This window comes from Chiloscyllium plagiosum, chromosome 47 (genome assembly GCF_004010195.1).
Source record: "Chiloscyllium plagiosum isolate BGI_BamShark_2017 chromosome 47, ASM401019v2, whole genome shotgun sequence".
Classification (NCBI taxonomy): domain Eukaryota; kingdom Metazoa; phylum Chordata; class Chondrichthyes; order Orectolobiformes; family Hemiscylliidae; genus Chiloscyllium; species Chiloscyllium plagiosum.
In genome coordinates, this window is record NC_057756.1 from 1,200,430 (window position 1) to 1,272,518 (window position 72,089).

Sequence of the window (72,089 nt, forward strand, 5' to 3'; positions counted from 1 at the left end):
AAATCACATGTCCATGGACTGGCTTCCCCTATCATCTACTGAAGCCTTCATCTATGCTGTTTTTAAATTTGGATTGGCACAGAATCTCTACCGTATCTCCTGAATTACTCCCAGAAACTTCTGCATTGCTGTGCCACTGTCTTTCCTGCAAGGCTGTTCTCCCAGTCAATTCTACTCCGCTCCTGAATTCACTGCAACCTCTCTTCTGGGAACTTGGAAGAAGCTCTGCTTTTCTGTCTGTGATTTCTGTTTAAGTTGTGCATCTTATTTGCCTTTGGTGCTAACTGGTTCTCTCCATAAAGTGTCAATCCCAACTGATTCACTAGTCATCCTTTGAAGATAGGAATTCCCTATCTGGCCTCCCTCTACTCTTAGTATACAGTCTTCAGAATGCTATTTAAAGCCACCACTTTGAACAAGCGTCTGGTCACACCTCTGTAGTTGCCTTTGTTCAGCTGTAATAGCATTTATCTGTGTATCTATCTTCTCCCTGTCAATTTGCAATGTAAATTGAATCCTATTGTGGTTACTCCTCCTCCGGGTTCCTTCACCTTAAGCTCCCTCATCGAGTCTGCCTCATTGCATAACACTAAGTCCAGTATTGCCTGTTCCCCAGTGGGCTCCACCACAAGCTCGCTCCAAAAAGTCATCTTGTAGACAACCCACAAATTTATTTTCTTGCAGTCCATTATGAACTTGGTTTTCCCAGTCCACCTGCATATTGAAATCCCCCATGATCACAGTAACTTTGCCTTGCCTACACATCTTTCCTATCTCCTGTTGTATCTTGTGCCCCAGCTCCTGACTACCATTTGGAGGCCTGTGCATAACTCCAGCTATGGTTTTTTAACCTATGCACTTCCTCAATTCTGCCCACACAGATTTTACCCAATCTGACCCTACTTCGTTTCTTACTATTGATTTAATTCTGCCATACCTTGCATTTTATTTTAGCGTTTAATACACTGTGACTTCTGTTCTAGAAATGCTAACTCTGAAGAAGCTCTGCTTTTCTGTCTGTGATTTCTGTTGAAGTCGTATTTGGCGTTTATTGGTTCCCTCCATAAAGTGTCAATCCAAACTGATACACTAGTCATCCTTTGGAGAAAGGAATTCCCTGTCTGGCCTCCCTCTACTCTTACTGTACAGTTTTCAGCAAGCTGTTTAAAGCCACTACTTTGAACAAGCATTTGGTCACCTCACCCAATATCTTCTCATGCACCAAGAGTGGCAGGTTGTGTCTTTTTTTCAACAATCAAAACACAGTTCCCACGAAGCTATCTTAAAATTCCAGATTATATTGAATTCAGATTTCACCACCTGCCATGTCAGAATTTGAAACTATGTCGCCAAGCTTTGGGTTCTGGATCACCATGTAGAAAGTGAGGACTGCAGATGCAGGAGATCAGAGGTGAGAGTGTGGTGCTGGAAAAGCATAGTTGATCAGGCAGCATCCGAGGAGCAGGAGAATCGACATTTCAGGCAGAAACCCTCCATCAGGAATAAGGCTTGTGGGCCGGGGGAGCTGAGAGATAAATGGGAGGGGGGGTGGGGCTGGGGGGGGAAGGTAGCTGAGAATTCAATAGGTAGTTGAAGGTGAGGGAGAGGGTGATAGGTCAGGGAGGAGAGTGGAGTAGATAGATGGGAAAGACGATGCTCAGGTCAAGAGGGCGGTGCCGAGTTGGAAGCTTGGACTGGGATCACCACTCCAATGTTACATTCCAGCTCCTGCTCCCAGCAGTGATAATGACTATGGACTCATAGTTGAGAGGGCCATACACAGGGGCAGAGTTTCAAACCTCACCATCACAGCTTGCCCTTTAAATTAAATTCTTCATACCTCGATCTAAAAGCTAATGTCATTAATAGTAGCCATAAAATATCATTGACTGCTGTTAAGGCAAAAACGGAATTCTGCTTAATTTCGTATCCTTCAGGGAATGAATCGCTGTCCTTACTTAGGATATGTAATCCAGAGTGTGAAATGGCCAAGCAATCCATTCAGCTTATGGGCAGTTAGGAATGTGCGACAAATGCTGGCCTTCTCGGCTGCATCCTTTTGAAAGAATAAAATAAACTGAAGGAGGCTACATTGTCTCTTGAACTTATTTCATTGTTCAGTTAGACCATGACTGACCCATATCATAAATCCGTCTCGCCACGTGGGATCTTTAACCCTTTACATGCCCTGACGCAACAATAAAATCAGTCTCAATATCTGAAATGTTTAACTGTACATCAGCTGCAGTAGATTGCTTTAGGTGGATGGTTATGCTTTTGACAACCTTTTTCTGATGATATCACCCCAGTTACCTGACTAACCTAACCCGACTGCAATTGAAGCCTTTGTTCTGAAGTCCTGTATTTAAGGAAATACTCTCGTCCCACACCAACGTGGTTGACTCTTTACTCAGTCCGTGAAGTGACCCAAGGATACACTTAGTTTTTCAACTCAAGAAGGCAACCTGCCATCAGGGTTTTGGGGCCACTGGATCTGGGCAAAAGCTGCTTGCCTTTGCCAATGAAGCCCATGTCTTTGGAAGGCACAAGTAGCAACAACTATTGACAAGCTTTCTCGGTTTCAATTTTCAGTTTTGAGTCTGGAAGTACGTGTAGTGATCGCCAGACGGACATCAACTCGCTGCTCCTCGGGAATGATCCGCCCGACTCGCTCGGCATTCTGGGCAATGCCAGCGGTAGAAATCCGGAAAGTCTGACCAAGATCATCAGCCCAGTGCCCGAGGCTTTGGTAATCCAAACATCCCTCACCTCCCTGACCAGATATCTGACTGTCACAAAGGCTGGGTCTTGGAGGGAGAAGGTTTGGATCATTTCTGGGTCAGATTGCAGCGGGCTGAGTAGTAGTGGTGGTGAAAGGTGGGGTTACAAGGATCGTACCACTCCAAGCATGGTGGGTGGGGTTCATTGCTGGAGGGGCAGGAAAGTGGAAATGTATGGGTGGGTTCACTGTTGGAGAGGAAGGAAAGAAAACATAAGGGTCAGGCTATTCCAAGACCAAGGTCCAGGTAACATAGGAATTAGGAGCGGTATCATGCAATTCATCCCTTCAAGCCCGCTCTGCCATTTAACATGGTCATTGCTGATGTTATCCTCGTCTCAGCTCCACTTTCTTGCCTGCGCCCCATAGCCCTTTGTACCCCTTTTCATCAGATAACTTTTTTTTCACCTCCACTGCACTCTAGATCAGCAAGTTCCACAGATTCCCAACCCTCTGACAGTACTAGTTTCTCCTCATCTTAGTTTTGAACCTACCTCCTCTTAACTGTGACCTCATGTCTGAGACGATCCCACAAGGGGGATCATCTGTTCAACATCCACTTTATCAATCCTCTTTAGCATTTTATATTCCTCAATCAGATATCCTCTTCATTCTTTTGAACCTGAGTCAGTACAAGCCTAAGCTATTCAACCGTTCCTCATACGACAGCCCTTTCATCCCTGGAATCAATCTGGTAAACCTACTGTGAATTGCTTCCAGGGCTACCAAATCCTCCCTCAAGTAAGGAGACCAAAACTGAACATACTACTCCCAATATGGCCTCACCAACACCTGATATAATTGTAACAACACTTCTTCAGTTTTATAATCCAGTCCTTTTGCAATAAATGTCAGGATTCTGTTTGCCTTTCTTATTATGTGATTAGATTAGATTCCCTACAGTGTGGAAACAGGCCCTTCGGCCCAACCAGTCCACAACGACCCTCCGAAGAGCAGCCTACCCAGAACCATTTCCCTCCAAATGGTGCACCTAACAGTATGGGCAATTTAGCATGGCCAATTCACCTGGATTGTGGGTGGAAACCGGAGTACCCGGAGGAAACCAACGCAGACACTGGGAGAACGTGCAAACTCCACAAGGACAGTCACCCAAGGCTGGAATCAAACCTGGGAGCCTGGTGCTGTGAGGCAGCAGTGCTAACCACTGAGCCATCATGTCGCCTCATGCTGCACCCACATACCCACTTTCTGTGATTCAGGCAGAAGGAAGCCCAAATCCCTCTGAACTGCATTTTGAGTCTGCTTCCTACCTGAATAATAATTTGCCCTTTTATTTTCCCAGCTAAAATGGATAGCAAAAGTTTTGGAGTGTTGAATTCCTAAAGCTGGGAGAAGAAAGGGTCATCTCATCTCAGGGAGGCAGGAAGATGTGTGAGATCACTCCCTATGACCTGGGGAAAATGATTTGGAATTGTTCTGGATCGATGAGAAGGAAGAGATGTCAGCTTGTTCATGTGGAGAAGTCTTCTGCCGTTGAAACATTCATGGACAGAGGAGTGATGAGGCATTGCATGATTCTTAGAAGAGTAATAATTGATTGGGCTATTGGCTGGAGAGGGGAATCATAGTTTGTCTGTTCCTAGAGTGAGGCATGATAATGGATTAGATCATTTCTGGGAAGAAACTTAGATTGGGCCATTCCCAGAGGGAGAGAGGGGGAAAGGTGGATTGACCCATTCCTGTGAGTGTAGAAGTAATGTTTTGGACCATTTCCCAGAGGGATAATGATGGTTTGGGTCATTCTTTGGATGGAAAGCGATAGCTTGGGCCATTCCCAGAGAGAAGCATAATAATTAGACTATTTTCTGAGCAGAGGGTCATGTTGGATTGGATTGGGCCACTCTTGGAGAGAGGGGTAATGGTAAGTTTGACAATGGAGATGATGAATTGGACTACGCCTGGGAAAGAGGTGTTGATGGATTAGGCCACTTAGAGGGAAAGGTAATGATGTCTGGATCATTCTTGGAGGGTGATAATGAGTCGGGCCATTCTTGGAGAGAGAGGTAAAAATACATTGGCCATTAAGAGAGGGGTAATAGGTTGGATCATTTGGACTGTGGTGATGATGACTTGGACCATTCCTGGGGAACTGGAAGAAGGATTAAGATGATTTACAGAGATGTGGGAGTGGAATTTTTCTCCTGTCAAGCAAGGAAAAAAATAAGGATGCAAATAATTAAGAGCAAATAGCATGGGGTTGAAAGAGAAATCCTAAATAATGGGATGTCTCCCTTTAAAGCAGTTCTCTGGCAATATCGTTTTCCCTCTAAAGAGATTTTTGAACGTGTAAGCTTTCTTGTAATGACGCTCTTGACAACGAGATTTTCTCTGTCCCTCTGTGGGGTGGGATCTGAGGAACGAATGGCCTAGTTGCAGCTACTGTATTTAAAGGGGCAGCTGAGAACAAGGTTCACGCCAAGCTTTGTGATCTAATCTTGAAAATCAGCCCCCATTCCACTCCCCCTTGTTTTTAGTTCAATGTTGCTGAAGTACTTAATCCGCCATTTTTTCCTTTGCAGAATGTGAACTGTCAGTCCAGTTGCACCCTGGCTACTGCTTTAGAGATTCAGATTCTGTGGGCAAACGTGGGCCCTCTCGCCAATCCCCAGGCAGCAGTGTTAGGTGCCCGTTTCCACTACCAGAAGCAAGATGTACAGGTTAGTTCAGAAGCAAACAAGGAACTGACGTTATATCTTTAGAAATCATTTGATTATGTCCTCATCTGGGGGAATCATACTCTCACAAGGGTAACAACAACTTGGAGAGGACACAGAGAAGATTTACCAGCACTTTCTTTACATTGTTCTGTACAACTTGGGAGATGCTGATTTTGCCAGTATTTATTACTGCTCTGTGAAGATGGTGATGAGCTGTCTTGAATCTCTGCAGCCCTTGTCATCTCGGATACCCATAACACTGTCCAGGATATTGATCCAGTGACAGTGAAGGAATGATGATAAATGTTTGATCACTGGAACACAATGGTCACTATCAGAGACCCGTTCAGCACCCACTCTCTGGGAGTTGGTTGATCATAGCTCCCTTCCAGCAAAACTGGAGCTTGATGTACACGGGCATAAGACTGGGCAAAATTCATGGAGACCCTAGGCTCCCCAAGCATCAGGAGTTCCCCGTTTGAAACCTCAGCTCCCAGCCACACACCAGCCTGACTTGGAAACGTTTCGCCATTCCTTGAATGTCACTGAGTCAAAGTCCCAGCCCTCCTCCTGAACATCAATGTGGGTTTAGCTACAGCAAACTGATTGCAGTGATTTAGGAAGGCAGTACACCGCCACTATCTTAAGGGCAACTTGGGATCAACAATAAATGATGGTCCAGCCAGATGCCCACATCCCACGAATGAATAAGAAAAATATAAAAGCACCATGTTTGGCACTGATTAGATTAAATTAGATTCCCTACAGTATGGAAACAGGCACTTCGGCCCAATAAGTCCACGCTGACCCTCCGAAGAGTAACCCACACAGACCCATTCCCCCGCTCTATATGTACCTCTGACTAATGCACCTAACACTATGGGCAATTTATCAAGGCCAATTCATCTGACCTGCACATCTTTGGATTGTGGGAGGAAACCGGAGCACCCGGAGGAATCCCACGCAGACATGGGGAGAACGTGCAAACTCCGCACAGACAGTTCCTTGAGGCAGGAATTGAACCCAGGTCCCTGATTCTGTGAGGCAGTAGTGCTCACCACTGAGCTACCGTGCCGCCCCAAAGTAAGTTAATTAGCTCTTCATCTCACAGATTTTCATATAATCATACTATCCCTACTCTGTGGAAAGAGGCCATTTGGCCCGTAGAGTCCAGACCATCCCTTCAAAGGCCACTCCACCCTATCCCCATAATTACCATGGTTAACCCGTGTAGCCTGCGCATCCCCAGACACTATGGACAATTTCCCACGGCCAATCCACCTAACCCGCACATCTTTAGACTGTGGAAGGAAACCAGTGTACCCAGAGGAAACCCACACAGACACTGGAAGAATATGCAAACTCCACACAGACAGTCATCCAAGGCTGGAATCGAACCCGGGTCCCTGGCACAGTGAGGGAGCAATGCTAATCACTGAGCCACCATGCCATCCTGATATGGTTATAGCTATTATCGAACAGCTGGTATACTTCTACATCAATCTGCTTTTCAACTTCACTCAACCTAGGGAACTTTTATTGGGTACAGTACAGAGGGAACTTTACGTTCCATCTATCCCCATGTTGGACCTTCCCTGCAAATATTTGATGGGAATAATGTAGGAAAAGCTTTATCATACGCTGGACATACTCAGGGAATGTTTAATGGGGACAGTGTCAACAGAGCTTTCTTTTCAGTTTTCAAAGAGAACTCTGTATCTGAACCCGTGCTGTCTCTGTCTTCAGTGTTTGATGGGGGCAGTGTTGAGAAAGCTTTAATTTCAGTTTAAAATAGTAGAGGGAGCTTTTCTTGATATCTAATTAAATATAGTGCTGTACCTATCCTGGGAGTGTTTGATGGGGACAGTATATAGAGAACATTACTTCCAGTTTAAAAAGAAGTTTTATGTTCAGTTTAGAAGAAGAGAGGAAGGTTTACTCTCTAACCCCATGCTCCCTGTCCTTGGAGCATTTGCTAGAGACAGTGCAGAGAGAGCTTTATTTTCAATTTACTTTTATCTTAAAAGAATAGAGGTAGCCACATGCTGTCCTTCCAAAGCGAATGTTTGATGGGGACGGTGTTGAGGAAGGGTTAATTTCAGTTTAATAGAGCAGAGGAATCCTTCATCTGTATCTGACCTCATGCTGTCTCTTTCCTTGGACTACCTAATGGGTACAATGTCTTCTTCATAGCTTTCTTCTTTGCCTAACCCCATGCTGCACCTGCCCTGGGAGTGTTTAATGGAGACAGTGTCGAAGGAGCATTATCCTGTATCTAACACTATGCTGTGGATGTCCTGCGAGTGTTTGATAAGGCTATTGTTGAGGTAGCTTCACTCTATATCTAACCCTGTGCTGGACCTGACCCAGAAGTTTGATGGAGACAGAGAATAACTTTGTATTAACCTTGGTCTGGACCTACCTTGGGAGTGTTTGATGGGGACAGTGAAGGGGAAGCTTTAGTTTCAGTTTAAAAGAGTCTAGAGAACTTTATGCTGTATATATGGTGGGGTGCACGGTGGCACAGTGGTTAGCACTGCTGCCTCACAGCGCCTGAGACCCGGGTTCAATTCCTGCCTCAGGCGACTGACTGTGTGGAGTTTGCACGTTCTCCCCATGCCTGCGTGGGTTTCCTCCGGGTGCTCCGGTTTCCTCCCACAGTCCAAAGATGTGCAGGTCAGGTGAATTGGCCATGCTAAATTGCCCGTAGTGTTAGGTAAGGGGTAAATGTAGGGGCATGTGTGGGTTGCGCTTCAGCGGGTCGGTGTTGTCTTGTTGGGCCGAAGGCCCTGTTTCCACGCTGTAATGTAATGTAATCTAAAAATCTAATCTAACTCTGAGGTGTCCCCATGGACTGTTTACGGGAAAAATGATGAGGAAGGTTTACTTTCAGATATACTTCTACATCAATCCGCTTTTCAACTTCACTTTTCAACATACTTTTAAAGAGTAGAGCCAATTTTACTCTGCTGTTGTTGGAAGCTGGAGCTTGGAATCTCACCTCTTGCTAATGCTATTGATTGGGGCCCAGTACTTGAACCCTCTCCTGCTCAAGTCTGGAGCCACTCCTGCTGGAGTCTCTTTCTTGCTAGAGCCTGGAGCCACTCCTCTGGAGCCCAGATACGCTCCAGTGGGTGACTGGCACCTCTCCTGTTGCTAATGTTTGGGGTCGAGAACCTGTTTTGTTCTTGACTGAGAATCTGTTGTTACCTGGGGCCTAGTGCTTCTACTACTATTTGGAGCCTCTCCTGTTACTGGCTAGAGTCTAGAACCATTTGCTATTGCTGTGCTACGGATTGGTTTTAGAGCCTCAGGTGCTACTGTTGTCTGGAGGCTGTAATCTCTACTGCCGCCTGAGGCCTGGTGCCTCAAATGCCACCTGCGGCCTTTACTGCCACCGAGGGCCTGGGGCCTCAACTATTACCTGGGACTTAGTCCCTCTCCTGCAGCCTGAGGCCTGGGGCCTAGATGTGCTACTGCTGCATGGGGCCTGGTGCCTCGACAGCCACTGGGAGCCTGGAGCTTCATATAGCCGCCTAGAGCCTAGATCCGCTATAGCCACCAGGAGCCTTGTACAGCCACTGGCAGCCTGATGCCGCTGCAGCCACTTGGCCCCGGATCCATTACTGCTGCCTGTGGCCTGGATCCGCTACAGCCGCCTGTGGCCTGGATCCGCTACAGCCGCCTGTGGCCTGGATCCGCTACAGCCGCCTGTGGCCTGGATCAGCTACAGCTGCCTGGGGCCTGGGTCCACTACAGCCGTGTGGGGCCTGGATCTGCTATAGCCTGAAAAGACTGTTGGCTCCTTGGCGCATACACGAGTCGCAGGTCCATTTCCTCCATGACCTAGACCTCAGCTCCCCTGTCTTCTACTCGCTGGAAAAAAGCCAGGTCAGCCCAGAGGGTAGCTGACTGACACCTACAACCAGCTGTCCAGGGGCAAGTCTTTGGGGCCAGAAGGACTGACTGTAGAATTCCTCAGGGATTTCTGGGACATCCTGGGGATGTATGGGGTGTGCAACTATGCACAGGTCCTCGGAAATGTATCACAACCGGAGAGTTGGCCCTTTCTTGCTGCAGGGCCGTGGTCATTCTGACCAGCAAAGGGGCTCACCGTTTGTAAAGAAAACTGCTATCTGGTCACCCTCCTCAGCACAGAGTACAAAACTATTGGCACACTGCTTTCATCTTGCCTCTGCACTGTACTGGACCACATGATTCACCCAGAATGATTCTTTCCTGTCCCAGCCAGAGCATCCACCTGGACTGGGATGTAAGACAATGAGACATAAGAGCAGAAATTAAGACATTCAGCCCATCGAGTCTGCTCCGCCATTCAATCACGGCTGATAAGTTTCTGAACCCCATTCTCCTGTTTTCTCCCCATAATCCTTGATTCCCTCGATACTCAAGAACCTATCTATCTCAGTCTCAAATATACTCGATGAGCTGACCTCCACAGCCTTCTTTGGTAATGAATTCCATAGATTCACCATTCTCTGGCTGTAGAAATTTCTCCTTACTTCCATTCTAAAAGGTCTTCCCTTTACTCTAAGGGTATGCCCTCTGGTCTTGATATCTTATACCAATGGAAACATTTTCCCATCGTCTACTCTGTCCAGGCCATTCAGTATTCTGCATGTTTCAATTAGTTGTCCTGTCATCCTTCTGAACTCCTTCGAATATAAACCCAGAGTCCTCAAACAGTCCTGGGACCATTCTCTTGAACCTCGTCTGAACACGCTCCAGAACCAGTACATTCTTCATCAGATATGGGGCCCAAAACTGCGCACAACACTCCAAATATGATCTGACCAGAGCCTTATAGAGCCTCAGAGTACATCCCTGCTTTTATATTCAAGTCCTCTTCTCAAAATAAATGCCATCATTGCTTTTGCCATTTCAACTACTGGCACAACCTGCAAGCTTACCATGAAAGAATCCTGTACTAGAACTCCCAAGTCTCTTTGCACTTCAGACTTCTGAATTTTCCCCCGATTTAGAAGATAGTCCATGCCTCTATTCTTCCTATTCTTCCTCACACTTTGCCACATTGTCTCCATCTGCCACTTCTTTACTCTCCTAACCTGTCCAAATCCTTCTGCAGCCTCCCCCTGTCTCTTTACCTATTGTCTGCAAACTTATCCAGAATGCCCTCAGTTGCTTCATCTAGATCATTAATGTATAAATTGAAAAGTTGTGGTCCCAACATTAAGCCTTCCAGAACACCACTTGCCACTGGCTGAGAAGGACCCTTTTCATAGATTATAGCAGATCATACTTCAGAGAATACCTAAGGTATGGAAACATGCCTTTCGGCCCAATAAGTATACATCAACTCTCTGACAAGTAACCCACCCAGACCCATTTCCCCTCTGACTAATGTACCTAACACTGTGCAATTTAGCATGGCCAATTTACCTGACCTGCGCGTCTTTGGACTGTGGGAGGAAACCGGAGCACCTAGTGGAAACCCATGCAGACACGGAGAATGTGCAAACTCCACACAGTCGCCCAAGGCTGGAATCGAACCCTATATCTGTGAGGCAACAGTGCTAACCACTGAGCCACCATGCCACCCTAATCAAATATTCAGCAATGCCCCAACGTTTCCTCATTTTACTCAGCAGCCTCCTGTGCAGCACCTTGGCAAAGGCACTCTGGAAGTCCAGATAGATAACATCCATTGGCTCTCCTTGGTCTAACCTGTTCGTTACTTCCTTAAAGAATTCAAGCAGATTTGTCAGGCAAGACCTATCCTTGATGAAACTATGCTGACTTTGTTCCATTTTACCACACGCTTTCAAGTATTCAGAAATATCATCCTTCAAAATGGATTCTAGTATCCATGACCGAAGTTAGGCTAATTGGTCATAATTTTCCATCTTTTGCCTTACTCCCTTTTTAAACGGGATGTCACAGTAGCGATTTTTCCAGTCCTCTGGGACCCTTCCTGATTGCAGCGATTCCTGAAAGATCACAACGAGTGCCTCCATTGTCTCTTCAGCTATCTCCCTTAGAACTCTGGGTTGTAGTCAATCTGGTCCAGGTGGAAATCAGAAACAAAGACAAAATTGCTGGAAAAGATCAGCACGTCTAGCAGCATCTGTGGAGAGAAATCGGAGTTAACATTTTGGATCCAGTGAACCTTCCTTAGAACAGGTGGTAGCTAGGAGAAAGTTGTTTTCTATGTAGAAGATAGAGTGAGGGGAGGGGGTAAGGAGTAAACAGTGGGTGGGTAGAGCCCAAAGGGAGAGAAGAATAGGTGGATTGACAAAGGAGTGGATAATGATTTGCCTGGGAGAATGTATAGCTACTAATGGGGATTATTAGTGACTAACAATCGGTTGTTTGTCATATTGGACCATGTGATAACAAGATATGTGAAGGTTTGGGTTAGGATATGGGACAGGGTGCCTCAAGCCCTAAAACTGTTAAACTATATTGAGTCCAGAAGGCTGCAGAGTTCCCAAGCGAAAAATAACGTAATGTTCTTCCAGCCTGCACTGAGCTTCACTGAAGCATTGTGTCAAGTATGAGACAGAGATGTTAGCCAGGAACAAGGCGGTGTGTTGCAGTGGCAGGTGGCTGGAAGCTCCAGGTCTCTCTCGCGCTCAGAGTGTAGGTGTTCTGTGAAGGTGTCACCCAGTCTCTGCTTTGTGTCCTCAGTGTAGAGGAGACCACATTGTGAGCAACGAATGCATCGGACTAGATTGAGTGAAGTACAGGTAAAGTGCTGCTTCACTTGGAAGGGGTGTTTGGACCCTTGGGTACTAAGGAGAGAGGAATTAAAAGGCAAATGGTAGACCTTCTGCGGTTGCAGGGGATGCCGCTATGCAGCCGTGGGGGTTGTTGGAAGTGAAGGACGAGTGGATGAGTATGTCCCAGAGGGAACAGTCTTTGGGGAAGGCTGATAAAAGAAGGGAGGTGACTATGTGTCTGGTGGTGGCATCCTTCGGGAGGTGATGGAAATGGCGATTAATGATCCTCTGGATGTGGATACTGGTGGGATAGTAGGTGAGGATAAAGGATAAAGGTCTATCACTGTTTCAGGCGGGAAGAGAGTGGGTGAGGGCTGAAATACAAGAGATGGCAGCCAGTTGAGGGGTTGTCAATTGCTGAGCTGGGGAATCATTGGTTGAAAAAGAAAGTGGACATTTTGGAGATTCCTTTGTCAAAGTTGGCATCATCAGAACAGATGAGACAGAGGAACTGGGAAAATGGAAGAGTTTTTACAGGAAGCAAATGTGAGGATGTACAGTCAAAGAAACTGTGGGAGTCAGGTGGTTTGTATTGTATATTTGTGGCCAGCCTATCCCCAGCAATGGAAACCAACATGTCAAGGAAGGGAAGGGCAGAGTCAGATGAACCAGGTGAAGTGAGAGCAGAGTGGAAATTGGAAGTGAAATTGATTCCCAGTTCAAATTGGAAAATTAAGAGATTGGTAGAGACAATGGTGAAGGATCTTTATTTTCAGATCACTTTCAGTTTAACACAATAGATGGAGCTTTACTTTCAGTTTGCTTTCAGTTTAAAAGAACAGAATAAGATTTAATTTCAGTTCAAAAGTGCAGAAGAGTCTTTACTCTGTATCTAACGCTGTGCTATATCTATCGTGGGACTGTTCCTTTGGGTAGCTTTACTAGTTGGGATGTCATGTTGAGGTTGTACAGGACATTGGTGATGCCACTTTTGGAGTACTGTGTACAGTTCTAGTTGCCCTGCTACAGGAATGATATTACATTGGAGAAGGTCAGAAAAGATGTACCAGGGTGTTACTATGGCTGAAGGGTTTCACTTATAAGGATAAGCTGGAGTGTCGGAGGTTGAGGGGTGAACTTATAGAGGTTTATAAAATCATGAGCGGCATAATAATGTGAATAACAAAGGTCTTTCCCTGAGGATGGCTGAGTTCTAAACTAGGAGGCACATTTTTAAGGTGAGAGGAGAAAGATTTAAATGAACCTGAGTGGCTACGTTTTCACACACGCAGTGGTTTATATGTAGTATGCACTGCCAGAGGAAATGGTAAATGCATTGAAAAAAATAATTGGATAATTATATGAATAGGTAAGGTTTAGAGGGATATGACCCAAATGCAGGCAAGAGAGACTAGTTTAGTTTGGGAAACTTGGTTGGCATGAATAACTTGTACCAAAGGGTCTGTTTCTATGTGACTGTGTGTCTGTATGACTCGAACCCTGGTATTGACCTGTCCTGGTAATAGTGATGAGTACAGTGAGAGGGAGCTTCACATTGTCATCATCACCCACTCCCAGGACAGGTATGGGACTTTACTTTGTTTAAGAGGGAGTTTTTGTCTGATTCTAACCCCATGCTGTACCTGTTCTGGGAGTGTTTGATTGATCAGTGTAGAAGCAGCTTTGCTCTGTATCTAAACTTCACTCTTTTCTTAGAATGTGTGATGAAAGGTTTACTCTTTCAGATGCTAATCATTGGTCTTTTGTCTGAAGTGTTCATCTAGCAGGGTAACTCTGAAAACCTTTGTGACCTTTGTTGATACAACGCGATATCCGCCAGCACCCAGAGACCAACCAACCATTGAGCAGAAGCTGCCATTCGATTTCTTCTATCCCTTCAAGGTCTACAGTAGCGGAATGCGTATGTATTCAGCATCGATACTCGGTACAGTTGGCAGTGTCTTTCTGACAGGATTTCTGGCTCAGCGCTGAAGTTACAACACACAGATTGATCTCCTATCAAGTCCATTTCAAAACCGGTGGGAACAGGATTTTGATCTGGTGGTAGTCAGCAACAAACTGAGTGGAGTGGCTGTCACTGTGTCCTGATCTGGAATTCAGGGAGAAACACTCACTGTCTCTGCACTGGGATTAGAGGATTAGCTCTCGCTGGTTCTTGAACTTTGATTAGGGTATCAGCTTTCATTGTCTCTCCACTGACAATTTTTCACTGTCCCTGAACTGGCTTTAGGTGAATAAAGGGCATGCATCGGTATTCGGGAATGAGCTGGTACTCGTTCCTGAATTTGAAAGAGTGATGTAATTGTCACTGTCACTTTCCTGAAGAAGGGCCTGTGCCCGAAACGTCGAATCTCCTGTTCCCTGGATGCTGCCTGACCTGCTGTGCTGTTCCAGCAATAAAGTTTCAACTAATTGTCACTGTCCTCCAACTGGGATCAGGGGAGTAGCTCTCACTGTCCCTCCACTGGGATTATGATAAAGGTCTTACTGGTTCTTCCACTGGGATGTGTGGAGTTACTTTCGCTGTGCCTCTCCTGGGATGAGATCAGTCGATCTCTCTCTCTCTCTCTCTCTCTCTCTGCACTGGGATCAGGGAGTGTGTAACTCTCACTGATCTTTTGACTCACTGGTCTCAGGGGTTTCACTGGTTCCTCCATTAGAATGAGAGGGGTATGTCACATTGTTCCCACACTGGGATTATTTTTCACTGGTTCCTCTAGTAGGAGATGGGGAATAACTCTTAATGTCCTTCCATGGGGATGTGGGGAGTGACTCACATGGTTTTTCTAATGGAATGAGGGGGAATGGCTTTCACTGTCCCCTCCAGTTGGATTAGCAGGGTAAAAACAATGACTGCAGATGCTGGAAACCAGATTCTGGATTAGAGGTGCTGGAAAAGCACAGCAGTTCAGACAGCATCTGAGGAGCAGTAAAATCAACGTTTCAGGCAAAAGACCTTCATCAGGAAAACTGCTGTGCTTTTCCAGCACCACTAATCCAGAAGTTGGATTAGCAAATCAACTCTCAGTGATTCTTGCACTGGGGTTTGGGGAGTAGCTCTCATTGTTCCTTCACTAGGTTTAGGGGAATAGTTCTAAATCCCTGCAGTGGAATTAGACGATTAGCTCTCACTGTCTCACAATTGAGTTGAGGAAAACAGCTGTCATTTCCTGCATTAAGACTTTTGGCAATAGCTTTGCAGCTGTTACCATCCCTACACTAAATTGGGTTTTGCTATCCCACTTTAATCACTCCATTTGGAAGACTAATGTCTTCAGGAATAAATAAAGTTAAGTAAGTAAGATTGCTACAATTTCAAAGGGCCAAAGGGCTACTCTGTCTCGAGAGGGATGACTGGTGGTTGTGAAACCTGAGAGTCACCACACCTCAGGCAAGGGGTGAGGTGAGACTTCCCCGTAGCCTCAGCTGGTGTGGGAATTGAATGCACACTATTAGTGTCACTCTGCACAGTAAATCAGATGACTAGCCAATCAAAATAACCAACGCCCTACAAATTATGACATTTCAGGCTCATCATGCATTTTGGGCCAAAAATCTGGCCCAGTTGGCACCTTCTTTGGTAAGGGTCAGAATCAAAGAGAACACTCCTGTGGAATCTGTGCATTGGGTTGATCTTTCTATGGTCACTTCATAATCAGTCCCAGTAATTTAAGGTCAAAGTGTATAATTTGTCTACTTATTCTAATCTAAATCTTTGTAAATAAATATGATTCTTGTAATTGTACTGTTGATGAGTACCTCAATCTTGCTTCAATCCTGTTCTCAATATTTCTCAGCTCCATTGTGTGATTGTATTAAGAACTCTTGGGTAGAAAGACTCGACTTCTCTGAAATCCCTTAAATATGGAAAATAAATACTAGCATACATCCCTAGAACAAGTCTAAATAGAAATTGCTTTCAATTCCTTCTTTCTAGTCATCTACAAGGTCTAAGTCTTGCTGAGATCACACATAGCCAGATTTTGTCACAATTGACTGAATACACTCTTGAAATGGAAGGCTAGGAGTTCACCTGACAGGTTTTTTTTGGGATTGTTAAAGGATTCAATAGGTTTAGGGTTTGATATAGAAACATACTGAGATGAGAACTAAGGATCATACATTTGAGATAGTCTCCAAGCAATACAAAACTTCATAAGCCAAGGGGAAGCAATGAGATCCAAGTATTGTTAATAGAACGTAGAACAGTACAGCCGTTCGGCTTATGATGTTGTGCCTAGGATTTATCTTAATCTAAGATCTACCTAACCTACACACTCCTCAATTTACTGCTGTCCATGTGCTGGTCACCTAAATGCCCCTAAAATGCCTCTGACTCTACTACCACCACTGGTAGAGCATTCTACACATCCATTACCCACTGCATAGAGAAGTGCAGTCCACTATCAACTACCACTTGTTATCTTCTTTTGGCCAGCCAATTCTGTATCCAGACAGAGAAATTTCCCTGTATCCCATATCTCCTAACTTTCTGAATGAGCCTATATGGTGAACCTTATCAAATGCCTTACTGAAATCCATATACACCATATCCACTGCTTGATCTTCATCAAATTGTCTTGTCACATCCTCAATAAGGCTTGAAAGTTGTGACCTCCCCTCACAACGCCATGTTAACTATTTTAATTAGACTGTTTTCCAAATAGTCATAAATCTCATCTGTCAGAATCCATTCCAGTATCTTGCTTACCACAGATGTAAGACTGTGACTGGTCTGTAATTCCCAGGGATTTCCCTATTCACTTTCTTGAACAGAGGAACAACATTCACCTCCCTTCAATCATCTGGTACTACTTCTGTGGAGAGTGAGGATGCAAAGATCATCGCCAGTGGTGCAGCAATCTCGTACCGTGCTTCCTGTAGTAACCTTGGATATATCTGGTCTGGCCCTGGGGACTTATCTATCTTAATGCTTCCCAGAATTTCCAGCACATCCACTTTTCTAATGTGAATCTTTTCAAGCTGACTAACCTGGTCCACAGTGATCTCATTATCAACAAAATCCCTCTCTCCAGTGAATACTGAAGCAAAAAACTCATTTAGGGCCACCTATACTTCTTCAGACTCCAGACACAAGTTGCCTCCACTATCTTTCATTGTCCCTACCCTCTCTCTGATCATTCTGTAATTGCTCACATAAGTAAGTGTTCTGGGTCAAATGATGACCCTGAATCGATTGCTGATCTAAAAAATGTATCAGGTTCGCTGATGTCCTTCAGGGAAGGTAACTACTCTCCTTACCTCATCTTGCCTACATGTGACTCCAGACCCACAGCAATGTGTTTATATAATGTGCAATTCAGATGCCTCGATATCGATCTTGTTACCCTAAGAGAGACAGGATGAGGAGGAGGTCAATAGAAGGAGGGAGGTGGTAGGTACGTACAGGAAGGGGTTTGCAAGAGACAAATGACCCTACTGATGGGAGGTGCTTCACCATTATAAATAAGCTTGTGTGGCATTTTAGCAACATCCTCATTCTTGGTCGTCCTGAGATAAGTGCACAGCTTGTGCCTGTCTGGGTCACCCTAATGAGTAATCAGCATATCACTATCATCCGTGTAGAAGAAGTGTCAATGCCAGTAAGGAATTCCACACTGACCTTGAGGAATCTCTTGCATCTTCCCACTTTGATACACTCCTATGAAGTCATCCGCTCAGTTTGTAGATCCTGCATTGGAATCAAAAACAGCCAGCTCTTCAAACTGGAATATAAGTGAGTCATCTTCGATCCTGCCTGAGAAAACAGAGTTATGGATTTCAAAATAAAAACCAAGAGAACTGCAGATGCTGTAAATCAGAAACAAAAACAGAAGTTGCCGGAAAAGGTCAGCAGGTCTGGCAGCAAGAGAAAATAAAGTTAACGTTTCAGATCCAATGACCCTTAGAACGGACCCCAAACATTACCTTTGATTTCTCTTTGCAGATGCTGCCAGACCTGCTGACCTTTTCCAGCAATTTCTGTTTTTGTTGCTATGGATTTCAAATGCTAGGTACCAAGTTTGCAATGTGAACTCACATTTCTAGATCATTGATACTGTACTGGTAAAATAATCAGGGAATTTGGGGATGGTCGATGTAAAATAATCAGGGATCATTAATTACAGAACAATAGTGCACAGTTCCACTCTGGACCTTACTCTCCAATCACTTGGTTCTCAGGCATGGCTCTCGGGGAGTGCTCCACTCAAAGCCTCATTTCTGTTCTGTTCTTCCATCTATTGGAATTTAAGACGTTACAATGAGGCTCCATTTTCCCTTCCTTGATTCGCTGAGGCACGGAATATAAGAGCAGGAAGGCTATGCTGGGGCAACATCAAACAGTAGTTCAGCCAAAACCCAAGTACCTTGTGTAGCACAGTCACCTTATTACAGAATTTGCAATGTTGCAACACCAAAAGGGATTAAGAGATTTACAAGGATGTTGTAGCAGTAGTGTGTGAATTGCTCCTTCTGAGGCCCAGCAGGCATATGAATGGATGCTTATGCCCGTGGCTGTACTAGTTCTATAATTTGCTTCTTTGGATGGATACAAAGTATCCAATGGCACTGTTTTGAAGCAGATAGTTGCTTGTGGTGCCATAGCATTTTTAAAACCCTTAATCAATTTCACAAAATCAGATTTTTTTTTGTTCACAAACATGCCCTTTCATGCAACTTTCTGTGTACCCAAATTGCTTTTATTATTTTTTACTCACTTGTGGAACTTGAGTGTTGCTGGCTGGCCAGCATTTATCATCCCTAGCTGTCCTTGAACTGCTGCCATCCACATTTTGTCTGTTGACCCATCGTCCTTAGGGAGGAAATTCCAGGCTTTTGACTCAGCGACACTGAAGGAACAATGATATATTTCCAATTCAGGTTGCTCGGTGGCTTTGAGGTAATGGTGTTTGCAGGTATCTGCTGCCTTGGCCCTTCTAGATGGAAGCGGTCATGGATTTGGCACATGCTGTCAGATGAGCCTTGGTTATAATGCACATTGTTGCAACTGATCATCAGTGCAGGAGGGAGTGGATGTGATACAAACCAAGCAGGATCGGCAATGAGGAGGCAGGAGGTGAGTTACTTGCTGCAGTATTCCTAATCTCCTGGGAGAAAGATTTAAAAGGGGCTTGTGGGGCAACTTTAAAGTGGTTTGAATGTGGAATGACCTGCCAGATGAAGAGGTAGATGCCGGTACAGTTACAACATTTAAAAGACATTTGGATAGGTACATGAAAGGAAAGGAGTGGGCAAGATCTGGTGATTGGAGTACCCTGTGGCAAAATGTGATAATGTCCAGTTTTAGTCAAAATTCTATCTAAATGGTAGAGGTGGCAGAGCTCTGAGATTCAAGGATTTTGGGTGCTGAGTACATGATACCTGAAAGGCTAGCTTTACTGTGAGGGGAATTGAATACAGAAGTTTGCTCGAGTTACACAGGGCATTGGTGAGACCACATCTGGAGTACTGCACGATGTATTTGGTCACCTTATTTATAATATGAATACATTGAATATGCTTACCAGACCTATACCTAAAATGAGTAGGTTATCTTATGAAGGAAGGTTGGTCCAGCTGGGCTTGAATCCACTATGAGTTTGGAAAATTAAGAGGCTATGTGATTGAAACAACAAACAAAAAGTCCTGACGGGTTCTTGGCAGGATGGATTGAGGGGGGTATTTCCTGTGGTGGGAGAAACTACAACTAAGGATCACTGTTTAAAAATAAGGATTCACTAATTAAGCTAGAGATGAGTTTTAATCCCTCATCAATCAAAAAATGTCTACAACAATTTTAAATATGACATAGCTCTCCACTGTTTCTTGGGAAAGAGAATACCAAATGTTAATGACCCTCTGAGAGAAGATATTCCACTTCCTATCTGTTTTAGATGAGAGATCCCTAAATTTCAACCCCGCAGTTCTAGATTGGTCGACAGAGAGAAATCTCATCTGTGCATCTATCCTGTCAGCCCCCCTTAGAAATTATGTCTGAGATAGACCTCTAGAGCCTATAGATGAGCAGAACCTAAAGCTATTCCATTAATTAGAATCCATCGACATGTTCCTTGCCTTTGGGTACTATCTGACAGTTTGGTCAAATATGATATTAAGATTTCATAGGAGAAACTTCTGGTGACATATCTGTGTCATTGTTAAAATCAATAATTTCCATCTCTGAAACATTGTCTAATTGTCCAGTGTCCTACAGAGGGCTGTGGTGGGAGAGGCGTTCAAAAAGGAAACGAGGAGGATACAGGCCCTACATGTTCCCTCTGGGGTGATAAGTAGTAGCATGCCCAAAAAACCATGGATGACTACAGATATTCAGGATACAACGAGAAGGGAAATAAAGACTTTTAGCAGATACAAAGGGAACAAATCAGTACAGGCATTAGTGGAAAGTGTAAGGTGGAGCTTAAGAAATCAACTAGGAAAGAGGGGATGTGAGAAAGCTCTGTCTGGTAAAAGGAGGGAAAGTCTCACTATATTCTATGACAAGAGGAAGAGGACAACCTAGGAAAGAATGGGGTCCATTAGACACCATAAGGGCAATCTGTGCGTGGAGCCAGAAGACATTGGTAGAGTTTTGAACCAACACTTCTTATTTGTCTTTACCCAAGAAAATGAGGATGAAGGTTAGGAGCCCATTGGCAGAGACTACAAGGTGCTTGAGAAAATTGATGTGAATAACAAGGTATTGGATGTGTTGGCACACTTGTGGACCAATCGCCAGGTCCAGATTAATTGTGTCCCAAACTGCTGTTGGAGGCAGGGGAGGAGATTGCAGGGCATTGACCCAAACTTTTAGTTCCATTCTGGCCATGGTGGGCTTAGCAGAGAACTGGAGAACAGCTAATATGGTTCTGATATTTAAGACTGAGAACTATAGACAGTGAGTCTCACGCCAGTGGTAAGGAAAACTATTGGAGAAAGTTCTGAAGGAGAGCATCTATCTCCACTTGGAGGAGTAAGATGATGTGGGATAGTCAGCATAGCTTTGTCAAAGAGATCATGCCTTATAAATCTGATTGAATGTTTTGAGGTAACCATGTTGGTAGATGAGGGTGGTGTCAAAGCCTTTGACAATGTCCCACAAAGGGACTTACCAAGAAGTCAAGTCCACATGGGATCCAGAATAATTTGATGAAGTGGATTCAAAATTGGCTCAGTTGTAAGACAGAGAGTGATTACAGGAAGCTGCTTTAGTGACTGGAGGCAGTGTCTAGTGCTGTACCACGGGAATCTATGCTGGGTCCCCTTTTATTCATCATTTATATATAAGACATAGATGACGGTGCGGGATTGGATTATTAAGTTTGCATATGACACAAAGATTGGATGGGTGGTTAACAGTGCCGTTGAGTGTCTTGGGTTACAAGAAGATAGAAGTGGGATGGTCAAATGGGCAGATAAGTGGCAGATGGAATTTAACGCTGAAAAGTGTGACATGGTACTTTGGAAGGAGTAACTGGACAAGGGAGTGTTCAATGAATGACATGACACTTGGAAGTTCTATGGAACAAAGGGACCTTGGGAGTCTTTGTCCATAGATCTCTGAAGGCAGAAGGATATGTTCGTAGGGTGGTGAAAAAGGCATATGGGACACTAGGCTTTATCAATCATGGCATTGATTACAAAAGCAGGGAAGTCATGTTGGAGTGGTATGAACGTCTGAGTGTCCACACTTAGAATACTGTGTACCTTTCTAGTCACCACATTACAGGAAGCATATGATTGCATGGAGGGAGTGCAGAAGACATTCACCGGGTGGCATGGTAGCTCAGTGGTTAACACTACTGCCTCACAGTGCCAGGGACTTGGGTTTGATTCCAGACTTAGGTGACTGTCAGTGTGGAGTTTGCACATTCTCCCAGTGTCGTGTGGGGTGCTCTGGTTTCCTCCCAAAGTCCAAATATCTGCTGGTTAGGTGAACTGGCCACGGTAAATTGCCCATGGTGTTCAGGGATGTGCATTAGTCAGGGGAAATGTAGAGTAATAGAGTAGGGGAATGTGTCTGGGTGGGTTACTCTTTGGAGGATCGGTGTGAACTTGTTGGGCCTAATGGCCTGTTTCCACACTGCAGGGATTCTACACTTCTGCCTTTTCTTTCTTTCAGAAGGTCACAAATCTATAGACGTCACTTCCTGAAAGGTGGGGAAAACAGTACCTTTAATTAATTTCTGAGGCCAAGATGGGTGACCTTTTTGATATGCAAGCTGGTGAAAGGATGTGAGAGGTAGGCAGAAATGTAGATTTGAGGTTACTATCAGATGAGTCAAAATTGTAGTAAATAGTGGAGCAAGCTTGAGGGGATGAATACACTCCCCCTGTTCTCTGTGTGTTATTGGCAGAGAGAAAACCCTGAAGGAGAAGTTTGTGACTGCTGCCGGGATACCAGACATTAAAACACCTGCTTCTTAGCCTATGGTCACACATTAGTTGAACTTGGTTCCAACATCTGGCAGAGTAGGCAAGTGACACCCTCTGTACTTTCAGTCAGTGGTACCCTGGTGTTGCATGCATTTGTAAAGGCTGCTCTGTATTTTTTTCCATCCTGGTGGCTCAGGCTATGCCCGACTCTTGTTGAATTGGGCCACTCTTGTGGGTAGAGTGCTGTATTGGCTTCTACAGCATGGCTTAGCAGTAAGCGCTCCCTTCGATAACATCGACCATCGTGCCTATTGAAAGCATTCACAGGCTGACAACCTGTTAAAAACATACCTTCCAAAGCCGATCAGTTCAACTAACCAGTAAGCAGTCAATGATCTGCAGTCACATGTAGGCCAGGATGGCAGTTTCCATTCTTAAGGGACAGTAGTGAACCTGATGGATTTTCCCTGACAATTGGCAATGAATTCATGGTCATCATAAGACTCTTAATTCCAGTTTTCTTATTCAATTCAAATTCCACCTCACGCTGTGGTAGGATTTGAACTCACGTCCTCAGGACATTACTTGGTTGTCCAGTGACAATACCACTAGCCTATCAGCTTCCCTGTAATAGGACTGGTGAGGACTGTCTTCCTACTGCTGAACATATGTTGTGATGGGGTCAAAAACAAATCAAACGACACTAGCTATAGCTTTGGGGTCTCGAGTATGTTACACCTCACTACTCCTGGAGGCTTAACATGTTTATCGAAGTACACAAAGTACTGAGAAGATAGACTCAGGCTAGCAGAAAACACAGACAAGGTTTCTATATGTAACAAGGATTCTTATTATTACAAATAAATAGATTGTAACCACAGGTGAACAACTATAAATTGTCAACATATAACTCTCCCTTCTGAAGAGCCCTCTACACACACACAGAGAGAAATGGAAGAAAATAGTGTTATGCATGGAGTGGATAAAGAAACAAAAACTGGGTAAGTGTTTCAATAGCCCATATTGTCAGGAAAAACCCCATAGCATTCACGGAGGAGATCCTTTTGCTTGCCAGAATTTTCTGTTCTTTAATCGCTTTCTTCCAGGTTCTTTCCACTTCTTCACAGGAGGCAGAGGCAATCGGTACATTAGCTGCAAAGTCTCCGATCTACTAGTGATGGAACATAAAGTACCTTTCTTCGGTCTTTAGCAATTTTACTTGTTAGAAAGACACACTACTTTGTCCCTGCAGCAGTCTGAAGGCTTCTGCCAGTATTGTTCACACACGGAAAGTTCTTCAACCTACCTAGAGCCAGTTAGTTGTTGTCATGCTCATGGCCTTAGGAATCCACAACTTGACAAAGCCAGTTGCCAGCCAAAGCTCACTTTGCACATAGTCCCTGGACTGGCCGGTCTCTAAATTGCCTCCCCTCCTGCTTGAACAGATCAGCAGCGTAAGCACAACTTACAATACAATTCAGTAACTTGATTTTGAGAAAGTGCCACAATTCCTCATTCAATCCTTTTCTTTCAAATTTAGTCCACGAACAAAAATACACAAATATAAACAGATATTGCCTTTAGAAACGAGACTACACAGTGTTGAATATCAAGTGACCTCAAGGATTGGCTATTCTGTATACATTTTATGATTTGATTTGACTTATTGTTGTCACATGTACCAAGGTACAGTGAAAAGTTTTGATTTGTGAGCAGCATAGGCAGATCATAACAAACGAGGACACTTGCTTGCATGAATGTCCATGGAAGTATGAAGCAAGCTTGATACCACACCACCCTTTCAACCCCCCGTTCTCTCTGCTGTCACAATTTCATGTTATTCCTCTTGAAATAAAAAAACGTTCCCTGATGTTACTGCACCAAATCTGCTTTTCATTCTTATTCATTCATAAGATTTGGGTGGCATAAGCATATTGTCTGTCATTAACTACCCTTGAGTAATTATTGGTAGGCTAACTTCTTCAACTGCTGCAGTACATCTGCTGTATGTGCACCCACAGACCTATTGGGGAGGGTAACATCCAGGACTTTGACCCAGAGACACTGAAGGAACAATGGCGTAGTTTTTCCAAGTCTGGATGGTGTATGACTTGTATTGGACATAGTACGTGGTGGTGTTCTCAAATCTGCTGCACTTCCTGCTCCAAAATAATTGCAGTGTCTGTGCATTAGCTCACACTCCTCCTGATGAACTTTCACTTGCCCTTTTTCTGCCAAATCGGACAAATCCACTTGCTGCAGTGTGCAGTTTTCTGCTTTATTAGCAGCTATGTGGCCAATTGTTTTATCATCCATCAACATTTTTGTTAAGTTTTCTCTCTTTGATCTTGGCTGGGATCTTTCGCTGGCAAGTGTTTGTTGCAGACCCCAAACTGTGGTTGGCGAAACCGCTTGAGAGGGTAACCACATTGCTTTGGCTCTGGAGTCATAGGCCAGATAAGAATGGCAAACCTCAAGAAAGCATATTCACAGTTTGGCTTTTAGAACTACTGATGATAGTTCCAAAACTGGTTTTGTGTTTCAGACTTATTAATTAATTTTAACTTCCACCGTGGTGGGGGTTGAAGCTGTGTCTCCACAGCATTAGCGTTATAGGGTGAAGATTTGGATAGAAAGGGAAATGGGAAGAAGAACAGAAGATGGTAACTAGGTAATAGAAGCATGTCAGGGTGAATGGCCTCTTTCTTCACTGTAACAATTCTGTGATTGATTTCTTGATTATTCATAGAATTAGAGATGTACAGCACGGAAACAGAGCGTTTGGTGCAACGCGTCCATGCTGACTAGATATCCTAACAGAATCTAGTCCCATTTGCCAGCACTTGACCCATATGCCTCTAAGTGAAAGTTAGGACTGCAGATGCTGGAGATTAGAGACAGGACTGTGGTACTGGAAAAGCACAGCAGTTCAGACAGCATCCGAGGAGCAGGAAAATCGATGTTTCGGGCAAAAGCCCTTCATCAGGAATCAATCATTTTCCTGCTCCTCCGGATGCTGCCTGACCTGCTGTGCTTTTCCAGCATCACACTCTCGACTATTCTCCAGCATCTGCAGCCCTCACTTTCATCTATTCGAATTTAACCTCACTGTGAATCCTCTGCCAAGGATGGCTACCTTGAAGAAGTTCTCCTCCTCTCCATATGCCTATAAACCCTTCCTATTCATGAAACCATCCAGATGCCTTTTAACATGTTGTCACTGTAGCGTTGGACTGATACAGTTACAGGCCCTTTGGGCCAAACTGGTCCATACCAATCAAAATGTCAATGCTAACCCCTTTTCCCTGCACTTGACCCATATCCTTCCAAACCTTTCCTATCCATGTATTTGTCCAAATGTCTTTTAAATGTGCCCGCCTCAAACACTTCCACTGGCAGCTCATTCAAAATGTTTATTACCCTCTCTTGTCAAAACGTTGCCCCTCAGGTTCTCATTTATTCTTTCCTCTCTAAACTTAACCTGATGCCTTCCAGTCCTTGACTCCCCAACTTTGGGAAAGCGACTGAACACACTTACCCTATCCATGCCTCTCATGATCTTATGGAAATTTATAAGATCTCCCGTCAGCCTCTTACGTTTTAAAATAAAAAAGTCCTCGCTTGTCCACTGAGTCCTGGCAACATCTTTGTAAATTTCTTACACACGCTTTCCAGTTTAATGATGTCCTTCCTACAGCAAGGTGACCAGAGCTGATCACAATACTCCAAGTGCGACCTCACCAACATCCTGTATAACTGCGACATAACATCCCAACTTCTATATTCAATGCCCTGACAGATGAAGGCCAGTGTGCCAAAAGCCTTCTTCATTGCTCTATCCACATGGACACATTACCAATATGTCACATTCTCCTAAGCTTACACACCCGACATGAAACCCACATCACGGATACTGATACAAACAGCGAAGAACCCAGCATGAGTCTAGCAGAAGCTCGTTGGAAAGCAGTCCTTCCCATTCCCAAGTTGACCATAAGCTTGTTTGTTGCCATTGGGCAAACTTTGGTCCCACTGGGCCACTTTGCAGTGAGCTTTTAACTGACAGACCAGACTGTAGCAGCACCCTACTGCGCCTAACGTCAGACATTCTCATGTCCTTCGTCACCAATACAGGCACCCAGCAGACAAAGGCAGGGCTGCAAACTGGGTAACACTTTATTGATTCATATAAATTCTGTGAACCAACACGGTCACCCAGGTGGAGTTTGCATTCTGGTTCGGAAGTGCTTTCTTTGCTCCTTTTAGTGTTTCTACAAAAAGGTGATTTCTGCAACACCCCCCAATTCGCCTGTCTGCTCCCCCCAACAAACATCTCCCTCTTAAATAAGTGGCACTGGTACTCGGTCAGGGCTGGCGAGGAGCTTACGGTCGGCGATCTCGAAGAGCCCGGGCACGAGGGGCTCTGGCTTCGGGTGGAGGTACCATCGCTGCCTCCGGGGCAGTGGGCGGTTGGGGATGCGGTGAAGGTGTGGACGCGCTGGAGTCCCGAGGGGGGCAGGACCGCACCACTCCCGTCGCACCGCCCCGTGCCCGGGCCTCGTCGGCGCCCCCGCTGGCCGGTGGCAGGGCAGACTCCAGGAGGCCGGTGACGCGGCCGAAGCCACGGTCGATGCGCGCTCCCAACCTTTCCAAGCCTGAGGAGATGGTGCAGGCCAGGGCCTGGATGGCACTGGTCTGAGCCTCGATCAACGAGGCCAAGGCCGGTGCCATGGGCTCCAGAACGGGGGGCTTCACCGCCGCTTCCACTGAGCTAACCATGTGCTCCATGGCAGACTGCAGGGTGGTGATACCCTGAGGCAGAACGCCACACAGTATGGAAGCAGAGTCTTCAACACTCTCCGATAGGGTGAGGCAGCTCCGAGACAAACTGTCCAAGGCTTCCAGCAGTTGGTGGTGAACGTGGAAGATCTTACGCTTGAAAGCCGGGCCACTCAATTCCGCGTCTCGGTGCTCCTCGGCATAGCTGGAGTCGGAGCTGGCCCTGTGGCCATCTGTCTCCTGCAGTGTCCTTTCCAGTATGTTCAGCTCCTGCTCGCTACTGCCGAACAATTCGCCGCGTGAGGACTCTTGGAGTTCGCCCTCTCTCCCATCAGCCATGCTGATCTCCGTGTTGTGGTACTGAAAGGACGGAGCTGATGATGGCACCTCTCCCATCAGGGGGCGCTCCTCCATCTCGTGCCCGGCCAAGCCCAGATAATGGGACAGACCTGGAGGAAAAAGGGAGAGGGGAGAAGGGGGTCAGCGGGCACCCGGGAGCCAGGGGAAGAAATAGCTGCACGGAGTGGCCACCCACCCACCCCCCTCCCCACCAATCCGGGGCGACCGCGCTTCCGACGCCACGCCTCAGCGAATCACGAGTGGCTACAGGAATGCAGAAGGCACCCTGTGAAACTTGGCCTCCAGCCTCGCCGTTCTCAATGCTCCTCCGGCTGTAGATCTCCACAATGTCCAGGGCCTCCTGCTCCATCTGGGTGGGGGCTTGGATGGAAAGCGGGCGCTCTCCACCGCCCAGCGGGTTCCTTGGTTTCTGCGCCAGCTTGTCCTGCGGAAAGAGCCGGGAACCCGAGTTAGTTGCTTTGTTTATTTTTCTTTCCCCCTACGTTCAGCAATGTTCGGAAGAACTTGCTGCATCTTCTACCTACGTTCCAGGCGTCGAGGTGAAATTCTCATTAGGCATTAGCAAATTGCCGATTAAAAGGGATTATTGCTTGTTAATGACCTTATTAGTTCCAGATCTCACCACCTGAATTTTAGTTGCTTTGTTTAATTCACTTGCAAGATGGAATCATCAGCTAGGCCAGCATTTATCACCCATCCCCAATTGCCCAGAAGGCAGTTAAGAATCAACTGTGTTGCTGTGGGTCAGGCCTCATGTCATAGAATCCCGACAGTGTAGAACAGGCCCTTTGGCCCAACAAGTTCACACCAACCCTCTGTAGAGTAACCCACCCAGACCCATTTCCCCACTTTATTATCCTTATATTTTCTCTTGACTAATGCACCTAGTCCACACATCCTTGAACTTTTTGAGCAATTCAGCATGGCTAATGCACCTAAACTGCACATCTTTGCATTGTGGGAGGAAACTGGAGCTCCCGGAGGAAACCTACACAGACACGCGGAGAGTGTGCAAACTCCACAAGGACAATAGCCAGAGGCTGGAATCGAACCCAGGTCCCTAGTGCTGTGAGGCAGCAATGCTAACCACTGAACCACCTTGCCACACCATGTAGGCCAGACTGGGTAAGGATGGCAGTTTCCTTCCCTTAAGGATATCTGTGATTCAGATTGGATTTGTCTGACAGTCAACATTGAGTTAATGATCATTAGACTCTTAATTCTGGATTTAAAAAAAAAAATTCCATCATGTGCCAAGGCAGAGTTTGAACCAGTGTCCATGGAATATTACCTGGGTCTCTTGGATGAACAATCTAGCGATTACCCTACTACCCTCCCCTAACCTCCATTCCCCTACTGCCAGTATGGCCAGCTGCTGTAACAAAAAAGGGCTGTGAGTCAGACACAGGGAGAGTGGAGCAGGATGGTCTGGCACAGATGGCACACAGCAGCAGTAGCATCTAAAAATGGAAAAGGGAGCTTTTCACAGAAACATAATCTCCACCGTGCAGATACAGGCCATTCAGCCCATCGAATGGCCTGTCCAGACAACCTCTGCTCCTGAATTGCCAACATGGCTAACCCACCTAGCCTGCACATCCCTGGATACATCACTGGGCAATTTAGCGTGGACAATTGACGTAACCTGCACATCTTTGGATTGTGGGAGAAAACCGCAACACCCGGGAGAAACCCACCCAGACAGAGAGAGAATGTGCAACCTCCACAGTCAGTCGCCCGAGGTTAGAATTGAACCACTGTCCCTGGTGTTGTGAAACAGCAGCGCTAACCACTGAGCCACTGGGCTGTACGTTCTTGTGGAAGGTCAGTGACCTAAGGTCAACTCTCGCTTCCCTCTGCAAGAACTGTTGGCATTTACCAAAAGGGGTAAAAGTTGGGTAGATTGTAGCCATAACTGACAGAAAATACACAAAATCATCACACACAGAGGCCAGGAAATTATTGGAGTGTGAAGGAAGTTGGGGGTTTGGAAAGTGTGAGTATTTGGTGCAGTGAGGCCATCCGCTTTGAATATTTAGCAAGTGCTTCATGCCAATAAGACAAATTACCTTCAATATCTGTCCCCTGTTAATGTTTGTAGCAGGAAGGATGAGGGAGAAACAAAACAAAATAAGAATTTGAAAGAAACATGCTTTCAGCATAGACTGAGTTAAGGGAGACCAATGTCTGTCTGAACTGAAATATGTGGGAGTTTGTGATTGTAAGATTAGCCTCCTTAATGCCTCTGATGCAGTTACCTTGAATCTGAGGGCAAGTCCTCTTTTTTCAAAAAAAATTATCCCAACATGTTGGCAATGCTGATTGTGCCAGCATTTATTGACCTCCCCCTAACTGCCCAAGGGAAGGTGCTAATGAGACACTCAAATACTGCAGTCCATGTAGGGCAAGGTACGCTGCGAGATGTTGTGGTTTAGGTTACCTTTAACCCGCTCACCTGCTCGCTATATTCATGAATGAATGGGAACCCAGTATTAATAACTCCTTTACTAACCCACTCACAAGCGAATACTGCGTTCATGTTTCATTCATGCATAACTCCCTACTCAAACACTGTTTCATTCATTCATGAATAAAACTCCAGTTCTGTAGTATATTTTACTATCATAAGATAGAAAGTTTTGTTTTAAAATTTTGTCTAATCAAAACAGCCTTTTCAAGCCCATTCACACCTTATCGGCCCTTGCTACCTCTGACTAAGTGTAGCATACAGATCAATATCATGACTGCCATCAAGTCTCCATGAAAGATTATAACATTAATTAGCCCTTATCAACCGTCTCTCAGACCTGAATAGATTACAGGACAAACAGTTTCCCGAATTAGTATGTACTTGTTAAAATATCTTTTAAACTGGGCCATTATCCCTTTAAGAAACTGTCAAAAGCAGTGCTTCCATGAAATCACATGAATGAATGAAACTCACACTGGCAAATAGTAGACAAACCTCACAATCCAACTGCGATAATCAATTTATTAATCTTTATTCTTTTATTAGATACAGGTACAATTTCTAACTTAGAGCACTTATTCACTAACTTAAAAGACAGAAGGACTAACACTTCTTAATTATGCAAGCAGACTGGACAGACACTCAATCCTATCAGAAGTAGCAGCCAGCATTTGACACGCTTTAACCTATCTCCTGTCTCCCAGGACAGAAGCCCCTCAAACCTTTGTGTTCCATAGATAAAACAATGTAACATATATTAAAATTCCATTACTATGGTAAGAACTGTGCATAAAAAGGCTCGTGTGAGAACTGTATTTCAGGACTCTATTGCTACCTTGAACTTGTGCTACTTGCGATTTCTGAATAAAGAAGCTAGTTTTGCCACTCACTGATTTTGATCATTATTTGAACATGATGCCATAATGCCCAGAATTTTTAGTGTAGGGAATTTCAGGATGTTGACCTCCAACAGTCAAGAAAAACAGATTTAATTCCATCGTATTATCCCTACTTGGAAAATCAGTATCACTTCATTGTCGCAGGGTTAATACCCTGTAACACTCTTCCTAGCAAGTGTGGATGTTACAACAGCAGAAAATGTGTTGCTGGAAAAGCGCAGCAGGTCAGGCAGCATTCAAGGAGCAGGAGAATCAACGTTTCGGGCATGAGCCCTTCTTCAGGATTCCTGCTCCTTGGATGCTGCCTGACCTGCTGCGCTTTTCCAGCAACACATTTTCAGCTCTGATCTCCAGCACCTGCAGTCCTCACTTTCCCCTGGGTGTTACAACAGCACAGTGACTGCAGAGCTTTAAGAAAGAGACTTCCCATCACTTTCTCAAGGGCAATTCAGAATGGGTCACAAATACTGGCCTTGCCAAAGATATTAACGTCCCAGGAAGTGATATCAAAACAACACAGAAGGGTCATATAATGAGAGAGCTACAGCTCAGAAAAAGGCTTTTTGGCCCATCACATCTGTACCAGTCAAAACAACGACCTAACAAGTAGATAGGACAGTGAAGATGGTGGTGTTTGGTTTGCCTTTACTCATCAGTGCGTTACGTATAGGAATTGGGAGGTCATGTTGCAACTACACAGGACATTGGTTAAGCCAGTTTTAGAATACTGTGTGCAATTCTGGTCTCCTTGCTACAGGAAGGATGTGGTGAAACGTAACAGTTTAGAAAAGATTTATAAGGATGTTGACAGGGCTGGAGGGAGAGGCTGAATAGGCTGGGGCTATTTTCCCTTAACATCGGAGGCAGAGGCGTGACCTTATAGAGGTTTATAGAATCATGAGGGGCATGGATAGAAAAGGTCATTTCCCCAGGGTGGAAGCGTGGAGAAGTCCAAAACTAGAGGACATAGGTTTAAGGTGAGAGAGGGGAAAGATTTAAAAAGGATCGAAGAGGCAACTTTTTCCATGCATAATGCAGTGTGTGTATGGAATGAGTTGCCAGAAGAGGTACAGTTACAACATTTTAAAAAGACATCTGGATGGGTATACAGTACAAATATGAAGGGCTTAGAGGGATGTGGGCCAGGTGCTGGCAAACAGAACTAGATTTATTTAGAATACCTAGTTGGCATGAAGCATCTGTCTCTGTACTGTGGATCTCTGATGCCAACAATGCAAATTCCATTTTGTAGCACTTGTCAAGTTTTTTTTTATTTACTCATGGAATGTGGGCATCGCTAGCTGGCCAGCATTTATTGCCCATCCTTAATTGCCTTTGAACTGCATGGCTTGCTTGCTCAGCTATTTCAGAGGGCACATGAGACTTAACCACATTACTGCACACCTGAAGTCACATGAAGGCCAGACCAGGTGAAGATAGCAGATTCCTTCCCTGAAGGACATTAGTGAACCAGATGAGTTGTTGTTGTCAATCGACAGTATTCACGGTCTGGAGCAGAATCACAGAGACGTACAACATGGAAACAAACCCTTTGATCCAACTCTGGTGCATTCCGACCAGAAATCCTAACTTAATCTGGTCCTATTTGCCAGCACTTGGCCCATATTCCTCTAAATCATTCCTATTCATATATCTATTAAATGCTGTAATTGTACCAGCCTCTACCACTTCCTCTGGCAGCTCATTCCACACACAAAACCACTCAGTGTAAAAGAGTTGCCCCTTATGTCCCTTTTAAATTTCTCCCCTTTCACCCTAAACTTATGCCCTCTAGTTCTGGACTCCCACACACCACAGAAAACACCTGGTCTATTTACCCTATCCATGCCTCTCATGATTTTATAAACCTCTATAAGGTCACCCCTCAGCTTCTGATGCTCCAGGGAAAACAGCCCAGCTTATTCAGCCTGTCCTTGTAGCTCAAAACCCTGGCAATATCCTTACAAATCTTTTCTGAACCCTTTCACATTTCACAACATCCTTCCGATAGGAGGGAGACTAGAATGGCACGCAATATTCTAAAACTGACCGAACCAATGTCGTGTATGGCCGCAACATGACCTCCCAACTCCTAAAGTCAATACACTGACCAATAAAGGAAAGCATACCAAATGCCTTCCTCACTGTCCTATCTACCTGCAAGTCTACTTTCAAGGATCTATGAACTTGCACTCAGAGGTCTTTGTTCAGCAACACACCCCAAGATCTCACCATTAAGTGCACAAGCCCTGTTCCGATTTGCCTTTCCAAAATGCAGCACCTCACATTTATCTAAATTAAACTCCATCTGCCACTCCTGAGCACATTGGCCCATCTGATCAAGATCCCGTCGTACTGAGGTAACTTTCTTCACTGTCCACTACACCTCCAATTTTGGTGTCATCTGCAAATTTACTAACTGTACCTCCAATGTTCACATCCAAATCATTTATATAAATGATGAAAAGCAACAGACCCAGCACTGATCCTTGTGGCACACTACTGGTCACAGGCCTCCAGTCTGAAAAGCAACTCTTCATCAGCACCCTGTCTTCTACCTTCAAACGAGTTCTGTATTCAAATGGCTAGTTCTTTCTGTATTCTATGAGATTTAACTTTGCTCAGCAGTATACCATGAGGAACCTTTTCAAACGTCTTACAAAAGTCTATATCTCACATCCACCACTCTGCCCTCACCATACATCTTTGTGACTTCTTCAAAAATCTCAATCAAGTTCGAGAGACATGATTTCCCAAGCACAAAGCCATGTTGACTATTGCTATTTAATCCTTGCCTTTCCAAATGTGTAAATCCTGTCCCTCGGGATTCCCTCCAACAACTTGCCCACCACTGATGTCAGGCTCATTGGCAGTTATCTGGCTTTTCCTTACCACCTTTCTTAAATAGTGGCACCACATTAGCCAACCTCCAGTCTTCCACTACCTCACCTGTGACTATCAATGATACAAGTATATCTCAGCAAGGGACCCAACAATCACTTCCCTAGCTTCCCACAAAGTTGTAGGGTACACTTGATCAGGTCCTGGGGATTTATCCACATGTGTTTTAAGACATCCAACACTTCCCCCTTTGCAATACGGACATTTTTCAAGACATCACCATCTATTTCCCCACATTCCATACCATCCAAGTCCTTCTCCACAGTAAACACTGATGTAAAATACTCATTTCTGCCCCATCTCCTGCGGTTCCACACATAGGCTGCCTTGCTGATCTTTGAGGTGCCCTATTCTGTCCCTAGTTACCCTTTTGCTCTTATTGCATTTATAAAATCCCTTTGGATTTTCCTTAATCCCATTTGCCAAAGCTATCTCATGTCCCCTTTTTGCCCTCCAGATTTCCCCCTTAAATATACTTCGACTGCCTTTATACGCTAACAATTCCCTCGATCTCTGCCTTCTATACCTGACATGCTTCCTTATTTTTCTTAAACAAAACGTCAATTTGTCTAGTCATCCAGCATTTCCTACACCTACCAGTCTTGCCTTTCACCCAAACAGGAACATACTGTCTCTAGGCTCTTGTTATCTCATTTTTGAAGGCTTCCCATTTTCCAGCCATTGCTTTACCTGCTAACATCTATTCCCAGTCAACTTTTGAATGTTCTTGCCTAATACCATCAAAATTGGCCTTCCTCAAAAGTTCCACTTGTAGATCTGGTCTATCATTTTCCATCACTACTTCAAAACTAATAAAATTATGGATGCTGGCCCCAAAGTGCACCTCCACTGATATCTCGGTCACCTACCTGGCCTTATTTCCCAAGGATAGGTCAAGTTTTGCAGCTTCTCTCATAGGTATATCCACATATGTTTTCTTGTACACACAAATTCCTCTCCACCTAAACCCTTAACACTATGGCAATAACTTCTTAATTCCAGAAATTCGGGTTTCAAATTCATGGCAGGATTCAAACTCAAGTCTCCAGAACACTAGTGGAGTTACTGGATTAATAGTCTAGTGATAATACTATGAGGCCTTCAACTCGGCAGTAACATAATATCATTCATTTGAAGAATAAGTTTGAGGCTTTCTACATCTACCATTCTTACAGGTAGTCAGTTCCAGATGCCCATCACACTCTGGGTGAAAAGATTTCTCTCGCATCTGCTCCAAACCTTCTGTCCCCTCCCTTAAATGTACGGCCCTGGTCAATAATCCAGTGACCAAAGGGGAAAAGTTCCTTCCTGTCTACCTATCACAGAATCATCGATTCCCTTCATTGTGGAAACAGACCTTTTGACCCAACATGTCCACACCGACCCTCTGAACAGTAGCCCAACCAGACCCATTCCCCTGACTAATGCACCTAACCTACACATCACTAAACATTATGGGCATTTAGCATAGCCAATTCACCTAACCGGAACATCTTATGGGACGAAACCGAAGCATGTGGAGAAACCCGTGCAGACAGTTGCCCGGGGCTGCAATTGAACACAGGTGCCTGGCACTGTGAGGCAGCAGTGCTAACCACTGGGCAACTGTGCCACCAAATCTATGTCTGTACCCATCTTTGCTTCTCGTAAATGTATACATCTCAATCACATCCCCTTTTCAATCGGCTAGAAAGAAAATTAACCCCAGTCTGACTAATCTCTCTTCAAAACACTGAGTGGAACTTTTGCTCCATGCCTCAGGTGGCATTAATGTATCTAATAATACACATGTTAACCAAGATTTGGAGATGCCAGTGTTGGACTGGGGTGTACAAAGTTCAACATCACACAACACCAGGTTATAGTCCAACAGGTTTAGTTAGAAGCACACCAGCTTTCGGAGCGACGCTCCTTCATCAGGTGATAGTGGAGGGCTCAATCGTAACACAGAATTTATAGCAAAAATTGACAGTGTGATGTAACTGAAATTATACATTGAAAAACTGATTGTCTGTTAAGCCTTCCATCTGTTAGAATACAGTGATAGTTTCACTTCTTTCATGTGTAAATCACAAAACATTTTTTTAGTGTGCTTCCAATTAAACCTGTTGGACTATAACCTGGTGTTGTGTGATTTTTAACCAAGGATTGGAAGAGGGGGGGGATAAATCCAGAATAATCTACATAAACTGATCATATTCAAGAGGTATGACATACTTGCTGTCAGTCAGTACTTGGGAAAAAGACTGGTATGTGGACAGCTGAATTGGACATAAAAATGAAAGTTGCTGGAAAAACTCAGCAGGTCTGGCAGTATCTGTGAAGAGAAATCAAAGTTAATGTTTTGGGTCCAATGACCTTTCCTCAGAACTGAAATCTGAGGAAGGGCCACCGGACTTGAAATGTTAACTTTGATTTCTCTTCACAGATACCGCCAGACCTGCTGAGCCTTTCCATCAACTTCCGTTTTTGTTTTGAGTGACAGCATGTGCAGTTCTTTCAAATTTTATTTAGCTGGATTGGATAGCCTGGCACCTTGGCATGTGAGGATATCCAAAAGGAAATGATGGAGAAGTTTAATGTATTTACAGTGGTTAAAAAAGTAAAGGTCTGCGTTCATTGGAGAAGACATCGGATATAAGGATGGGCAAGTTACGCTGCAGTTTTGCAGAATTTTGTTTAGGCCATACTTGGAAAATTGCGCACAGTTCTGGTTACCACACTACCAGGAGGATGTGAATGCTTTGGAGAGGGCACAGAAAGATTTACCAGGATGTTGCCTGGTATGGGGTGATCTTAGCTATGAAGGAAGTTTGGGTTCATTTTCACTGGAATGCAGGAGGTGGAGGGGTTACCTGATAAAAGCTTATAAATACTGAATGGCAAGGATAGAGTGGAAAGTATGAGGCTTCTTCCCAAGGTGGAGGGGTAAATTACTAGGGGACACAGGTTCAAGGTGTGGGGTGGGATTTAAAAAAAAGAGATATGTGAGGGCAAGTTTTCCCATAGGACGGTGGCGAGTGCCTGGAACATGCTGCCAGAGGTGGCGGTGGGACCAGCCACAACAGCAGCATTCAAGTAGCACGTGGATGAATACATGAATAGGAAGGGAATAGAGGGATCCTGTAAGTGAAGACATTTTTCGTATGGAAGAGCAAAAATGTATGGGCATAGGCTTGGAGGGCCCAAGGGCCTGTTTCTGTGCGAATTCGAACAATTCTTTGCTCGAATTTGCCATGTCCAGCAAAAAAAGTAAGTCAAACCTACATGAATAAAATGGCTTGAAATCTCCTTGATAATTGGCCTGTCACAAGAACATATGACTGCCCTGCAGAAACATTTAAGGAGTTATCTGCGAGAAAGCTACATCTTCAAAACTGACAGTTAAAGGCTAAATGTGACAAGGAGCAAGTCTGATCGGGCAGCAAGCTGCAAACTTGCAATATTTTGGACAAAAGACTCTAAAAGAATCATCGATAATATCACATCGTATACCTGAAGCACAAAAGTCTGTAAAACTCCAAACACTAGAACCCTTAATTAGCAGAACTTGGACAGCACTGCACGTGGCTCAAATCTTGGACGCTTCCAGAGAAAGACATAGTTAGTTGAAATTGTAGCTAAATTCCATTATTGATTAGATAATAGCCAAGTTAAGTTGTGAGGCTGAACTTGCTTACTTGAGGGGTCTTAGTTTGGTTGCTACATGCAATAAAGTTTAAATCATTGTTTCAATATTTGATTAACTGAGATTTCTTAATCAGTATCCAAATTAAAAAAAAGGTAACTAGTGTAATTTATCCACAGCAGAACATATTCAATAACTGAGCTTCCACATCCCTCTAGAGTAGGGAATTTCAAAGATTCACCACCCTCTAAACAAAGAAATTCTTCCACATCCAAAGTGGACTACCTCTTATTCTGAGGATGTGCTCCCGGTTCCAGACTTGCTCAGAATCTAGAGAGTGTTGCTAGGAAAGCACAGCAGGTCAGGCATCATCCGAGGAGGAGGAGAATCACCGTTTCAGGCATAAGCCCTTCATCAGAAATGGTGAAGGGCTGATGAAGAGCTCATGCCCGAAATGTCGATTCTCCTGCTCCTCGGATGCTGCCTGGCCTGCTGTGTTTTCCCAACAACACACTCTCGATTCTAATCTCCAGCATCTGCAGTCCTCACTTTCTCCTCCAGACTTCCTCAGCCTGAAGAAACATCCATCCATTGAGAGTTTACAAAATTCAGCTCACCTCTCATTCTTGTAAACTGTGGAACATAAAGCCTCCATTTCTTTGAGCACTCCTAAAAGTACTGTCCCAATTTCCACTACACTCCTTGTGTGGGAGGTTTGTCTTTCCTCAGGCAAGGGGAATAGAAACTTCAGACAATACTCCAGCAGTAGTCTTAGTGTCCCTTACAACTGAAGCAAGGCTTCTTTGCTCTGGTACTCAAATGCTCTTGTCATAAAATGCAAAGTATTAGGTAAGTGAACCAAATAAATGCATAAAATAAGAGGGAGGAACTGAATGACCAACAAGTGCAAACTCACATTTAAAAGATGATAGCTAATGTAGAAACAAGGCCGCTCATAGTCAGAACATGCAAAACAACATCCACTCAGTTACAAGTTTTCAAAGGAAGCTGTGCGAATTTGGTTGACAAGGACAAGAGGCTAAAAACAATAAAAGATGAAAATTAAACTTGGACAATGAAAAAGCAGTAAGCAGAGAGTGGGGACTTTTGGGGGTAATATTAAGGAATAATCATGGAGCAGAGTATAAAATGGGAGACAGGACAAGCATGCTGCAATAGCATAATGGTATTATTGGTTGGATTTCCCTTTCAGATAGGTGGAGACAAGCAGGCCAGCAGAAGTCAGAAAGGTCACAAATTCAGAGTTTGCCTAGAACTTTCGTTGAAAATGTGTTGCTGGAAAAGCACAGCAGGTCAGGCAGCATCCAAGGAACAGGAGAACAGGAAGAAGGGCTTATGCCCGAAACGTCGATTCTCCTGCTCCTTGGATGCTGCCTGACCTGCTGCGCTTTTCCAGCAACACATTTTCAGCTCTGATCTCCAGCATCTGCAGTCCTCACTTTCTCCTAGAACGTTCGTTGGCAGTATGCCTTGCAGTCAAAGATAGGACTCGCTCAATTTAATAACAAGGAAGAAAACAGTTGCACAATTGATTGATCGATGGCCACAGCTTTAAAGGAAGTCATTAACGACATTACAGACATGCTTTCTATGATGTTAGAAATTTCACTCTCTTTGGGAACCCTTCAATTAGATTGGAACATGATGCATATTTTGAAGCAAAATGAGAAAGAGCAACCAGGGAATTCAGTAACGGTAGTGTTACAAAATCGAAATATGTATGGTCACGACGATAGAAAGTGCTTTTCTGAATTTAAAATACAGCCACAGTTGCGAGCTAAAGGTCAGGCTGTTCCAGATGTAACAATTGGCTGTTGAATGGATCTCTGAGATTTGGTGGTTTTGACAACAATTTGAATTTAACCAGTTAGTTTAAATTATGCCCAGGATACCAAAAGCCATTGTAATTTAAATTTTATTGTTTTGACACCTGGAAACCAATCAAATTATAAAAACTTAATGTGTCATGGGTGTATAGAAAAACAGTATTTTGAAAATTAAGGGACAGCAACTACCATTGAAAAGTGAGCAACTGCTGTAGAGCTGGACAGCTAACTGCCCATCTAACATCTTGTCCTCAAAGAAATTAGAGGACAATCTAACAAAAAGGTACCTTTTCACATGAAACATTCTCACAGTAAAAAAGAAGACGATGACCCAGGGAGATTAGCAGCTGGAAGGGTCAAAACACCAAAGACACCAGGCACTGTCATCTTGAGATTAAGTCAATGTAATGTTTACTAAGTGTGTTATTGGAACAGCATATTATTTGTATCGAGTTGGGGTCAGATAGTAAGTAGTAAGAAAAAGAGGGGTCTTGGATTTGCGAATAGTTTTTGTTTGATGTTCACTATTAGAGTTAGAAAAAGTAAATTGTTATTTTTTTTAAATTATGGAATTTAGGAGCTCTCTGTCACTCACTTACATTTTAAACCAATTACGAGGCAAGGTGAGCTTTGCTGGGTGTTTGGTTTTAAATAACAGATGAGTTCGACCTCTGCGTTGTAATAGAAGGTGTCATGAATCTTTCTGCTGATCTAAGAGCTCGCGCTGATTTGTAAAGGGTCTGAGGCCTGACAAAACCTTTTTTTGAGGGGGGTGGCTAAAATGGTGGACGGCAAAATATCTGTGGAAGTTCTCAATATGGATTTTGAAAAGGCACTTGATGAAATCCCTCGCATGAGTCTGTTAACAAATGCAGTACCCACCAGACTGAGGGAAAATCATTGACCTGCTTAGGGAACTGGTTTGACTAGCAGGAGACAGTTGGTATGAAAAATGGACAGGGACTCAAATTGGCAGAAAAGACAGACACCACAAACATCACTGTTGGACCTCAGATATTCACTCTATTTCCTAACAACCAAGTTGATGGGCCAGGAGTCCACATAGATAAGCTTGCCTATACCTCAAGATGGGAGGCTTTGTAAGTACTATCAATGGAAACAGAACATTATAAGAAGATGTTGGCACATCAGGTAAGTTGGCAAAGTTGTGGAGCAAAGTGATTTCTGTGTAGGCAAATCACTTTGACCATCAAAAGAACAGAAGAAGACGGTTTCTTCGCCTGACAGGAACTGAGTCAATCACGAAGGTGGCACGAGGAGGACCCGAGTTGTTGGCGGGACACTAACAGCCAAGAACCAAATTCCGGTAGCATCTTAATTAGATGCTCCCCTTACACCTACCCCTAGTGCTGAAGAATGGTTACACCCAAAATGTTGGCTTGCTGTGTTCTTCCAGCCTCCTGCTTGTTAACCAAGTGAATCCAGTTTCAGGTGACTTTGAACTAGGCGGCAATAAGGTGAGGTCTCAATCAATGCTGTCTTGCCTGCAATGGAGCGTTACTTTGTTGCAGTAGACTGTAAATAGATTTTGGTGAAACAGGGAGTCTTTCAATAAATATGTATCATAAAATATGTAAGACATTGCACAGGCCACACTGGTTGCCACATCACGGGAAAGATGTGGAGAGGGTGCATAAGTGGTTTACCAGGATGCTGCCCCGATTAGAGGATATGAGCTATTAGATTCATAGTAGTAGAAGCAGGAGTAGGCCATTTGGCCCGCCGAGCCTACTCCGCCACTCGTTAAGACCACGACTGATCTAGCCATCTTGTATGTTTTTTCCACAGCCACCACTTCGTCTGGAAGTTCATTCCACATACAAACCACACTAGTGTCCCTCGTGTCTTTTAAATCTCTCTCCTCATTTTGAAAACATGCCCACTATTCTTCAAATCCTCAACCTGAAGGAAAAGCACATGTCGCTCACCTCATCTATACCCCTTTATGGTTTTATAAACCTCTATAAAAGGTCACCCCTCAATGTCCGACACTCCAATTAAAGAAATCCCAGCTTCTCCTGTTAACTCGAACCCTCCATTCCCAGCAAAATCCTGATTTTTTTTTTTCTGAACCCTCTCCAGCTTAATAATAACCCTCCAATAACTGGGCAACCAGAACCGCACACGGTACTCCAGACAAAGCTTCTCCAACTTCCTGTACAATCTTAACATGATGTTCCAAATCTCACTCAAAAAGGTTAGAACAATGAAGGCAAGTGCACTAAACACCTTCTAAACCATCCTGTCTAAATCTGATACAAAATTCAAAGAATTATGTACTTGAACCCTTAGGTAACTCTGTTCTACCACACTACCCAAGATCCTACTTTTAACTAAATAAGTCCTGCCCTTGTTTGTTTTACCAAAATGCAATACTTCACATTCATCCAAATTAAACTCCATCTGCCGTTCTTCAGCCCATTGACCCAACTGATCAAGAGCTCTTTGCACATTTGGAGTTGTGTGCAGTTTTGGGTCCCATATCTCAGGAAGGATGTACTGGCCCTGGAGCGTGTTCAGAAGACATTCAGAAGAATGGTCCTGGAGGTATCCAATTGAAACATACAGAATATTGAATGGCCTGGACAGAGTGGATGTTGAAAAGATGTTTCCATTAGTAGGAGAAACTAGAATCTGAGGGCATAGCCTTAGAGGAAAGGGAAGACCTTTTAGAATGAAAATAAGGAAAACCTTCAGCCAGAGAGTGGTGAATCTGTGGAATTCATTGCCACAGAAGGCTGTAGAGGCCAGATCATTGAGTATATTTGAGGCAGAGAGATAGGTTTTTGACTATCAAGGATAATGGGGAGAAAGCAGGAGAATGGAGGTGACAAACTGATCAGCCGTGGTTGAATGGCAGAGCAGACTCAATACCTTAATGGTCTAATTTCTGCTCCTATGTCTTATGGTCTTAGATATCCTTCTTCACGGTCGACTTGGCCTGCATCGTGATCCAGGAACTGTGGGAAATTATCTTTCAATGCATTTAATTGGGGTCTTCAACACGTCCAACAATCCGAACCTAAACTGATGTATTCTGGAGAACTTAGCCAAAATTTATCTAACTGTTTCACATCCTCTCAACACCAGCATCATTCTTACACGTCTATTCTTCACCTTTTCATACAACTAATATAATCTTTGAATGAGGTGCACTGGTTACAATCAGAGATCTACAGCACAGAAAAAAGCTTTTCAGCCCAACGTGCCTGTTCCATTTACTGATCCCTCCACCATGGGAAAGGGTTCTTCCCATCTACTACTCCATCTATGCCTTTCATAATTTTACACATCTCAGGCATATCCGCCTCTGTCTCCTCTGCTCCAATTAAAACAATCTCTCTTCATAAATGAAACCCTCCAGCTCAGGCAGCATCCTAGTAAATCTCATCATTATCTTCTCCAGTGCAACCACGTTCCTCCTATAATGTGGATTCCAGAATTACATGTAATACTCTAGCTGTGGCCTATCCAACCTTTTGTGCAGTTTCAGAATCGACTCCCTGCTCTTAAACTCCAAGCCTCAGCTAATAAAAGGCGAGTACCAAATGTCTTCATAACCACTTGAAGTAAATGATGCACTAACTTAAGGTTTGTTTAGAGGTAATGAGTTTGGACAGTATTCATAAAATCCCTAGTGTGGAAACAGGCCATTTGGCCCAACAATTGCACACTGACCCTCTGATAACCCATCCATCCCATTCCCTTACCCTATTACTCTTCATTTACCCCTGACTAAACCCAGACATCCCTGAACACAATGGGCAATTTAGCATGGCCAATTCACCTAACCTGCACATCACTGGATTGAGGGGGAAAACTGGAGCACCTAGAGACATGGGGAAAATGTGAAAACGCTACACAGACAGTGGCCAGAGGCTGGAATTGAATCCGGGTCCCCGACGCTGTGAGACAGTTGTTTGCGGCCCACCGTCAAGACTTTGTGCAACAAAATGTTGCACTACTACTATACTTTTAACAGATCATTCATTTTATTGTTGCTTGCAGGAACTGGCTCTGCACAGGTTTGCTATTATTTTTTGCCTCCAGGTCAAGTGAAAAATAATTCACAAGCTGAAAGGCACTTTGGAAATGCTATGTCATGAATGAGGAATGCAAGCTACTCACTGTTGTGGTTCTGTTCGCCGAGCTGGAAATTTTTGTTGCAAACGTTTTGTCCCCTGTCTAGGTGACATCCTCAGTGCTTGGGAGCCTCTGTGAAGCGCTTCTGTGATGTTTCCTCCGGCATTTATAGTGGCCATTTTTGCAAGTGGGCTTGACTGAAGGAGTACCATAGTCTTGCTGCAATTGTATAGAGCTTTAGTGAGACTGCAGCTCGAGGATAGTTTATGATTTTTGTCTCCTTGTCAAGATATCCTGGACAATCCAAAGATATGCAGGTTAGGTGAATTGGCCATGATAATTTGCCTATAGTGTTCAGGGATGTGCACGCTAGGTGCATTAGTCAGGGGTAAATGTAAAGTAATAGGGTCTGGGTGGGTCAGTGTGCACTTGCTGGCAATGAAGGGCCTGTTTCCAAACTGTATGATCTGGAGAGAATGAAGAAATCCTCAAAAGACTGATCTCTGTGCTGGAAGGATTGCCTACTGAGGATAGGTTGAGATGGCTGGCCCTGTATTCTCTGGAGTTCCAAAAATTGAGAGATGGTCTTGTTGAGGCATTCAAATTTCTTACAGACCTGATTAGTGCAGATGCAGCAAAGTTGTTGCCCTGGCTGTAGCTCAGGTGAGTGGTGGGAGAGAATCTCAAAAAAAGAGTCCCAGTCCCAGAAATAAGAGGCAGACCATTTAGGAAGAGGGAAGATGGACTTGATTTACTCAAGACAATTGCTGCCCAAGGCGAAAAAACAAGAAACCCAATTATTATCAAAAAAAAAAGTTGCTCTTCTGACTGGGTGCAGTTTAATTTCAGCTTTAAGACAGGAATTTACAGATAATCAGCCAAAGCTGGTTAATTTATCAACCAGTTTAATACAGTTATAGAGTCATGCAGATGGAACCAGACCTTTCGCTCGAACCAGTCTATACCAACCAGAATCACTAACTAAACTGGTTCCACCTTCCTGCATTTGACCCATAATCGCTCCAAACATTTCATATCCTTGTACTTATCGAACTGCTTTTTAAACGTTGTAACTGTAGCCATTTCCACCACTTTCTCTGGAAGTTCATTCCACTGTAAAATAAGTGGTCTCTGAACGTCTTTTTAAAATATTTCTCCTTGCACCTTAAAACTATGCCCCCCAGTCTTGAAATAACCTAACCCGAGGGAAAAGACACCTGCCATTCACCTCATTCATACCTCTCCTGACTTTATAAGCCTGTAATAAAGTCACCCCTCAACATCCTCCAGGGAAAAACTAGGGAAAAAGACCCGAGTTTCAGAAACCTTTGAATTCGGGACCATAAAGTGAAACCTTCTGTAGTGCTGCCTTGTGGCAGTAGAATGTAAGTGCAGATAGGTGAGACAGGAAATGATCAGTCTCTCCTTTTTCCTCAGTGGTGAGTACTTCTACACTCTGATATAAAATAAGGTCTTGGAGAATTTGAGGCATGAAGGAGAATATGATACTACGACTTGAAAGAGATGCGTTCTGTACTGCTTCTCTTGTAGAGGGGTGCTGTCACAGTAATACCCAAACATCTCCTTCAAACAAGCAGTTGGTAAACAGCTTTGAGTTCTTCCTGGTTGTGTTTTTCTGAGGTAGGACAAAAAGAAGGTCATGAGCAGGTGGGATCAGTCTCACATAGACCCAAAAGAACTTTGATTTTGCTTTGAGTAAGTTGGAAGCTTTTGCTGGCTGCTGGAGAAAGGTTTTCAATTCTCTGCTACTTCCTCTTGAAAAAAAAATCAAAAAGGGCATATTATTTTTGAGGTTTTTTTTCTCCTGGATGGGAGAGAAATCATATGTGAGACTAATAACAGTGTTGCTGAATTGCCTTTGCCAAGAGTGTGTATATGGGATGCTGCCAATGTTGATGATTAGTGGTTTAATAATACATTATCTTGTTAAAGTATGCCAATTCTGTTTGTTTTAACTATTATACAACATAGAACATTACAGAACAGTACAGGCCCTTCGGCCCTCGATGTTGCGCCGACCTATGGTGAGAATGTATATAGGGTATATAGGGTATAAGCGGGCACAGCAAGAGTTAAGTTTTGAATTTTGTGAAACCAGAGGTTCAGCTGAGCATGACTCAAATCAGGTAAGAACTCAGTTAACAATGGGGTGCTGGAGGCAAGGGTAATGGGTTAACAAGGTGGAAAAGCAGTCATTATGTAGAGCCATTTAACAAGATGAGGTAGCATTCAGTATGTGAGGTCAGTTTAACAAGGTGAAAAGTATTCATTGTGTGAAGCCAGTTATTCATTGTGTAATAGCAGATGGCTTCATCTTTACTATTGACAGTCGCTGATTGTAATGGTCACCCAACCAATATGCATGTTGCCTTATCTGGATACTCCTTCCTGTAAAAATAACTATATTTCATTGGGAAACTTCTGTTCCAGAGAAGGACGTGAACCCATGTCTCTGTGCACGTGGACGATTGTTCTCTCTCCCTCCAGGGCCCAGAATAAAGATGAAGGAGGTAAAACTACACTGTGTCTCTAAGTGTTTAGCTTCGACTGGGGGGGGGGGGGGGGGGAGAAGAGGGGGCAGGAAACGGGATGACAATGCAATGAATCTGTAGCCCATCTATCCTGCACTATTTCTACAGCATGAAAATCAAATAAAATCTGTTTTGATGAAAGCTTAGTAGTGGACCAATCAAATCACAGTTGGAATACAGCGCCTTACGCTTAGCTTTCTAAAAATGTTAGAGTCTAGGCCATCTCCATAACATACTTTGGCAGGGTTGGGGGTCTGGTCTTGTCCAGAACAGAAATTAGTGACTTTATGGATCTCGGATAGTACAGAGAACTGGAGATCAGAGACAGCGGGAACTTGGCAAGGAGCAGCTGAACAGAGCAGAGCAGCAGGAAGACATTCAGAGGAGCAGCCCAGCATTACAGTGACTCAATCCAGAACCTGAACACCTGCAGGGATGTCAGGATATAAAAAGGTGATACAGCATAAGTGGAAGCTGCTGATTGAGCAAGAACAGAAGCAAGTGATTAACACTTGTAATTCATAAAGTCTGTATTTTGTGGTTGATAGTTTGTACAGGTTTATTCTGTTTTAACAAGGTCAACAGAAGAAAAGTCCTAAAGCAACTGATGTTATTTGATTTTAAGAGACCTTTTAATAGTTTAACCCAAAGAAGGGGTTACCCCACATCAGATCAACTCAGAGCTGTGGTTTGCTCTTTCTGTTCTAGGTAGAAAGCTGGGCATATTTCCCGGAGAATGTCTCCAGTTGCTGCTCCTTGAAGCCCAGAGCTGCAGCAGCACTGAGGAGTGTGTGGAGCACCTGCAAAAAGCTGAGAGTATTGTTGACAGTATGGCTAAAGGTGGTCACACTGCAGGCTAAGACTCTACTAGCTGAAAGGGAATGGCTGCCCACCAGAAAAAGCAAGAGGACTGAGCAGACATTGCAGGAACGAGGAAGTGCAGTGCTGCAAAAACACAGGTCAGGCAGCATCTAAGGTGCAGGAGAATCGACGTTTCAGGCAAGAGCCCTTCAAAAGGAATGAGGCTTGTGAGCTGAGGGAGTGGAGAGATAAATGGGAAGCAGGGTGGGGAAGGTAGCTGAGAGTACAATGGGTAGATGGAAGTGAGCTTAAAGGTGATAGGTCAGAAAGGAGGGTGGAGTGGATAGGTAGGACAGGTTGCTGGGTTGGAAGGGGAAAAAAAAAAAATGAAGAAACTGGTGAAGTCCACATTGATGCTGTGTGATTGGAGAGTCCCAAGGCGGAAGATGAGGCTTTCTTCCTCCAGGCGTCAGGTGGTTAGGGTGTGGCGATGGAGGTGGCCCAGGACCTGCACGTCCTTGGCGGAGTGGGAGGGGGAATTGAAGTGTTTGGCCACGGATCAGTGTGGTTGGTGGGTGCAGGTATCCCCGAGATGTTTCCTGAAGCGCTCTGCAAGTAGGTGTCCTGTCTCCAAAGTAGAGACAACTCCATTGGGAGTTGCGGTTGCAGTAAATGATAGTGTGGAAGTGCAGATTAAACTCTGATGTGGAAGGCTCCATTGGGGCCTTGGACGGAGGTGAGAGGTGAGGTGTGGGTGCAGGTTTTGCAATTCCTGCGGTGACAGACGAAGGTGCCAGGAGGGGTGGGTGGGTTGGTGAGGAGGCATGGACTTGACAAGAATGTCATGGAGGAGTCCACCCTCCTCTCCGACCAATCACCATTATCCCCACCTCCACGCAGGCTCTAGAGGCTGAGTGGTCTACTCCTGTTCCTCTTCCTTTTGGTCTAATGGGAAGGCAAGGCAAAGATTGCTCTGATTACTACTGTTTCTTGGGAGGGATCCTGCCCATACCATTGATCGCCTCAAACTCTCTCTGATGGTTGAGGTGTACAATAGAAAAATTAAGCAACACGTTTCTGAAGTGAAATTAACTCTTACAGCCATACAGAGGTGCAGCACAGAAACAGACCCTTCAGTCCAGTTCATCCATGCTGACCAGATATCCTAAATTAATATATAATCATATCTGCCAGCATTTGGCCCATATCCCTCTAAATCCTTCTTGCTTATGTTCCCATCTAGATGCGCTTTAAATGTTGTCATTGTACCAGCTTCCACAACTTCCTCTGGCAGATCATTCCATACACGCACCACCGTTTCTGTGAAAAGGTTACCCCTTAGGACCCTTTTAAATCTTTCCACTCTCACCCTAAACATATGCCCTCCAATGCTAGATTCCCCCACTCTGAGGAAAAGACCTTGTCTCTTTACCCTATCCATGCAGCTCATGATTTAAAAAATCTCTATAAAAGGTCCCCTCAGCCTCCGAGGCTCCAGGGAAAACAGCCCCAGCCTATTCAGTTTCTCCCTCCAGCTCAAACCTCCCAACACCCTTGTAAAATCTTTATGAACCCTTTCAAGTTTCACAATATCCTTCCTATTTCAGGGAGACCAGAATTGCTTCTGCACACAAAAGATGGTCCAATCTGGGACACTGAATAACAGTGACCCTTTGTGGAAAAATCAACTGTTAGATTCAAAGAGTGGAGATTGATGAATTTCTGGACATGATAGTCCTTTAGATTTGCACCCTATCATATTCACACTCACCACCAATACTCAGTTGCAGCTCCTCTGGCAGCGTTGACCAAACCCACAACCATTTCCGCCAAGAAGGACAAAGATAACCAACACGAGAACACCACCCTCTACATCCCGTCTTGTAAATATATTGCTATTCCTTCAGGACTACTGGGTCAAATTCCTGGGGCTCTCCCCCTGACAACACTGTGGGTGTCGCTATTCCAACGACTGCAATGGTTCAAGAAGGCATCGCACCCACAGATTGTCCAGGGCATAGTATGAAGGGCTTTTGCCCAAAACGTCGATTTGCCTGCTCCTCGGATGCTGCCTGACCTGCTGTGTTTTTCCAGGACCACTCTAATCTACACATCAACAATTAATGCTGACCTAGCCAACAACGTTCCACATTCCATGAACAAATAAGCATCTTTGAAAGTTTACATCTTCAAGAAACAGTGTAAGGAATGAAAGAGGGTACATGATTTTAGGACACACATCAGCATGCCAGAATGTGTCAAGGGTTAAATGCCTTACTCCTTTTATTCCTGGATGGTGGATCGCGAATTCAAACAGGAAGTCCACAAATCTGCTCCACCTTCTCTTTTGCTTTCTCCACAGATAGTGTCAGACCTGTTGACTTTCTCCAGCACTTTGACCAAAAATAAAAACAAGCAGTGGCAGTTCTGAAATTGTCAACAAAGTTCAGTTAAGGTTGAAGGTCACGAATGTTTCTTGGGATGTGACCATCACTGGCTAAATCACAATTTATTGCCTCTTCCTAATTGCCATGAATAAAATGGTAGTTAGGTAGCTTTGTAAATCTCAGTAGTCCTTAGAGGCAGTGTTCTGGGCTCCCTGGTCATCGGCAGCATCCTTCCTGCATTTATTCTCCCTAGTCCTGTTGTTAGAAATTGATAGGTTTCTGTGAGATCCCCCTCGTTCTTCTGAACTCAAGTGAATGTAATCCTAACTGATGCAGTCTCTTTCATATATCAGTTCGATCATACTAGGAATCAGTCTTGTAATTTTTGTTGCAATCCTTCCATCACTAAAGTTTTCTTCCTCAGAAAAAAGAGGCCCAAAACTGCACAAAATATTCCAGTTGTCGTTTCAGCAAGGCCCCTGCACAATTGCAGCAAGAAATCCCTGCTACTGTACTTGAATCCTCTCGCTATTAAGGCCAACGTACTATTTGACTTTTCATTGCCTGCTGCACTGCACACTGGCATTCAAAGACACCCAGGTCTCTTTGCAGTTCCCTTTTTCTCAAATTTATTTGTTATTAATAAATAATCTGCTGTCTGGTTTTGCTATAAAAGTGGATAACTTCACATTTATCCACCATGTACTTTATCTATCATGCATTTGCCCACTCACTCAACTTGACCCAAATCACACTGAAGCAGTATCCTCACAGTTCACCTTTCCACCTTGCTTTGCATCATGTGCAAACTTGGAAATGTTATATTTGATTCCCTCATCCAAATCATTAAATATTTATCCACCATAACGTCTGCTGTATCTAACTCTTGACTCACATTTATCACCTTAGTTACACTTTTTCCCTTTGAGAATATGACCCCTACTATGGAATGAGTGATGATTGTTTCAATCCTTTAACATCATTTTACTAAATTGGTGCTGTTAATTCCAGGCACAATACACCCTTCCTGAGGTGTAGTACCCAAAACCGAACACAGTTACTCCAGATGGGACCTCATAAGAGATTTCAGCTCTAACATAAATTTTCACACCTTTGGACTGAAGCTCTCATGACAAAGAGAAAATACCATGTATCTTTTTTTAAAAATGATGATTTTTATCAGTTTATTAACTTGGGCTTGTTGACCTTTCTGCTCTGTCACACATCGTACATTTTTCAAATACTTACTGATTGATCTATCTTGGTGGAAGGATATCCTCACATACTTGAAAACATAATACTGCAGATACAACACGGCACAGTTGTTAGCACTGCTGCCTCACAGCGCCAGCAATCAGAGTTCGATTTCAGCCTTGGGCAACTGTGGAGTTTGCACACTTTTACCCTGGTCTGCATGGGTTTTCTCCAGGTGCTCTGGTTTCCTCCCACAATCCAAAGGTATGCAAGGGTACGTGAACAAATCATGCTAAATTGCCCATAGTGTTCAGAGATGTGTAGGTTAGATGCATTAGTCAAGGGAAATGTAAAGTAATATGTTAGGAGAATGGATCTGGATGGGTTATTCTTCAGAGAGTTAGTGTGGACGTGTTGGGGCGAATGGCCTGTTTCCACAATAAGGATTCTATGAATAGCTCTAAAAGAAACTGGGGATCCTCCGCAGATCTGCAAGCATCTGCAAACAGAGGAAAGGAGTTCATGTTTGAATCTTCAACACTGAAGAGACAGCTAGAAGTGTGAAAGCATGGGTGGAAGTGGAACAGAAGACCAACATATGGGAGTAATAAACGACAAGGAAAGTTCAACATTAAAAGGTGTCATCAAACACAAGGTGGAGGGAGTGGTAACAGTTGTAGTGTCAAAGGCAGCCCTCATACTAGCTCCATCTGCTCCAGTTTTGTACAGTTTATTAATATCCCTTTGCAACTGGCTACTGCCACCTGCATTGTCAGCACTCTTAATTAGGCTAGCTACTTTTCTTTTCCTAGCGAACCAATTCTAAACATACAGACAAGTTATGACCCCATTACAGGTCTCACCATTTTGAGAACACATCCACTGTCTGTATCCATAAGAGCATAAGAAATAGGAACAACAGAACGCTGTTTGGCTTCATGAGCCTGCTCTGCCTTTTCATTGTATAATGGCTGATCTGAGACTCCTCCAATCAACTTCCCTGCTCTTTCCCCCTACTGATCAAGAATCTATCTCAGCCCTGAATATGGTTAAAAATTCCATCCCTTCAACTTTCTATGGTAAAGAGTCCCAAAGATACAACCCTCAGAGAAGAGATTCCTGCTGACTCCAGTCTTAAAATTAACTCAGACTATAAAGACAATCAATGATATTCTGTAAATTGGGAGAAAGTGAGGACTGCAAAAGCTACAGATCAGATGCGAGAGCATGGTGCTGGAAAAGCACAGCAGGTCAGGCAGCATCCAAGGAGCAGGAGAATCGATGTTTCAGGCATAAGCCCTTCCCCAGGAATGAGGCCTGTGGGCCAGAAGGTGGGTTTGGGGGGGGGGGGGGGGGGGTAGCTGAGAATGCAATAGAGACTCTAAATTGTTTGCATTCCTCTCACAACCTGCTTTCCACCTGTTTTTGTGATGTCGGCAAATCTTCGGTCCGACTCACCCACGCTGACCAGTTATCCTAACCTAATCTAGTCCCATTTGCCAGCACCTGGCTCATATCCCTTGAGACCTTTCCTATTCATATACCCAACCAGATCCCTTTTAGACACTAATTGTATCAGCCTCCACCACTTCCTTTGGCAGCTCATTCTAGGCATGCACCATTCTCAGTGCAAAAACGTTGCCCCTTAGGACCCTTTTATGTCTTCCCCCTCTCACCCTAAACCTATGAACTCACCCATGCAAGGGAAAATACTTTGTCTATTTATCCTATGGATGCTCATGATTTTGTAAACCTTTATAAGGTCACCCCTCAGCCTCCAAGGCTCCAGAGCAAACAGCCCCAGCCTATTCAGTCTCTCTCTACAGCTCAAATCTTCCAACCCTGGCAACATCCTTGTAAATCTTTTCTGAACATTTGCATAGGCTATAAGCAGGTAGGGAAAGAGTTGAGTTTGAGTTTTGTTAAACATGAGATTCAGCTGAGCATGACTCAGATCAGATAACTTACAGTTAACAATGGGGTTCTGGAGACAAGGGTAATGGGTTAACAAGGTGGAAACACATTCAGTATGTAGAACCATTTAACAATATTGGAAGCATTCAGTGTGCAAGGTCAGCTTAACAAGGTGAAAAGTATTCATATGTGAAGCCAGTTAAGGTTAAGAACATTCATTGTGTAACAGCAGATGGCTCAATCTTTACTGTTAATGCTTGCTGATTGTAACAGTCACCCAATTAATATGTATGTTGCCTTATCTGGATGCTCCGCCCTGTAAAATGACTATAATTCTTTAAGGAACTGCTGTTCAAGAGAAAACCATGAGGGCCCAGAATAAAGACGAAGGAAGCAAAACTATACAGTGTCTCTGAGCACTTTGCTTTGACTGAGCGGGGAAAATAGGACGACATTTCAAATTTCACAACATCCTTCCGAATGGAAAGAGACCAGAATTGCTTGCAATATTTCAAAAGTGGCCTATCCAACATCCTGTATATTTGCAACAAGACCTCTCAACCCCTATACTCAATGCTCTGACCAATAAAGGAAAGCATACCAAATGCCTTCTTCACTGTCCTATGTATCTGCAGTCATCATTCTGAAAAAGGGCCACTTATACCTACTCGCTGTTCATTAGCCAATTCCTTATCATTGTCAATTGTCTCATCCAAACTTACAAGTCAAAACCAAAAGAATAAAGATTGAAAACTAGAGAACTGATAGTAAGTGGATATTGATTTCTGGTTAGACTTGAAGCTCGATGCATAAATCTTGTTTCCAGATTATAGAAAGGGTACATAGTACAAGAGGGCACAAAGAGTGTAAAGGATATATAATTCTGCAATTCTACGATCTCTGCCTTGAAACAGAAAGGCTAACAAGTGAGCTTATAATAAAGATATGGTGGATGCGGGGACAATTAAGGTCAGCTAAGTGGTTTGAAATATTAAAGGATTTTTACAAAGTAGTCTGCTTCATTTCCACCACATTCAGCGTCCATTTTCACCCTCACTGACTGCAGCAGTGTGCATGATCAATGAGATTCTCTGCAATAACATCCAAGGCTCCTCCAAAAGCACTTCCCAAACCGCATTTCCTCCACCACCTTGAAGGATGAGGGCAATAGATACTTGGGACACCCACCACTTTCAAGTTCCCTGCTAAGACACAGGAACAGAAATCAGGCCATTCAGTCTATCAAGTCTGCTCTGCCATTCAATAATGGCCGATAAGTTTCTCATCCCCATGCTCTCACTTTCTCTTCATCACCCTTGATCCCCGTTCACAATCAAGAAGCTGTCTCATCTTAATGACACTCAACAACCTGGCCTCCACACCCTTCTGTGGCAGTGAATTCCATAGATTCACCAGTCTCTGGCTGAAGAACCTTCTGCTATTCAAGATATTCACCAACCTGACTTAGAGATATATTGCTGATTGATTGTGACTGGGTCAAAATCCTGGAACTTCCTCACTAATGACATGGTGGGTTTACCTACATCATAGACTGCGAAGCTACTTGGATGCTGCCTGAACTGCTGTGCTCTTCCAGCACCACTAATGCAGAATCTGGTTTCCAGCATCTGCAGTCATCGTTTTTACCACCATTACAAAGGTCAACTGGGGACCAGAAACAAATGCTGGTTCAGCCAAGGATCCCACATCCCATGAATTCATTTAGGAACTATATAGTGGGGGAAAAAGTGCTCCCACTTCAAGGAAAGGAAAGAAAAATGAAAGGGCATCAATAAATCCATGGGGAAACTCAAACATTTCTTCAGGTTCGGAGAATGCGGTGCTGCCCGTGTTCGGGACGGAAAGCAACTCATTTGTTGGGCGCGGGGAGGGGGGGAAACTAGAGCGTAGATAATGTTGAAGAAGGGAAGAGAGAAGTAACGCTGAGCGTGTTGCCGGAGGATCGAATGAAAGGGAGTTTTAATATGAAGTGCAAATCCGGCATGCCGCCTTTTATAAGCGCTGTCTTCTTTTATTTCACAAATGAATGAATTCCGTTATCGCCGCCTTGAGTTAAAATCGAGTGCAAGTGATCCTGGGCGCAATTTGCGTACTCACCCTGGCGGTGCGGGTGAGGTCATTGAACTTCTTGCGGCACTGCAACCAGGTCCTGGGAGTGATGCTCTTGAGATTGACATAGAGTGCCACCTCCCTCCAGGCCTGGCGCAGGGTCTGCCTGGGCATCTTCCTGCCATCCGAAGGGAAGAGGACCTCCTTGTGGGCTCTCACCTGCTCCACCAAGACCTTCAGGGCGGCATCGCTGAACCTGGGAGCGCGGGGTTCCACCATGGCCTCCAGCTCGCTTCGGCGCCCGGCCTCCGCCCCGCAAGGAGACCAAGTCTCCGCGGCGGCACCGCACCCTTTTGTTGGTGCGGTTTGTTGTTGCAAGCGTGCGCTTTAAACCAGCGCTGGGTGCGCCGGATATTGCTCGGCCCGGAACTCCCGCCCTGTAGCGCAGCGACCGGCGTAAGGGACGCCGCGCCAGCAGCGCCGCTTCCGATTGGCTGCTTCGCTCGGAGGGTGTGGGCCGCCGCGCGTGGGCCAGTCACACACAAAGGGAGGCCGTCCTTCCACCGAGGGGAGCAGCCAATGAGAAGGCGGCCCGTTCCGGGCGGCCGCTCGCGCCCGCTCCGCGCCGCGCCACCCCCGAAATTGACCAGCTCCCGGCGCGGCGGGATCTTGTCAGTTTCCCTCACCTGGCATCCTGTTAACCGGTGCTCACGGCGTTGGATCCTCAGATCCATTCCCGCTGGGATCCGGTTGCTGGCAGCGTCACACCGAGAATCCCGAGGGCGGGAGCGGGTTACAGGCAGTAGGACGGGAGGAGATTGCAGGGGGTAGATCCCACAGCACCATTCCCGGCCCCGAAGATCCCGAGGACGGGAGGGGGCGATTACAGGGGGGGGGGGGGGGAGATTTCGCACTGCCCCTCTTCTGCGATCCCCAAATCTCACCAACCAGTGGAGACGGGGCCAAATGCTTGCTTCTCCCCTCCTTGGGACCTGGGGATCTTGGAGACGCGGCATGGGAAGGTTTACAGGATCAAATCCCAGGGATCCCCCAGCATGGCGTGCTCAGGGGGGAAAGGTATGTATGGGAGGAGTAGGTTCAGTAGATTCCGCAGCTTTCCTCTTTAGGGATTCACTCGCGGTTACGGGTGGATCCTTCAGCTTCACTCGGATCCCGAGCACGGCGTGGCTTGAGGGGGAGGGTCACAGGGGCGGATCCTGAAGTGTCCCTGTCCTGAGATTTCGGAACTCTGGTGAGGATTGGGCGGGGTAGATTGCAGGAGCGGATCCTGCAGCTTTTCACCTGGTCCGGGGGATCATGGACTGTTATAGGAGTGGATCCTGCAGCCTATCTCCTGGTCCCCATGATGCCGAGGGGTGTTGCATTTGTTGGGGGGATGGCCGGTCTGGACCAGATCCTGCAGCTTCACTCTTGTCCCCAGGGATCCCGAGCTGCGGGTGGTTAACAGGAGCACATCGCGCAGCTTCTCGATCGGTCCCGGGATCCTGGGGATGTTTTTCTCCTCATCCCGGGAGTATCGGCAGGTGCAGCGAATCTGCCTGAGGAGATCCAAGTTCGCAAGAGTCCGTCTTTGCTCCACAATTAATTGACTCTGGTCGGGGCAGAAAGTGGCTGAGAGCCGTGGGATAGAGAAAGGGATGATGGGGACGGGACAGAAAACGCTGGAAAAAGAAGAGAATTGAGGGAGAGAGAAAGTGTGCGAGGGGGCAGCGAAATAACAGGCAAACGGACTGGAGGGGTACGACAAATGGGAGAGACAGCAGGTCAGGGAAGAGTTTAGAATAGAGAGAGTTGGGAGACAGAAAAAAAACGGAAGGAGAAAGATAATGGGGGAAAGGGAGACAAAGAGATAGGAAGGGAGGGAGAGCGAGGAAGGGATGAATGAAAAGAGGAAGGTGCCTCAGTTCTACAAGAGAGTGACAGGCAGGGGAGAGAGAGTGGGAGAATGTGGGAGATGGGAGAAGAGTCAGCAGGTGAGGGCAGGGAGGGTGAGAGATGGGGGGTGCGTGAGAAGAGGTGCAGAGACTCATCAGGACAACAGAAGATTGGGGAATGAAGGGAGAGAAAGATTAGAGGTGGGTGTGAGAAGGAGACTGAGAGCAGAAGAGAGATGCAGAGACAGTAGGAGAGACAGAGAGATGCATAAGCAGTTTGGAGAGACAGGCAGAACACAAGTGAGTAGGAGGGTGAGAGACAAGGACAGATGCTCTGCATGGGAGCAAAGATGTGAGATACAATGACTGGCAGGGGATGGGGGTTACAAAAGAGTGTGGAATTGGAAGATGGAGCATGGGAGAAAGAGAGAGTGAGGGAAAGATTAACAAGAGTTTAAAAGTTAAATGAAAAAGACTGGGAGTAGGAAGATAAAGAGTAGGTTGGAGAGAGCAAATGTGTGCGGAAGACAGAGTAGGGAGGAAACACAGGAGAGAAGGTTAGACACAGACCAGCAAAGAAGGCACAAGCATTCAGTGGGGAGGCGCAAGCATGTCTGTGCTGGTCAAAAACAGCCATCTATCTAGGTTAGATTACATTCCCTACAGTGTGGAAACAGGTACTTTGGCCCAACAAGTCCACACTGACCCTCTGAAGAGTAACCAAACAGAATCATTTTCCTCTGACTAGTTCATCTAGCGCTATGGGCAATTTAGCACAGCCCATTCACCTGGCTTGCACATCTTTTGGAATGTGGGAGGAAACCAGAGGACCCGCAGGAAACCCATGCAAACATGGGGAGAATGTGCAAACTCCACACTCCAAACTGAAGCTGGGATCAAACCTGAGTCCCTATCACTGTGAGGCAGGACTGCTAACCACTAAGCCATTGTGCTGCTCCTATTCTGATCCCATTTTCTAAGACTTCCCCATAGACTTGTTTGCTTTATCATGACAAGTGTACTTATAAATACTTCTTAAATATACTTCTTAAATGTCATAAGACTTTATGTATCTACAATTCTTACAAGTAGTGAATTTCAGATTCCCACCACCCTCTGGGTAAAAGTATTCTTCCTTCCATCACCTCTACACCTGCCTCTTAGCTAAGATTTGTGCCTACTGGTCATTGATCCCTCTACGAAAGAGACATTTCTCTTCCTGTCTATGCCTCTCATAATTGTACCCTTCTCAATCATCTCCCCTGCCAATGTCCTTTGCTCTAAAGACAACTGTCCCAGTCTATCCAATCTCTCTTCATGACTGAAACTCTTCAGCCCAGGCAACATCCTAGGAAATCTCCTCTGCACCCTCCAGTGCTATCATGCCCCTCCTGCAATGTGGATTCAAGAATTACACACAGTACTCTAGCTGTGGCCAAATTAATGTTTGGATAGTTGATGAATGGTACAGGACCTTTGAGTTAAATAGTTTCTTTCTGAGCTTAAAAACCCCATGACATTATCACACTTAAAACACCAGACCAGGTATCATGCGACAGATCCTGATACATCATGCACTAATTGCCTGGGCAACATATATCATTTACAAAATCAAGAACCCCTCCCACCCCACTCATGTCCTCTTCCATCTGGCAGAAGAAGTTTGAAAACACATACCAACATTTTCAAGAACAGCTTCTTCCCTGCTGTTCTCAGACATATGAATGGACCTCTCATATATTAGAGTTGATCTTTATCTGCACCTTCTCTGTAGCTGTAACATTATGTATGGTATTCTGTTCTATTACCATTCTATCCTAGATGAACCCTTATTTCTTGGGACGGCAAAATGGCTCAGTGGTAAGCACTGCTGCCTCACAGTGCCTGGCGATTGTGTGGAGTTTGCAAATTCTTTTTGTGTCTGTGTGCATTTCCTTTGGGTGCTTCATTTTCCTCTCACAGACCAAAGATGTGCAGGTTAGGTGAATTGGCTAGGCTAAATTGCTCATAGTGTTCAGGGATGTGTAGATTAGGTGTATTAGTCAGGGGTAAATGTAGGGGAATGGGTCTGTGTGGGTTACCCTTCAGAGGGTTGGCATTGGTTGGTACACCGAATGGCCTGTTTCCAAACTGTTGGGATTCTATGACTACCCTGATGTACTTAGGAAAGGTGTGGTTTGACTAGTTAGCACACAAAACAGTTTTCACTGTGTCGGGGCACATGTGATGATAATAAATCAAATTAAATCAACAGAGTTCAGATAGTTGGTCCTGGTAGATCACATGAAAAGCAACTAAAGAGGGATGGTATGTACATTGAATAATAAACAGAAACCTACAGTGATTTACAGGTGATTATTTACAAATAATGTGAAGAGATCATCAATATATCCCAACTTACTCTTTGGAGGGTCGGTGTAGACTTGCTGGGCCGAAGGGCCTGTTTCCACACCATAGGGGTTCTAATTCTAATTCCATTTATCATGCTAAGAAGAACAGAAGAGGTATTATATGGTAAGTGCTGCTCACTAACAAGCAGAAAAAGGAGTGTAAAACAAATCCCAGAGCACCAAATGCAAAACATCAGAACAGGAAGCACATGACAACTTCCAGTACATCACAGCCAAAGCATGATGTAGAGATCATACAGTAAGTCTCGGTGGTCACATGATGAACTCAAGATGAGGGATTAGATAGTAGTTAACATTATATCATATAAAGATTATAGAGAAAAGGGATCAAAGAGCATGAGGTAATGCATATTAGAGCAGACACCAGAACAGGAGCCATGCAGCAGTTTCTAGTGGAACATTCACAAACACCAGAACACATGGCAGACCATGTGTGTCCGTTAATCAAACACAAAGTGAAAGACCTTGGAGAATGCAGCATCTCATTGTCGATCACACACAAAAAAAAGACCAGCAGGACAGAGATCACAGAGTAAATCCCAAAATATCTCACATGAACATGAGATTTGGGAAGTAAAGCAGGGGACAATAGATAAAGCAATAACAACCAGGAGAGCAATAAAAGGGCAGTACATGGACCATAGAGCAGATTTGGACACATTACAACTGTACACCAGAACATAAATCTTGCAGTAGGTCCCAGTACATTACACTTTGCACACCATAACAGGAACATTAGACACATCTCATTACGTTCCACATAATACGCTAGAAAAGGAAACATAAAGTAGGCTGCAGTGCATTACATACTACACCAGAAAAGATATCACACAATCGGTCTCAATACATTACGCACTGTCAACTAGGTCAGAAATCATAAAGCAGATTCCTATATCATATGCTACATTCCAGAACAATAAACATTGAGAAGCTCCCAGTAGATTACACATTGCATGCCTGGATAACAATCAAGCAGCAGATCCCAGTAAAATACACAATATGCAACAAAACAGCTTTCCAACAGCAGATCCCTGTAAATAATGTAATATAGAGACCAAGAATCGTGCATCTGATCCCATGAGGTTACACACCATATATCAGAACAGGAATCATACAGCACCATAGGCTGTACACCAAGGTAGGAATTGTACAGCAGATCATAGTAAGTTTCACATGATACACTAGGCCCTGAATTGTAGAGCAAATCCCAGTACATCACATATTATATATAAGGGCAGGAACCCCCAACCTGATCCCAGTATATTACACATAATAATCCAGACCAGGAATCATACGGCATCTCCCAGTGCATTAGTCAATATATGACAGAACGGGAATTGTGCAACATACCTCAGTATGTTAATCACTTGATGACAGAGCTGAAATCATACAGCAGATCAGTGGACATTATACACTGTACATCAGAACATGAACTTTACAAAAGATCCCAGTACCTAATATGCTGAGCGCCATAACAGGAATCATTCAGCAACTCCCAGTAGATTGCACACTGCTTGCTTGAATGGGAATCACACATCGGGTTCCAATACATTATGCGTGATGCAAATTGACAAGAATCATGCATCAGATCCCAGTAAGTTATACACATACACCAGAACAGGAATTATGTGTCAGATCCTACTATTTATCCACCACATAACAGAACACCAATTGTACAGCAGATCAAGAATCATAGAGCAGATCCCAGTACATCATGTACTATATACAAGGACAGGAATCATCGAGCTTATCTCAGTATATTACACAATATAATCCAGACTGGCCTATATCCCAGTGCATTAGTCAATATGCAACAGAACAGGAATCAAACAGCACATCCGAACACATTTCACACCACTGGCCAGACAAGAATCATCCTGAGATCCCACTACATCACACAGCATACAACAGGACAGAAATTATCAATCAGTTCTCACTACACTGCATGCTATACTCCACAATAGGAATCATATAGCAGATCCCAGTATTTTACACTTGGTACACCTTGATAGCAATCAGATAGCAGATCCCAGTGAAGAGAGTAGGGCGCCTTAAAGATCAAAGAGGTTGTATTTGTGTTGAACCTCAAGAGATGGGCAAGATATGAAATGAATATTTCACATCAGTTTTTACTGTGGAGAAAGGAATGAAGGCTAGAGAACTGAGGGAAATAAATATGGATGTTTTGAAAACAGTTTGCATTATCGAAGAGGAAGTACCGGAGGCCTTAGAAAATGTAAAGGTGGATGAATCTCTAGGACCTGATCCAGAGTACCTGAGGACATTGTTAGAATTTAGGGAGGAAATTGTAGGACCCGTGGCCGAACTATTTGTAATATCTATAACCGTGGGTGAGATGCCATATGACTGGTGAGGTGGCTAATGTTATGCCTTTGTTTAAGAAGGGATGTCAGGAGAAGACTGGGAACTAGGAGGAGACGGTGGCTCAGTAGTTAGCACTACTGCCTCACAGTGCCAGGCATCCCAGTTTGACTCCAGACTTGGGGGCTGTCGATGTGGAGTTTGCACATTCTCCCTGTGTCTGTGTTGGTTTCCTCCGGTTGCTCCAGTTTCCACCCATCATCCAAAGATGTGCAAGTTAGGTGAACTGACCATGCTAAATTGTCCATTGTGTTCAAGGATGTGTAGATAAGGTGCATTAAGGAAAATATAGAGTAATAAGATTGGTGAATATGTCTGGGTGGGTTACTGCTTGAAGGGTCGGTGTGGACTTGTTGGGCCAAATGGCCTGTCTGCACATTGTAGAGATTCTATGATATATATTTGTCGAGGCAAGGGATGACTAGGGACAGTCAGCATGGTTGTGTGTGAGGGAAATCGTGTCTCACAAACTTGATTGAGTCTTTTGTGGAAGTAACCAAGAAGATTGATAAGAGCAGAGTGACAGACATTGTTTACTTGAACTTTGGTCAAGCCTTTGACAAGATTCCATGTGGTAGACTAATTAGTAAAGTTAGATCACATGGGATTCATGGTGAGCTTGCCAGTTGGATACAAAATTGTCTTAACAGCAGGAGACAGAGAATGGTATTGCAGGGTTGGACTTGATGCTAGTTATCAGTAATGTTCCACAGGGATCAGTGTTGGGTCCACTTTATTTTTTTTTTCTTTTCTGAGTGATTTAGATGAGAAAATAGAAGGCATGGTTAATAACTTTTCAGATGACACCAAAATTGATGGTATTGTCAATGGTTAAGAAGGTTAGAGGTGAAAATGTGTTGCTGGAAAAGCGCAGCAGGTCAGGCAGCATCCAAGGAACAGGAGAATCGGGCTTATGCCCGAAAAGTCGATTCTCCTGTTCCTTGGATGCTGCCTGACCTGCTGCGCTTTTCCAGCAACACATTTTCAGCTCTGATCTCCAGCATCTGCAGCCCTCACTTTCTCTCGGTTAAGATTACAAAGAAACTTTGATCAATTGAGTCAATGAGGAGTGACAGATGGAGACTAATATAGATAAGTATGAGGCATTGTATTTTGATAAAGAAAAGGACAAGATTTATACAATTAAAAGTAGGGCCTTAGATGGTGTTATAGGACATAGAACATAAAACATAGAACATTACAATGCAATTTAGGTCCTTTGGACCTCGATGTTGCGCTAACCTTTGGAACCAATCTGAAGCTCATCGCACCTACACTACTCTGTTATCATCCACATGTTTATCCAATTATCATTTAAATATCCTTCAAGTTGGCGAGTCTTATTATTGTTGCAGGCAGGGCATTCCTCGCCCTTACTACTCTCTCAGTAAAGAATCTACCGCTGACACCTGTCCTGTATCTTTCACCCCTCAATTTAAAGCTATGATGTCTCATGCTAGCCATCACCATATGAGGAAAAAGGCTGTCACTGTCTACCCTATATAACCCTCTGATTTTCTTATATGTCTCAGTTGAGTCACCTCTGAACCTTCTTCTCTCGAATGAAAACAGCCTCATATCTCTCAGCCTTTCCTCATAAGACCTTCACTGCAAACCAGGCAACATCCTGGTAAATCTCTGCACCCTTTCCAATATTTCCACATTTTTGCTGTAATGTGGTGACCAGAACTGTACGCAACACATCAACGACAGCATGACCTTATGGTTTTGAAACTCAATCCCTCTACCAATAAAACCTAACACACCACATGTCTTCTTAACAACCTTATCAACCTGGGTGGCAACTTTCAAGGATCTATGCACGTGGACACTGAGATCTCTCTGCTCATCTACACTACCAAGAGTCTTACCATTAGCCGAGTACTCTGTATTCCTGCTACTCCTTCCAAAGTGAATCACTTTACACTTTTTCTGCATTAAACACCATTTGCCAGCTCTGCAGCTTATCTATGTCCCTTTGTAACCTGCAACATCCTTCTGCACTATCCACAACTCCACCGACTTTAGTGACATCCACAAACTTATTAATCCATTCTTGTATGCTCTCACCTGGTCATTTCTAAAAATGACAAACAGCAGTGGCCCCAAAACAAATCCTTGTGGTATAAACTAGTAACTGAACTCTAGGATGAACATTTCTCGTCAACTACCACCCTCCGTCTTGTTACAGCTAGACAATGTCTGATCCAAACTGCTGAATCACCTTCAATCCCATGCCTCTATATTTTCTGCAATAGCCTGCTGTGGAGAACCTTATCAAACATTTTACTGAAATCCACATCTACCACATCAACCGCTTGACCCTCATCCACCTGTTTGGTCACCTTCTCAAAGGACTCAACAAAGTTTGTGAGGCATGGCCTACCCTTCACAAAACGGTGTTGACTATCCTAATCAAATTATTACTTTATAGATGATTATAAATCCTGTCTCTTATAATCATTTCCAACATTTTGCCTACAACTGAAGTATGGCTCAAAGGTCAAAAATTATCAATATTGTCTCTACTCCGCCTTTTGAACAAGGGAACAACTTTTGCTATCCTCCAGTCTTTTGGCACTATTGCTGTGGACAATGATGACATCAAGATCAAAGCCAAAGGCTCTGCGATCTCCTCCCTTGCTTTCCAGAGATCCTAGGACAAATCCCATCCCACTCAGGGGATTTACTTATTTTCACACTTTCCAAAATTGCTAACATCTCTTCCTTATGAATCTCAATCCTTTTTCCTCTCAGAACCTATTTCTCAGTATTCTCCTCGACAATGTTGTCTTTTTCCTGTGTGAATGCTGACGAAAAATATTCATTTACTGTCTCTCCTATCTCTTCAGACTCCACACACTACTTCCTACTACTGTTGTTGACTGGCTCTAATCTTACGCTAGTCATTCTTTTATTCCTATATTCCTAGAGAAACCTTTAGGTTTTCCTTGATCCTACCTGCCAAAGACTTCTTATGTCTCCTCCTGTCTCTTCTTAGCTCTCTCCTTAGGTCCTTCCAGGTTGATGTGTATCTGTCAAACACTGTAGCTGAGAGTTCACCCTCATCTTAACAAAAGCCTCCTTCTTCCTCTTGACAAGAGATTCAACTTATTGGCAAAAGTGAGGACTGCAGATGCTGGAAATCAGAGTCTAGATTAGAGTGGTGCTGGAAAAGCACAGCAGGTCAGGCAGCATCTAAGAAGCAGGAAAAATGACATTTCAGCAAAAGCCCTTCATTCCTGATGAAGGCATTTTGCTTATTCAACTTATTAAGTAAACCATGGTTCCCTCACTTGACCACTTCCTCCCTGCCTGACAGATACATACTTATCCAAGACACACAGTAGCTGTTCCTTGAATAAGCTCCACATTTCAGTAGTGCCCATCCCCTGCAGTTTCCTTCCCCATGTTATGCATCCTAAATCTTGCCTAATCACCTCATAATTGCCATTCCCCCAGATATAACTCTGTGGTATATACCTATCCCTTTCCATCACTGAAGTGGTCACGATCACCAAAGTGCTTACCTACCCCCAAATCTAACACCTGGCTGGGTTCATTATCCAGTACCAAATCAATGTGGCTTCGCCTCTTGTTAGCCTATCCACCTACTGTGTCAGGAAACCTTCCTGTACACATTGCACAAAAATTGGTCCATCTAAAGTACTCAATATACAGTGTTTCCAGTCAATATTTGGAAAGTTGAAGGCCCCCATAATAACTACCCTGTTACTTTTGCTCCTATCCAGAATCACCTTTGCAATCCTTTCCTCTACATCTCTGGAACTTTTCAGAGGTCTATAGAAAACTCCCAACAGTGTGATTTCTCCTTTCCTGTTTCTAACCTTAGCCCATACCACCTCAGTAGATGAGTCTTCATCAAACATCCTTTCTACCACCATAATACTGTCCTTGACTAGCAATGCCAAGCCTACCCCTCTTTTGTCAACTTCCCTGATCTTACTGAAACATTGAAACCTCAGACCCTGCAACAATCATTCCTGTCCCTGCTCTATCCATGTCTCCAAAATTGCCACAATATCGGAATCTCAACCTATGTTGGATGATCACCCACCTTTTTCTGGATGCTCCTGGTGTTGAAGTAGACACACTTCCTGCCTGCCAGTATCCTCCTGAGACCTTGAAACCTTATTCATGACCTCACTACTCTCAACCTCATGTACACTGGAACTACAATTCAGGATCCCATCCCGCTGCTGAATTAGTGTAAACACTCTTAAGAGCATTAATAATTTTCCCCCCACGGTATTGGTACCCCTCTGGTCCTGGCATACAACATACTGTTTGTAGAAGTTCCACTCAAGCCAGAATGAACCCAAATTATCCAGATATCTGAATCCATCCCTCCTGCAACATTCCAGATGGCACAAATAACAAACCAGAGATAGCAACTCTGTTTATTCTCACTCTCAGCTTCCACCCTAACTCCCTGAATTTCTGCCTTACATGTCCATCCCTTTTCCTACCTATGTCATTAGTGCCTATGTGGACTATGAGTTGGGGGCTGCTCCCCCTCCCATTTAAAGATCCTGAAACCACATTCCAAGACATCACATACCCTGCCGCTGGGAGACAACACCCCAACTGCTAGTCTCTCTCATTTCCACAGAATCTCCTATCTGTCCACCTAATTATGAAATCCCCAATGACTAATGCTGTCCTCCTCTCCCCCAACCCTTCTGAACAACAGGGACAGACTTTGTGCCAGGGACCTGGGCCCCATGGCTTACCCCTGGTAAGTCGACCTCCCCTCTCAACAGTAGCCAAAACGGTATACTTGTTACTGAGGGGAATAGCCACAGGGGATCCTGGAACTGCCTACCAGTTCCCTTTCCAGGACAAAGAGACAACGATTCATGTACATAATCCTTTGAAGTTTGTCACATATGCACTGCATATGTGTTGCACTTTGGGAGATCAAATGTTCAGGAAAAATATACAGTTAATGTCAGAACTCTGAACAGCACTGATATATAGAGGGATCTTGGGGTTCAAGTCCATAGCTTCTTGAAAATGGCCATACAGTAGATATGATGGTAAATAAGCTGTATAGCATGCTTGCATTTATTGGTCAGCGAATTGAGTTCAGGCTGTCAGGTTGCAGCTTTATAAGATTTTAGTTAGGCGATGCTTAGAGTATTGTGTTCAATTCTGGTCGCCAATTGCAGGAAGGATGTGGAGGCATACGAGAGACTGCAGAAGACATTTACCAGGATGCTGGCTGGATTAGAAGTAAAAAAATGCCGGAATCCAAGGTAGATAGGCGGGAGGCTGGAAGAACACAACAGACCAGGCGGCGTCAGGCCGTGGAGAAGTCAATGTTTTGGGTGTAGCCCTTTGGGCCACAACTTATCAGGCCAAAATCACTCGTACTGTCCATGCCCTCATTGCCTCTGGTGACCTCCCTTCCACTGCCTCCAAAACTCATAGCCTCCAGCCCCGTACTGCCCAGTTCTACCTGCTCTCCAAGATCCACAAGCCCAACTACCCCGGCTGACCCATTGCTTCAGCATGCTCCTGCCCCACACAACTCATAGCATCCGACTTGACTCCATCTTTTCCCCCTTAGTTCAGACACTTCCTACCTATATCAGTGAGACCAAACACGCCCTCCATCTCTTCAGTAACCTCCAGTTCCCTGGACTCCAACGCTTTATCTTCACTATGGACATGCAGTCCTTATACACTTCCATACCCCACAAGGATGGCCTCTAGGCCCTCAGCTTCATCCACTCCAACAGACCCATCTACTCCTCCACCACCAATACCCTCCTCCACGTCACTGAACTACTCGTCACCCTCAACAACTTTTCCTTTAACTCCTCCCATTTCCCCCAAATTATAGGGGTGGCCACGGGCACGTAGATTGGCCCCAGCTATGCCTGCCTCTTTGTTGGCTATGTCGAACAGTCCCTCTTCAATACCTATACAGGCACTGTGCTCCAAGCTTTTGCTGTTACATCAATGACTGCACTGGTGTAGCACTCTGCACCCGGGCTGAACTGGAACAGTTCATCAACTTTGTCCACAACTTCCACGCTGCCCCCAAATTCACTTGGTCCAATTTGGACACATTCTGCCCCCCACTTTCTTGATGTCTCCATATTCACCTCCAGTGACAGTCTCCTGATGGATGTTTACTACAAGCCCACAGACTCCCATGATTTATCTGGACTACACCTCCTCCCACCCATGATCCAGCAAGAACTCCATCCCCTTCTCCCAATTCCTCTGCCTCTGCCACATTTGCCCAGATGAGGAGACATTCCACTCGCGAGCATCCCAGACATCCACCTATTTCGAACAATGTGCTTTTCCTCCCTTTGTCATCCAACATCAGGGAGATCAAATGTAAACTTAGGAAACGGTTCACCGAGCATTGCAGCAGGATCTGCAGGGACCGACCAGACCTCCCACTCACTGCCCATTTTAATTCCCCTTCCCACTCCCTTTCTGAAATGACCATCTGTGGCTTCCTCCATTTCCACAATGAAACAAAGTGCAAATTGGAGAAACAACACCTCATCTTCTGCCTGGGCAGCCTACAGCCTCAAGGACTCAATTTCAAATAACCTTCCTTCCCAGCCCCTGACTCACTTCCCAGACATTCCCTCTCTCTTCCACTCCTCTCTGCCACCTACCAGATTCATTCCACATTGACCAAACAGGTCGTACCCTCTACTTGTCTTCACCTATCCCTACTTCACCACCCTGCCCCTCTAGCCCCTTTTTATGCAGCACCCCCCAGTCCTGAAGAAGAGTTACACTTGAAATGTCAACTTGCCCACCTCCTGCTGCTGCCTGGCTTGCTGTGTTCTTTCAGCCTCCTGCCTGTCTAGTCTTGTCGAATGCCTTACTGAAGTCCATTTACTCAACATCCGCCACTCTGCCTTTATCAATCTTCTCCGTCACTTTTTCTAAAAACTCTTTCAAGTTAACGCGACACGATTTCCCATGCACAAAGCCATGTTGACTATCCCAACTCAGTCTTTGCCTTTCCAAATGCAGTATATGTAAATCCTGTCCCTCAGAATCCTCTCCAACAACTAACCCAAAACTAAGATCAGGCTCACTGGTCTATAGTTCCCTGGCTTTTCCTTACCACCTTTCATAAAAAATGGCATGACAATAGTTAATCTCCAGTCTTCTGGCACCTCACCTGTCGCTATCAATGATACAAATATTTCAGTGAGGGGCTCAGTAATCATGTCATTAGCTTACCACAGAGTTTTTGGGTAGACCCGATCAGGTCCTGGGGATTTATCCACTTTTAAAACATTCAGCACTGCCTCCTCTGTAATATGGACATTATTTATTTCCACAAATTCTCTAGCTTCCATATCCTTCTCCACAGTAAACACTAAGGCAACATACTCGTTTAATATTTCCCCCATCTCCTGTGGTTCCACACATCGGCGGCCTTGCTGATCTTTGAGGGGCCCTGTTCTCTCCCGAGTTACTCTTTTGTCCTTAATGGATTTGGAGAAACTCTTTGGATTCTCCTTAACCCTATTTGCTGAAACTATCTCATGTTCCCTTTTAGTACTCCTGACTTCCCTCTTAAATATACTCCAACTGCCTTTATACTCCTTGAGAGATTCACTGGATTACAATTGTCTATACCTGACATATGCTTTCTTCTTTTCTTTCAGCAGATCCTAGTACATTACATTCTGTAGACCAGAACAAGAATAGTAAGCAGCTCCCAGTATAATTTTCGCTGCATACCGGCATAGGAATCACACAGCAGATCCCAGTATACTCCAGAACAGGAATCATACAGCAATTCCTGGTGATTGCACACCATACACCAGAACAAGAATCACACAGCAGATCCCAGTATACTACAGGCAGTAAACTAGGACAAAGATCACATAGCAGATCCCAATACATACACATTGGACACCAGATCATCAATTTTACAGCAGATCCCAGCACATTGCACTTTATACGCCAGAACTGTAATCATGCATCTCATTACATTCCACGTGAGAAGGAATCATACAACAGATGCTGTTAGAGCACAGGCTGTACACACAAACAGGAATAATGCAGCAGTTTCCTGCAGATTAATCACTGTATGCCTAGACAGGAATCTCACAGTAGTTACCTCTAAATCAAAAAGTATACGCCAGCAATCATACATCAGATACTATTAAGTTATACAACGTGTACCATAACAAGGATGATACAGTGGATTGTAGTACATCACAGGCTGTTCACAAAGGCAGGAATCATATCGCAGATCCCTGTGGATCACACACTGAATAAGAATTACACATCAGACTCCAACACATTATGCATGACATAAACTGGCAGGAAGTATGTAGCAGATCCCAGTAAATTATACATATACACTAGTGCAGGAATCATACATCAGGTCTCATGTGTTTACACACCAAAAAAGAATCATACAGCAGATCTCAGCACACCACAGGCTGCACACCAGGACAGGAATTACATCACATTTCACACTACAGGCTCGAACAGGAAACGGATTGCAGACTGCAGCACGTTACACATTATGCACCAAGGCAGGATTTCAGACAACAAATTTCAGTACATGACTCACTTTGCAAGAGAACTGTTCTCACAAAGCAAATCCCAGTGCAATTTTCACTATGCATTACAGTTTTAGAGTCATACAGCAAGGAAACAGACCCTTCGGTCCAACCAGTCTGTATTGACCATAATCCCAAACTAAAATAAGTCCCACCTGCCTGTGCTTGGCCCATATCCCTCCAAACATTTCTTATTCATGTACTTATCTAAACATTTTTTAACATTGTAACTGTACCCACATCCACTTCATCCTCTGAAAGCTGATTCCACATATGAACTGTGTAAACAAATTGCCCACATATCTTTTTTAAAATCCTTCTCCCCTCACCTTAAAAATAAGTCCCTTGGTCTTAAATCCCCCGTCTGAGAGAAGGGAACCCTGCCATTGACCTGTCATGATTTCATAAACCTCTTTAAGGTCACCCCTCAACCGCCTACGCTCCTGTGAAAAATGTCTCACCCTATCCAACCTTTTCTTGTAACTCAAACCATGCATTCCTGACAACATCCTTGTAAATGTCTTCTGAACCCTGTCCAGTTTAATAATGTCCTCCCTATATATATTGTAATGCTTCCAATTAGAACAGGAGTCATGCAGCAGATTCCATGTGCTTACACACCACACACCAAAAACTGAACCATACAGCAGATCAACAGATCCCAGCACTCCACAGGCTGCACACCAGGACAGGAATTATTACTTCTCATTTGCAAGTTTGCAGATGGTACTAAGATTGGTGGATAAGCAGGTAGGGAAGGGGACTGCCAGAGAATACAGCAGAATATAGATAGATTAGAAAGTTGGGCAGAGAAATGGCAGATACCAGTTCAATCTGGCAAATATTAGGTAATGCAATTTGGAAGATGCAATTCCAGAGCGAAATATACAATAAATGGAAAACTCTTGGGGAAAATTGATGTACAGAGAGATCTGGGTGTTCAGATCCATTGCTCCCTGAAGGTGGCAACACAGGTCAATAGAGTGGTCAAGAAGGCATACGACACGCTTCCCTTCATCAGAAAGGATATTGAGTACAAGAGCTGGCAGGTCATGTTACAGTTGTATAAGACATTGGTTCGGCCACAATTGGGAGTAATACATGGTATGTTCTTCACACAGAGGTTGGTGGAAGCCTGGAATGCATTGCCAACAGAGTTGATAGGAGTAGGAACAATAACGTCATTTAAGATGTACCTAGACAGATACATGAATGAACAGAGAGCAAGGGGATTAGATTACTTACAGTGTGGAAACAGGCCCTTCGGCCCAACAAGTCCACACCGACCCGCCGAAGCGCAACCCACCCATACCCCTTTAACCTAACACTACGGGCAATTTAGCATGGCCAATTCACCTGACCCGCACATCTTTGTGACTGTGGGAGGAAACCGGAGCACCCGGAGGAAACCCACGCAGACACGGGGAGAATGTGCAAACTCCACACAGTCAGTCGCCTGAGTCGGGAATTGAACCCAGGTCTCTGGCGCTGTGAGGCAGCAGTGCTAACCACTGTGCCACCGTGTCGCCCACTAAGAATATGATCCTTAGAAAATAAGCTGCAGATTTAGTTTGAGGATGTGGATTGGTGCCGGCTAGAGGGCTGAAGGGCCTGTGCTGTAATGTTCTTCCTTCTTTGGTCCTTATATCACAGATTCCAGCACATTTTACACTTCAGGGCAGAGCAGGAAACACGTAGCAGACCCTCAAATTGTAGCTGATCCCAATATGTTACATTTTATGTCCCAGAGCAGCAAACATGCAGCACATTTTGTTACCTTACACACTATACAACAAAGCGGAAATCATATAGTAGATCCCACTACATTACACACCATGCACCTAGGTTCCTGTTCTGGCCTGTTGTCTAAAACATGCTGTGATCTGAGGTATATAGCTGCTTTGTGTACATTAGACACTGCACACCTAGAATGGAAACACACAGCAGGTCCCAGTATATTACAACCTATACACCATTACAGCAATCATACAGCAGACCCCAGTGCATCACACACTGAGCACCAGAACAGGAATCAAACAGCAGATCCCATTATATTACTCATTATGCAGTAGAATAGAAATCGTATAGCAGGACCCAGTAGATGACAAACCATACATCAGATCAGGAGACATCAAGCAGACCCCATAACATAACACACTAAACACCAGCTCAGGAATCACGGACTAGATTCCTGTACATTACGCACTATAATCCAGAACAGGACTCATAGTACAATCTTAGGTGGTTGACACCGAGCAGCAGAACAGGAATCATACATCAGATCCCAATACACACAGGAGATCCCGATGCATGACTCTTTTTACAACAGAACAAGAACATTAGGCAGAGCTTAT

General features: G+C 44.4%; 2 protein-coding genes across 4 annotated transcripts in view; one reads left to right on the forward strand and one right to left on the reverse strand.

Moving 5' to 3' along the window:
• LOC122544157 (tectonic-3-like) overlaps positions 1 to 15,924 on the forward strand; it is an 85,207-nt gene extending 69,283 nt beyond the window's left edge. For 2 of the 3 annotated variants that reach the window (XM_043683187.1, XM_043683188.1), the window contains 3 exons: positions 2,593 to 2,749; positions 5,320 to 5,457; positions 13,932 to 15,924. In XM_043683187.1, the coding sequence (XP_043539122.1) occupies positions 2,593 to 2,749; positions 5,320 to 5,457; positions 13,932 to 14,150 (514 nt within the window). In that variant the 3' untranslated portion in view covers positions 14,151 to 15,924. Of the gene's footprint in view, positions 1 to 2,592; positions 2,750 to 5,319; positions 5,458 to 13,931 lie in introns of those variants that run through there. The other variant, XM_043683189.1, reaches the window with a different exon arrangement.
• Positions 15,925 to 26,366: 10,442 nt separating this feature from the next.
• On the reverse strand, positions 26,367 to 54,898 carry LOC122544159. The gene is made up of 3 exons (XM_043683190.1): positions 54,511 to 54,898; positions 27,960 to 28,119; positions 26,367 to 27,784 (listed from the first exon to the last, which is right to left on the reverse strand). Exons 1-3 carry the CDS (start codon positions 54,739 to 54,741, stop codon positions 26,940 to 26,942), a joined length of 1,236 nt encoding a protein of 411 aa, XP_043539125.1. The 5' UTR covers positions 54,742 to 54,898; the 3' UTR covers positions 26,367 to 26,939.
• Between the last annotated feature and the right edge of the window lie 17,191 nt (positions 54,899 to 72,089).

Bases quoted from the DNA above. Each gene is read 5' to 3' on its own strand.
- LOC122544159 (XM_043683190.1), bottom strand. From the start codon at position 54,741: ATGGTGGAACCCCGCGCTCCCAGGTTCAGCGATGCCGCCCTGAAGGTC. The intron at 28,120-54,510 runs GTGAGTACGCAA...CTCTTTCCGCAG, and splicing joins ACCTCACCCGCACCGCCAGG to GACAAGCTGGCGCAGAAACC. The intron at 27,785-27,959 runs GTGCCTTCTGCA...TTTTTCCTCCAG, and splicing joins TGGAGGCCAAGTTTCACAGG to GTCTGTCCCATTATCTGGGC.